The sequence below is a fragment of the Ylistrum balloti genome, unplaced genomic scaffold (genome assembly GCF_031769215.1).
Source record: "Ylistrum balloti isolate Yb309-2 unplaced genomic scaffold, AGI_CSIRO_Ybal_v1 Utg369882, whole genome shotgun sequence".
Classification (NCBI taxonomy): domain Eukaryota; kingdom Metazoa; phylum Mollusca; class Bivalvia; order Pectinida; family Pectinidae; genus Ylistrum; species Ylistrum balloti.
Window position 1 is genome coordinate 1,415,824 of NW_026782019.1, and position 72,089 is coordinate 1,487,912.

Consider the following 72,089-nt stretch of genomic DNA (forward strand, 5'->3'; position numbering starts at 1 on the left):
CACTTTTTAAGGTTATATCAATATCGCATCCTCCGAACAAAACCATGTCCAAACCTGTTCATGATATTTCTTTCAAATGCACAAACAGAAGTAACTAATTACTAATAAGCTTAATTAAGGTAACGACACAATACTGTTATGTGTGTTTTTATTACCAGTTTAGAATTCTGTGAATTACGCATTTTCATACCATACAACTCAAAAACACAATATCGTGTAAGCTATAGACAACAGTCATTTAATATCGAGTGAAAAACAGGGGCGCAACGCACTGATATAATCTTATCTGAAACGATGGCCGACGAACATTCGTGCAGAAAAAAGTGAGTACGGAGCTTACGAACAGCAAATATATATTTTAAGAGAAAGTGAAAAAAATGAAAAAAAAAATGAATACAAATGATTCAAAGCTAGGCGTATCAGAATAAATCAAAAAGGTAAGGAAGTGTTGATAAGACAGATGACGGTACAATGACGCTACGGACGGCGGCTATCGACAATCACTACATATTATTACTAAGCACGACATACATGTATATTTCTAATCTTTTCACCAGGTTGTTTGGTACTTCGTTAAATCCACTTGATAAAGACGAGTAGTTAGACATTGTGTTACGAGTTTTGTGACGTAATGTCCGTGCCTTCTCAATCCCCACTACCCGGGATGATATTGGTGGGTATTAGTCGGGTTTATTAACACTCTGTCGTCAATACTTGTGTGACTAGGGGAGCTGGTCCCTCACCATTGGGTCTGCCATACAATGAACCCATGGATGATACAATACCACAAAGCACAGGTGTCCCCCATTGTACGCACATCCATTATCGGCACACACGTGACAAAAGATAGGTTCGGGCAGAATAAATCCCTGCTTCGGATTGGTTTCCTGGTTACAATAGTATGCACATCGATTTTCTTGTGATTGATTCTTGGTTAATTATTTTGTTCCAAGTGTTATTATTCGATGTAGGCTTAAACGGAAATTTTAAGAGTGTGTTCTCCAGTACTGCATACTTTAAAAATCAGAAATCGAATGCAATGCAGCTACAGAGGTTTCTTAATTAAGTGTAGGTACTACCTGACAGGGTCGTGTCGTCACACAGGTATCTGATTTATACTCGATATCGGCTGATTGTGAAAGGACTGTGTGACAGTAATGCTCATCTACACTTAGCGACAAGTTTAGTGAAAGACGAGGAAATTATCTTGTATCGATTTGGGATGCGTGAATATTGCAATAATTATTTTGATAAGCGTCTTAGTAACATCGATGGATATTTTTAATCCCAAATCTTCACAAATTGAAGAGTAGGAATCGGTACGGATATAGCCGCAACTCGCATGGTGATATTTAGTGCAGACAAAAATTAATGTTTCAAATCTTAGTCGATTTTTATTTGTTTCTGAGAAACGGACTTGTGAAATTAACAAAAAGAAACAAAATAAAACAAAAAACAGGAGAATATTATAGGACGTGAGAGATGGATCAGACATAGGATGAGAGGGAATGGACTGCTTGGGGCAGAGTAGGTGAGGGGGAATGAATAGGATGGACTGCGAAAGAGGTCGGTTTGGGACGGAGTACGTGAGTGCCGGGGCAGATCGGACGGAGTATGGGAGAGGTCGGATTTTGACGGAGTATGCGAGTGCCGGGTCAGATCGGACGGAGTATGAGAGAGGTCGGATTGGGACAGAGTACGTTCGTGCGGGGGCGGATTAGACGGAGTATGAGAGAGGTCGGATTGGGACAGAGTACGTGCGTGCCAGGGCGGATTAGACGGAGTATGAGAGGCCGGATGTTTTAAAGAGCATGGTGATGGAGACATTTGATACAATAACGGTATCATTGTGTCACACCGTATCAGATGATAACATAACAGTTTCATTTTATCATCTGATAGTCTTAGAGAGTACATCCAAGGGGGATCACCCGGCCACTCTCGGTGACAAATGTCGGCTTAAAGAGGCATGTTAATTCATCTTAAATACCTGTTCGCACTTAAACAAATCCTCACTCAAACAAGGCCCTTTCATAACGTGTGTGATTATCTTTCACGATTCCTGAGCCGGGACCACCGGAACTGCCGGAACGTTGCTCTTTCATTATATAAGCAGACTTACTAAGGTTCAATCTATTTGCCAGGTAGCGATAATCGAAAGTTTATTAAAATTTTCGATATCCAACCATATGCTCTACCGTATAGATAATGATATTACGATCACAACGAGGATATGGCTTTTTAACGACGGTACACGGCCCCCATTGGGGTTGGTTTCATTATATGATCCTTCAAACCTTTCAGACACAACAACTAAATAACTTTTAAAAAATGAAGAGATGAATAAACTTCATTAGATATTGACTTCCATGCTTCATACTCCCTTATACATTACAACAACAGAAATATTTTATATCGAATCTTTGAGACATGATTCCTTTGGGCAGAAACAGCAAAGCTTATCTGATACAAAACAACAAAGAAACAAGCAAATTAAATAAACAGGCTTTATGAAACGCTTTGGCATAAACACGTGCAATATGACATAAACACGTGTTATACGACACAAACAATACGATATGAACATGTGTAATACCACACGACGCACAAACACTTGTAATAATACACAAGATACAAATATTGTAATACCACACAACACACACGTGTAATATAACACAACAAACGAGAACGTGTAATACTAAACAACACACAAACACGCGCAATACCATACAATGCACGAACATATGTAATATAAGGAAAATAGTTGCAACTACACAGCGACGAAACTTCAATCAATTAACCATACAAATATAAAGCTATAAACACATACAAAACGCTTTAACACAAAGTTGTGTGTCATGTAAAGAACATGGACCGTCCCAATACAGCCCACAGTGTGTCGTGTAATGTCCATGGCCCTCCCAAGACAGCCCACAGTGTGTCGTGCACTGTCCATGACTTTCCCCAGACAGCCCACAGTGTGTCGTGCACTGTCCATGGCCCTCCCCAGACAGCCCACAGGGTGTCGTGCACTGTCCGTGGCCCTCCCCAGACAGTCCACAGGGTGTCGTGCACTGTCCATGGCCCTCCCCAGACAGCCCACAGGGTGTCGTACACTGTCCATGGCTTTACGTTCTGAAGTGTATAATAGACATTCAAAGTTCCGGACGATCCAGGGACGTTTTACGTTCCGGTTATTTTGCGAAAATGTCATACATTTCTCAATGGCTAAGCCATACCCCGGAAAATCTGCATTGTGCTGTTTGGCGTTTTAATGGTACGTCCAAACTGATGACCGGTCGTGGACTACCGTTCACTTTTCATGGTTTTTCCATACACTGGACAGTCCGCAGCGTGACACGCTCTGTTAAATGACCCTTCGATATCCCGGACGGTCCGCTGTGGGTGGTTTGTTTGAACGTTTTGTTTCATCACTCTCCGTTCTTGCACAGGCTGACAACCATTGAACAGAGCCTTTCAAAGTGGCTTCCTGTCCGTCATCAATGTTAGTGACATTCCATGTACAGCTAATTGAGGCATGGGATTGTTATATCAGGTGAAAAATGTAAAAAGTGAGAGATTTTGTAGATCTGGTTAGATTTGATAGCCGGAAGCCGTTCACGTTTGTATTCGTATTAATGTATATATATATCTGTTTCTGCTGCCACTGAGCGTTTCAGCCTAATCGATGCTTTTATGTTCGCATTTACTCACAACCAATGAGATAATCATTTACCCGAAGTTCAAAGACGGCGAAACATAGAAGTAACTTAAGGGCTTGCGTACTAAACCTATTAATCATTTCAAACTCCTTCTGTCATTTTTCTTTCGATGCGAAAACATTAAAATATTTATCTATTTCCTAACTGGTTGGTTTAACAACATCTTAGTGTTATGTTTTGGAAGTATAGGAAGAATACTGTTGATAGGATTCAGTGTGTTGATCAAAAACAGTTTTCCAAACCATACTGTCAAACAGTTATCAAACCATACCGTCAAACAGTGTTCCAAACCATACTGTCGAACAGTTTTCCAAACCATACAGTCAAACAGTTATCAAACCATACAGTCAAACAGTGTTCCAAACCATACTGTCAAACAGTTTTCCAAACCATACTGTCAAACAGTTATCAAACCATACTGTCAAACAGTTTTCCAAACCATACCGTCAAACAGTTTTCCAAAATACCAGTTTTCCAAACCATACCGTCAAACAGTTATCAAACCATACTGTCAAACAGTTATCAAACCATACTGTCAAACAGTTCTCAAACCATACCGTCAAACAGTGTTCCAAACCATACCGTCAAACAGTTATCAAACCTTACTGTCAAACAGTTATCAAACCATACTGTCAAACAGTTATTAAACCATACCGTCAAACAGTTATCAAACCATACTGTCAAACAGTTTTCCAAACCATACTGTCAAACAGTTTTCCAAACCATTCCGTCAAACAGTTATCAAACCATACTGTCAAACAGTTATCATACCATAGAGTCAAACAGTTATCCAAACCATACTGTCAAACAGTTTTCCAAACCATACTGTCAAACAGTTATCCAAACCATACTGTCAAACAGTTATCAAACCATACTGTCAAACAGTGTTCCAAACCATACCGTCAAACAGTTATCAAACCATACTGTCAAACAGTTTTCCAAACCATACTGTCAAACAGTTTTCCAAACCATTCCATCAAACAGTTATCAAACCATACTGTCAAACAGTTATCATACCATAGAGTCAAACAGTTATCCAAACCATACTGTCAAACAGTTTTCCAAACCATACTGTCAAACAGTTATCCAAACCATACTGTCAAACAGTTATCAAACCATACTGTCAAACAGTGTTCCAAACCATACCGTCAAACAGTTATCAAACCATACTGTCAAACAGTTTTCCAAACCATACTGTCAAACAGTTTTCCAAACCATACCGTCAAACAGTTTTCCAAACCATTCCGTCAAACAGTTATCAAACCATACTGTCAAACAGTTATCAAACCATACTGTCAAACAGTTATCAAACCATACCGTCAAACAGTGTTCCAAACCATACCGTCAAACAGTTATCAAACCTTACTGTCAAACAGTTATCAAACCTTACTGTCAAACAGTTATTAAACCATACCGTCAAACAGTTATCAAACCATACTGTCAAACAGTTATCAAACCATACAGTCAAACAGTTTTCCAAACCATACTGTCAAACAGTGTTCCAAACCATACCGTCAAACAGTTTTCCAAACCATTCCGTCAAACAGTTATCAAACCATACTGTCAAACAGTTATCAAACCATACTGTCAAACAGTTATCAAACCATACCGTCAAACAGTGTTCCAAACCATACCGTCAAACAGTTATCAAACCTTACTGTCAAACAGTTATCAAACCATACTGTCAAACAGTTATCAAACCATACAGTCAAACAGTTTTCCAAACCATACTGTCAAACAGTGTTCCAAACCATACCGTCAAACAGTTATCAAACCGTACCGTCAAACAGTTTTCCAAACCATACTGTCAAACAGTTTTTCAAACCATACCTCTCACCTTTCACGTTTGTTCCGGAAGTCGAACCCGGAAGTCTAGGTGAAATGTAAGTTCATTACCACTGTGCGATCCGAGCACTTTACAGCTTAACCTATATCGTTAGTTATTGTTAAACATAGATTACAGAATTTTGTAATATTATGTGTTTTTTGATCAAGCATGTTTTTTTTACATGAAGTTGAACACCAGATTCCAGCATCCCCAAAACTGAAGCAGAAACCTGTGTTCACTTGTCAGGCATGAACCGGATGTCATGAAGGCCAAAAACACTGTTGCTGAAACACTAGACACCGATATTTAACATCTAGTCCAAACCCTGGTACCTTAGAAAGTTTTTTTCAAGTTGAATTTGTGCTTTTTTGTTTTCATATATATTTGTGCAATTTCTGTTTAATAACAAAAATGTTGGTCAAGTTTGTTAAATTGTCACTCTCCAAATACATATACATTAAACAGATCGCTTTTCAATTAACAACCCATTCCAACAAGTAACTCTTTTTTGTCCGGATTTGTTCGACGGAGAGCTTTCTAAATTTATTGATCAGGATACGATAGGCGGCGAGGAAACTATTAACATCATACCTGACCAGGCACAATCACAATCAAACATTCAAATGATGCGTGTACCTGATCGTTGATAGGCTTTGATCCTTTGTCTCCGTTTTAAGTGATTCCTCCTACTCAATGTGACGCCAAATCGCCAACCTGGAAGCTAATTTGTTATAATATCGCTTACAAACTGGTGTGTATCAGTGAGAACGCCTCGTCTAGTCAACATACATTGTTGGAATCGTTATATCTCAGAAAGCTTTTATAAAAGTAAGTTCTGAGATGGGTTCCGAGTAGATTGCTGTAGTAATTTTTAACGATTTTAGCACATCGTCCATTTTCTCTAGGTGAACGTCTCTTGTCCTGTTGTGCATTTGTTAGCTTGCTTTCAAATGTTTGCTTGTTTACAGTCGCCGTCTTTACTTCACTTTCGCCAGTTTTACCATCGTTATCAATTTCACTGCAACCCGTTTTCGATGTTCCGTATCTGCAATAGACAATTTGCTTGATCGTGATCGCTGTAGAGTTTTCTCTTTCCATTCAGATTATTTCCAGGTTTCTCATTCGCTAGACTTGAGGTTTCGTTCTCGGGTCACGTGATTTGTTCCTCGGTGAAGTGTTACCGCGATTGACTTACAGTCGCCCATGGTTTTCTTTTTCAAGATGTTGTAATAAAAAGTTCGACTTTATCTGTTACACAACTAATGCGAATCACGTTGTAACAACCTAAACCAATCACTCTTGTTGATCCGGATAAAAGCGCGCGAGGTTCTTGCTCTGTGGGAGTAGTCCTGGAAATCCCACCGTGGTCGGGCAGCGCTTCCCACATGGAAATAAATCATTCTAAGCAAGTTTTTTTCTACACTGGCAATTTAAAAGTAGAAGTATAAACATGGCAGAAAGCGAAACTGATTTCGCGAGCGCGTTTTTAAAAATCAAATTTCAAGATATCTGACAGATGGTAATATTCTGTCGTAAGGTACAACATGAATTATGTCTGACAGATTGTGATAGTCTGTCGTAAGGTACAACATGAATTATGTCTGACAGATTGTGATAGTCTGTCGTAAGGTACAACATGAATTATGTCTGACAGATTGTGATAGTCTGTCGTAAGGTACAACATGAATTATGTCTGACAGATTGTGATGTTCTGTCGTAAGGTACAACATGAATTATGTCTGACAGATTGTGATAGTCTGTCGTAAGGTACAACATGAATTATGTCTGCCAGATTGTGATGTTCTGTCGTAAGGTACAACATGAATTATGTCTGACAGATTGTGATGTTCTGTCGTAAGGTACAACATGAATTATGTCTGACAGATTGTGATGTTCTGTCGTAAGGTACAACATGAATTATGTCTGACAGATTGTGATGTTCTGTCGTAAGGTACAACATGAATTATGTCTGACAGATTGTGATTCTGTCGTAAGGTACAACATGAATTATGTCTGACACATTGTGACACACAGGTACAACATGAATTATGTCTGACAGATTGTGATGTTCTGTCGTAAGGTACAACATGAATTATGTCTGACAGATTGTGATGTTCTGTCGTAAGGTACAACATGAATTATGTCTGACAGATTGTGATAGTCTATTAAGGTTCAACATGAATTATGACAGATTGTGATGTTCTGTCGTAAGGTACAACATGAATTATGTCTGACAGATTGTGATAGTCTGTCGTAAGGTACAACATGAATTATGTCTGCCAGATTGTGATGTTCTGTCGTAAGGTACAACATGAATTATGTCTGACAGATTGTGATAGTCTGTCGTAAGGTACAACATGAATTATGTCTGCCAGATTGTGATGTTCTGTCGTAAGGTACAACATGAATTATGTCTGACAGATTGTGATAGTCTGGTAAGGTACAACATGAATTATGTCTGACAGATTGTGATGTTCTGTCGTAAGGTACAACATGAATTATGTCTGACAGATTGTGATGTTCTGTCGTAAGGTACAACGTGAATATATCTGACAGATGGTGCTTATTTTATGAGGTACAATGCAAATGACGAATGGTGAATTTCCGTCATAAAGTACATCATTAACATCCCTGAATTCTTTTTTAAAAATTATATATGTCACACACCCCACACACACTCTCCTTATTACGTTAATTGGAGTGTTTGCAACATAGTATATGAGCGTGTGTATTGAACGTCATTCGCCATACAGATCACTACACTATTAAATATGAAAAATATGAATTTTGAGCGATTAAACAGTATTACTTATCGCATGCTGAAACAAAATACGTTCACTGTTTTTCGAGAGAGGCAGGTAAACAAAGTGTGTAACAGTTATCACGTGGAACAAACACGGGAGTTTATGGTGCTGATAGTCGTTGTTAAGGTATACCTGTCATTTACCTGATAAAAGCTGGTAATATACACCGATCACCTGTCAGTCACCTCTCAGGCAAACACTAATCGTTATAACACTCCGATTGGACGTATGACACCGACCCGAAAATCAACATCGGAAAGACGTTTATAAAATATTAAATGTGTGACTAAAGCATGGGTGAGATATAACACAATAATTGGAAATGGATAGAATTTATAAATCGCATAAAAACAACATTATAATACCAAGTTCAATATATACCACAGCGACAACACAAAATATACCATCAACACACAAAGGATAAAATATATCACAGTGTTAATACACAAGGATAAAATATACCACAGCGACAACACAAAATATACCATCAACACACAAAGGATAAAATATATCACAGTGTCAATACACAAGGACAAAATATACCACAGTGTCAATACACAAGGACAAAATATACCACAGCGACAACACAACACAAAATATACCATCAACACACAAAGGATAAAATATATCACAGTGTCAATACACAGGGACAAAATATACCACAGTGTCAATACACAAGGACAAAATATACCACAGTGTCAATACACAAGGACAAAATATACCACAGCGACAACACAACACAAAATATACCATCAACACACAAAGGATAAAATATATCACAGTGTCAATACACAGGGACAAAATATACCACAGTGTCAATACACAAGGACAAAATATACCACAGTGTCAATACACAAGGACAAAATATACCACAGTGTCAATACACAAGGACAAAATATACCACAGTGTCAATACACAAGGACAAAATATACCACAGTGCCAATACACAGGGACAAAATATACCAAAGTGTCAATACACAAGGACAAAATATACCACAGTGTCAATACACAAGGACAAAATATACCACAGTGTCATACACAAGGACAGAATATACCACAGTGTCAATACAAAGGGACAAAATATACCACAGTGTCAATACACAAGGACAAAATATACCACAGTGTCAATACACAAGGACAAAATATACCACAGTGTCATACACAAGGACAGAATATACCACAGCGTCAATACACAAGGACAAAATATACCACAGTGTCAATACACAAGGACACAATATACCACAGTGTCATACACAAGGACAAAATATACCACAATCTCAATACACAAGGACAGAATATACCACAGTGTCAATACACAAGGATAAAATATACCACAGTGTCAATACACAGGGACAAAATATACCACAGTGTCAATACACAAGGACAAAATATACCACAGTGTCAATACACAAGGACAAAATATACCACAGCGTCAACGCAAAGTACAAAATATGCCGTGTTTGTATTTCTTAACTATGGAACAGTTGTCAAACCTCACAAGCCATAGAAAAAAGTTTTATCTCTGGGTCGTCTCGTCTAGCTGTTCAATCAAACCTTGGTCCAAACTAAATCTGGGTTATAGACCTATTCAAAATATTTGAATTTGTTTAGAACCCAACATATCTTTTGGTCAATCTTTAGCACCCTCTTCTGAAAAAACACTTCTTCTATAAGAAATTTGATTTTCCGCTATGTACACTCTGGACAATTTTCCTCCAAGCTGTATGATAAGCGTGAATATTATAATTCCCCTACAGTTAGCTTTCCATTTCTAGATGACATCACCATGCATTCCCAACCAATGGCGTTAAGATGTCACAGTTGATTCGATATTCAAGGGTCTGTTTCAAATATCATGATTTTCGTGCAAGGTGACGTCAACTGATAAATTGTTCACACGGGGTTTGAAGAAATGCAGGTTGACGAAAATTACGTGGAAGTTTTGCAGTCGTTACTGTGATCTCATTGAGATTTTTTCTCTTTTATTTTCATGAAATGAAGTTGGATGTGTTTGTGTTAGTTTGCCTGTTGGTTCGGTTGTTGTATACCTTGTTCTCATTATTTACTTGGATCGAACAAGGTGTACATGACGATTGAGCAGAAAACGATTTCTCAGTACTTTATTGTTCTTGCACTTTTACCTTGCAAATCTTTCTTCTTGTTCATCTTTTGCCCTGATTTTATCAAATTTTAATTTGAATTATGAATTTGTATTTTTACAATCATCAGCCATATAAATGCAATGTTGGTAACATGATCACGGCGTCCTCGCGGATACAATTCTACGACTAAAGCATTGATCTTTAAGTCAGATGGCATTCATATTGGCAATGAAAACAATCTGGCACCTGTTTATTGGCTAAGTTCGCATGTTCTTTCACTCTTGTAAACCAGAAGTGCTACCAGTTTTGTTGTAATTACTGCTAAACATCAGCGATGATTTAGCAATTCTCGTTTCCACGAATGATGTTTAAAACTTACCAACGGTAAGTCATAAGTCATAATAATGACGTAATTAATTCGATTACCACTTACAATGATACATCATTTTTTCGAGGTCAATCGAAATCGTGAAAAAACATCAAAACAAGTCGGTTCGAAAAGTCAAACTAAACGAAAATATAGCAAAAGGAAGTTACGGTATCATGTGTTCATTGTTCATTGTTTTATTTAACTTGAAGCCTTACAACTCTTAAGCATTCGTAACAACATAATTGATACATAAGTGATATGAAATGCAAAAACATTATATCATCATTTATAAAGCATAATCCTGTAGGTTGTATTTACTTAGAATAAATATTTCGTCGTTATCATGTACAACATAGACAACTTAACGTAAGAAGGACAGCTCTTGTATAGTTACTTTATATATGTGTACGTTGACTTTACAGTAGAATACAGAGGGTAGACTAGAACCATGAAGTGTGTAATGGACAACTGTCGCACACACATGTTGTGTCAGGAAGCGTTAAGTGAAAGTTAGCTCAGAATTATAAAGATTGCTCCACTCCCCAACACATACCTAACGAGTTAAAAGACCACTTGTTACCGAGTCTTTGTTGGACTGCTGGTCAGTGTTAAGTAGATATACCTAGCCGAGAGTGACCAGCGAGATATCAACAATACACTGGTCAGTGACACGCATTAACGCTACCTTCTCCGCTATAGGGATGTACACATCTTCTATCTTGTTAATTGACTCTACCGCCGATACTCAATGGAAGTGATAGGGCGATCATATTGATTACTATCATCACATTAACACCAGCAAAAATACACACCTCTCTACAAAACCACTCCAAACCTAAGTACAGTTGTTATATACCCAATGTAGAAGTATTAATCGTCAATCCTCACCGTCGTCATCGTCGTCGTCGTTGTTGTCAATCCAATATACTGAGTTCGCTTGGTAAACGAACGAAATGGGTTTATCAAATTGTTTACAATTTAAACTGTTTTTGTGGCAATCAAAAAACAACGCTACAAAACTCATCAACATATGTAAAACAAGAAAGAATTTATATTTATTTATCAAAACCGTCCTGGGTAGATTTTAACGTTGTGCATCGGCCTTGATATAACTGTCGCCATTTTAAAATTCCTAACAATTGTGCCAGAATTCTGCTGTGATGGAGAATCAAAAGTCACCCACATATACTTCTTGAAGCATGTCATATTTCATAAAATGTATCAAAGAAAAGGATTTTTTTAAATGTTCAAGAATTTCCATTTCCATCAGTTTTTTTCTAGCGTCGATAGACTACATCTGTCTTTATCTAGCGTCGATAGACTACATCAGTCTTTATCTAGCGTCGATAGTCTACATCAGTCTTTATCTAGCGTCGATAGACTACATCAGTCTTTATCTAGCGTCGATAGTCTACATCAATCTTTACCTAACGTCCATAGATAACATCAGTCTTTATTCTGTGCCAATAGTCTACATCAGTCTTTATCTAGCGTCGATATTCTACATCAGTCTTTATTCTGTGCCAATAGACTACATCTGTCTTTATCTAGCGTCGATAGTCTACATCAGTCTTTATCTAGCGTCGATAGTCTACATCAGTCTTTATTCTGTGCCAATAGACTACATCATTCTTTATTCTGTGTCGATTAACTACATCAGTCTTTATTCTGTGCCTATAGACTACATCAGTCTTTATCTAGCTTCGATAGACTACATCAGTCTTTATCTGGCGTCGATATACTACATCAGTCTTTATCTAGCGTCGATAGACTACATCAGTCTTTATCTAGCGTCGATAGTCTACATCAGTCTTTATCTAGCTTCGATAGACTACATCAGTCTTTATCTAACGTCGATAGACTACATCAGTCTTTATCTGGCGTCGATATACTACATCAGTCTTTATCTAGCGTCGATAGACTACATCAGTCTTTATCTAACGTCGATAGACTACATCAGTCTTTATCTAGCTTCGATAAACTATATCAGTCTTTATCTAGCGTCGATAGTCTACATCAGTCTTTATCTAACGTCGATAGACTACATCAGTCTTTATCTAGCGTCGATAGTCTACATCAGTCTTTATCTAACGTCGATAGACTACATCAGTCTTTATCTAGCGTCGATAGTCTACATCAGTCTTTATCTGGCGTCGATAGACTACATCAGTCTATATTCTGTGCCTATAGACTACATCAGTCTTTATCTGGCGTCGATAGATTGCATCAGTCTTTATCTAGCGTCAATAGTCTACATCAGTCTTTAACTGGTGTCGATAGACAGAATCAGTCTTTATCTGGCGTCGGTAGACGGCACCAGTCTTTATCTAGCGTCGATAGACGGCATCAGTCTTTATTTAGCGTCGACAGTCTACATCAGTCTTTATCTAACGTCGATAGTCTACATCAGTCTTTATTTAGTGTCGATAGTCTACATCAGTCTTTATCTAACGTCGATAGTCTACATCTGTCTTTATTTAGCGTCGATAGTCTACATCAGTCTTTATCTAGCGTCGATTAATTACATCAGTCTTTATTCTGTGCCTATAGACTACATCAGTCTTTATCTAGCTTCGATAGACTACATCAGTCTTTATCTGGCGTCGATATACTATATCAGTCTTTATCTAGCGTCGATAGACTACATCAGTCTTTATCTAGCGTCGATAGTCTACATCAGTCTTTATCTAACGTCGATAGACTACATCAGTCTTTATCTAGCGTCGATAGTCTACATCAGTCTTTATCTAGCGTCGATAGACTACATCAGTCTTTATCTGGCGTCGATAGACTACATCAGTCTATATTCTGTGCCTATAGACTACATCAGTCTTTATCTGGCGTCGATAGATTGCATCAGTCTTTATCTAGCGTCAATAGTCTACATCAGTCTTTAGGTGGCGTCGATAGACAGAATCAGTCTTTATCTGGCGTCGGTAGACGGCATCAGTCTTTATCTAGCGTCGATAGATTACATCAGTCTTTATTCTGTGCCTATAGACTACATCAGTCTTTATCTAGCTTCGATAGACTACATCAGTCTTTATCTGGCGTCGATATACTACATCAGTCTTTATCTAGCGTCGATAGACTACATCAGTCTTTATCTAGCGTCGATAGTCTACATCAGTCTTTATCTAACGTCGATAGACTACATCAGTCTTTATCTAGCGTCGATAGTCTACATCAGTCTTTATCTAGCGTCGATAGACTACATCAGTCTTTATCTGGCGTCGATAGACTACATCAGTCTATATTCTGTGCCTATAGACTACATCAGTCTTTATCTGGCGTCGATAGATTGCATCAGTCTTTATCTAGCGTCGATAGTCTACATCAGTCTTTAACTGGCGTCGATAGACAGAATCAGTCTTTATCTGGCGTCGGTAGACGGCATCAGTCTTTATCTAGCGTCGATAGACGGCATCAGTCTTTATCTAGCGTCGATAGACGGCACCAGTCTTTATCTAGCGTCGATAGACGGCATCAGTCTTTATTTAGCGTCGACAGTCTACATCAGTCTTTATCTAACGTCGATAGTCTACATCAGTCTTTATTTAGTGTCGATAGTCTACATCAGTCTTTATCTAACGTCGATAGTCTACATCTGTCTTTATTTAGCGTCGATAGTCTACATCAGTCTGTATCTGGCGTCGATAAACTACATTAGTCTTTATCTCGTGTCCATGTTTGTAAATTTCATCAGACATTGGTAGATATAATGACCAGTGTTTGTTAATTAGTCTGGGGAGGTATAGTGTCTGGGGGAGTGGTACCTATAATGTTGTTTGGGGAGGTATAGTGTCTGGGGGAGTGGTACCTATAATGTTGTTTGGGGAGGTATAGTGTCTGGGGGAATGGTCTCCTATAATGTTGTTTGGGGAGGTATAGTGTCTGGGGGAGTGGTACCTATAATGTTGTTTGGGGAGGTATAGTGTCTGGGGGAATGGTCTCCTATAATGTTGTTTGGGGAGGTATAGTGTCTGGGGGAGTGGTACCTATAATGTTGTTTGGGGAGGTATAGTGTCTGGGGGAGTGGTACCTATAATGTTGTTTGGGGAGGTATAGTGTCTGGGGGAATGGTACCTATGATGTTGTTTATGGAGGTATAGTGTGAGGGAGTGGTCCCCTCTGTCGCTTTCCAGTGAGATCTAATTTCGGAGGGAGTGCTATTTAATGGCGACACAAAATATCTACCTGAATTAATAGAATAATGAATTTGCAACTTGATTAAGTGTACAATAAGCGGGTAAAATGTGCCAGTATCAAAGCTTCATAACAAATAACTATCCTATTTCTGGCGGTGATTATTGGTAATTTTCCGACAGAGTTTCTCGATTCCACGGACGATGTTCTTCAGATTACAGACATAAGACTGTCGGTGGTCATTACAATAAGGGAGTGGCTAGGCTCTACAGGACTAGTTCTCCCCAGAAGGTACTCATACACTGTGGGGTAGGTCCACGTGTCACGCGCTACACAGTCCTAATTAGGCTGATGCATGTCGAATCTCCGTAATCACGTGGTATTGAGAACGTTTCCATAGCGTTACGTTATCACCATCACAACCACTTAAATCAATTATACCCATACTCGAAACAATAATGACATTTGTAATGACGGGGTTCAAACCTATAAAGGAACGTTTGCACGTGCAGTGGGCGCGCTGAAAATGGCATCAACTTTCGTTAAATTCAGGCATCGCTTAAAATTGATCAGAAAATGATTGCAAATACATCGTTATGAATTCAAATGCGAATTGTAGTAACGCATTAAACTGCATCACAAGAACAATGATAGCCTGCCGGGCTCGTCGCCGGTCTACCTCCTGACCCCCTCCCCAACACTACTCATCCTTTTCGAAACTCTAACCGACTCTAATATGGATAAATGATACACCGTCGGAACCATTATAAATCTACTCACCCGACACCCTCTTCAAGTCCCTACCCTACTTATCACTTCCAAACCCAAACAAGGACCAATGATACTACGTCGGTGTTCATCAGCTATCTACCCTCCAGACGTTTTGCTAATACCCTCCCCAACTCAAACAAAGACCAGCGATTTCCCGATGGGGTCTCGTTGCTGTTCTGTCCTCACGACACCGTCCCCAACTTAAACAAAGACCGGCGATTTCCCGTTGGGGTCTCGTTGCTGTTCTGTCCTCACGACACCGTCTCCAACTTAAACAAAGACCAGCGATTTCCCGTTGGGGTCTCATTGCTGTTCTGTCCTCACGACACCGTCCCCAACTTAAACAAAGTCCAACGATTTCCTGTTGGGGTCTCGTTGCTCTTCTCCTCTCACAACAACGTCCCCAACCTAAACAAAGACCAAATTATTTTCCGTTGAGTGTTCGTTGCTGTTCTGCAATGGCCAATGCTTCACTTCCCTTTATCGATATACTGATAGACCTCCGGACTCTCTCCGATTTTTAAAATATGGAGATGTGAGCCTGGCCTTACAGATTTCAGAGGTATCGTGAAAAACATCGCTTTGTATAAGATACCGTTATATTTCACAAGTGCTTTGCGCTCGTGAAAAATATCAATGTACAATGTAACGTGTTCTAAGTGACAACAGGGACAATATGGCGATTACAGCGCTGGCTAACGTAACATTATATAAATATCCGAGGTTCTTGCTTCGAGGATGCAATGTACCATTTGAATTTCTGGATGTTAATGGTGCTCGCTGTAAAAAAATTGGGTTAATGTTAAGATTTTGAAAGTAATTAAATTTTTACATTGTCTATTAAACTGTGTTAGTAGACATGAAAGGTCCTAACCGCTAGCGATCTGTAAACCCAACTTTTCAGTATTTTTTTTATCGTTGGTTTCACTATCACGGATATCACCTAATCCTCAATTTATCTTTCACTACAAATATTGTTGTTCGGTGATGTCAGTATTTACCGTGCGACAGAGGTGTGTTGACAAGCTGGCCGTCTGTAATACTTCTCACACCTCCCAAGTACCACGACAAATCACAGCCTGTTCGAATCGATATTCTGTTATGCGAAAGGCGGAGCTATGTCTGCCTCCACCTCTCAACCTATCGCGAATAGATACCATGTCTGCCACACGTGCACCAGCAGTTGAGTGACAACAATATTTAGATTAAACACTCCTATGTTGAGTATAATCCGTACACTAATGATCGGGGTAGTTCTAGAGAAGGGTCTGTGTTTGATCAAGGTCACCCTCTCACTCCGGTTTACAAAAATAATGTTGTAAATTATTGATATCAAAGATTTGGATATAGGTTCAAATCCACTTCATCGTATACCAGCCATTTTACAAGGTAAGCAAACTTTTTTATACAGTCATATCTCAAGTTCCTGTCATATCTTAATTGTGTGTAAGATCTGTTTATTTTTTAATAGTATGTCAAATTTTATATAATTAATCAAACCTATATTGTGATTAAAGCTCTTGTTTTAAGAGTTAGACGAAGTGTGTATGGTTTTAAATAATCAAACCTGAAAATATCCTATGGAATTATTAATTGAATTAATGTTGATGAGTCTGGGTCATAACTCTTGGCTTGAAGGGTCGCTACTGTTCACTTTAAATAATAATTAACACCAGGTAAACCAAAAACAGATTTTGTATACAAGGTTTGATATTTTAATATTATCTATATCACAGTTGAATTGAGGATGATTTCAATAAACCTATGTTCGTGTCCCCCTCCCTCCCTTCCCCATTTTTATGCTGAAATTGATGAATGGATAGAATCAGATATCTACATTTTTATCCGTAAATACAATAAATCGCACATCTTTTGGAGACGATTTATTAATTTTTTCATCGGCAATTCTGTAAATTATTTTTAATTTTAGATAAAACACGGCATTTTGCTATAAATGATATCTCGTGCTTTGAAATCGGGATTATCATGTAAACAAGTTTACCGTTTGTTTGTTTTTGTTTTTTGGAAATGGTATAATTATTGTTGCCTGAACAATACTTATTTATTACACTTTCAATTATACACTTAGAACTAGCATAGCTTGGTAATCACATCGACACACCAATGTGTTTCGAATCGTTTTGTATCTACGTTTCCGAATGGATAAGAAATCTATAAGTTTCGTCGACTTACATGACACAAATATGTTACACACTGAATCACTATAAGTTGGTGTAAATAATAAGTTAAATCTCTTTATTTAGAAAATGTCAACTAAGTCTTCGAAGAGAGATCAAGCGACGTATAGTTTATTCTATATGTCTCACCACTAAAGTTTTATGTTTCGTCTATAAATACCACGAAATATTATCATGAAATATATATTTTCATTTTTATCAATTAAATTCCACTTTTTGATTTTCGCATTTGAAATTATATATTAAAGTTTTATTTTGCTATTTTTTGTAACTTTGTCTAATTGTCCAGTAATGACTGACCGTACATACGATATTGATACTGACCAGAAGGGGGCTAATTGAATGTCGGACTATATAAGACTATTTAGATGGTTAATTATCAGCCAAAATACCACCATATTTTGATTGTAAAAAATCATATATATATCTTATGGATTTTGCGTCGAGTAACTTATCAGCATCATCATTCAAAAAACACACAATACAGAATTTAATTCTGCATCTTTGTCGCCGTCTTGATGTTTTTACACAAATTTCATAAAAACGGAAATGTGTGTCGGTATTCTTCGTTTCATAGTTTGACTTTTTACTCTATCTATCATGACTAGACACGGAAGTGTCATTATTTGTATTTAAATGTTAATTAATAGATCGTTTTCCGGAATGTTACCTCTTCTTATATGAGTTCAAGTTTTGTTCTAACGTATGATAAATTAAAACTTATGCAGCGCATGGCGGTTCGATATTAAACTCCAGTGAATGTCAGCTTCTCGGCTTATCATACAGAACAACATGTTTATTTGTTCAATTTTGGGACCTTTAATTCTTTAAATATGTATTTATTTCTATTTCGAAACAAATGTAAATTTATATATTTGTAAATATTTAAGGTGGAATATATTCGACTTAAAACATTTTCAATATATTCATATATTTGTTCTAAATTGATGGGGAAATGTTATTTTTAGTACACCAATAACGGTTCGGAATTAATTAATTAATTGCATATCATTAAGGAAGGAAGTTGTCTAAATTCTAAATTACGATATAAAATGTTATTGAGAATTCAAAGTATTCCATTGTTCTAGCCTTATCCTAGTACAGAACAATTTCTCTGACGCACTTTCGCTTACCTTAAATTTAATGCAAGTGAAAATTGGAAAAAATTGGAAAAAATATCTCTCTAAGGCAAGTCTTCTTGTAGGTCCTATATTTTGTTTTATAATGCTTTAACCAGTGTTGAATAATTCATAAAACGAATCATGATGAAACATATGGAACTAAGTTTTGTCAACAAACCTTTTGTTTTGTTAAAGCTTCTGTGAGGAGTGACATTTTCTATCATTTCAAAAAGACGACGTAATATGTTACATAACTTATTTGATCTGTGTCCTTTGGGGAAATACTGATCATGTCTCCTCCCGTCTGGACAGAAAACAGGAGATTTGTTTCCCTACTCCCCGGTCTAGATATATATATTGACTTCTGTGTGGAGAGGGTGTGGTCGACACCAGTAAACACACGGGGAAAGCTGTGACGTTTTTATAGTCCCGATATGCCTGTTGACATAGCGGTATTACCTGTACGGTACAGGTGAGATAAGACACTAATTGCAATTGAGCACTTGACAGGTAGCACAGATACGCTGTATGGACCCGTGTATATTAGTTCCAATACAGATAAGACGCTAGCTCACCACCCATCGTTGTGGCTGATGTCATCGTGTTTCTCAGTATTCCGTTCCCTCTTTTCACTTATGGCAATTACTTTTTTCTTCTTTTAATCATTTTCAAAAGCATAGAAATTAGACTGCAACATAAGAGAAAGAATGTGACCATTTTAAAACTAAGTACCCTTTGAGAAAGGAAATCTGTCATTTTCTTCTTTAAAATGCTGTGAACTATGAATAAGCGAAACCGTTTGACATCAAACATCAGGTTTGACGTCATTTAGATAACTTGTTTTAGCAGTTTGACGTTACGGATTTACACTATTCTCCTACTTAACATTTCTGACGTGACGTCTAAGCTCACATTTCTGTTAACTCAATGCATTAAAAAATGCGAATGGTTTCTACAATGAAATTGACGTGGTTCCGAATGACCGCGCCAATTGTTTCTAAGAGCAAGTAGCTGGACAAACACGCGCAGCATGCACACTTTTGATATTCTGAAGTATCGGGGATACATCTTGCCATCTCTTTGCACATGTCAGCTTCCCCCCGAAATCACGTTCCTTTCAACAATACTGCAAACTCAATGTCACGTGATTGTCTATAGACGACAGGCAAGAATATTAACATGGATAAGTGAATGCATTAATTTTGATTGTAGATGTAAGTATAGGATGGAATAAAAATAATGTTAAAACACTCGTATGTTAGGTTTAAGTTTCTCCTACTTTCTACAATATTTCAGAAGTCCAAGTGATATATACATTACCTAGCTGCTCATGTTTATGAACATACTTAACAACTAAATGTATGTTCTTCTGAAGTGAGGACAGTCCACGGAATGTCTTCCTGGATTTTTACACCATTAAACTCTCCTTGCCCCTTGGGTGGCCTGCGTTTCAACTTGCTCGAGTTAATAATTTTGCGATAACTGGAAAATGATTTCCCAACTATACAAATTTAAATGCGAGCATCCAAAACTTTTAAAGTCAACGATTTTCCCCTCTCAGTGCCTAGCTCCATGGTGACTGTCTATGGTGCTGGAGACGTCACACGCCATTCAATGGTCAGCGGACCGTGAAATCGGGACCGTGCGCACTAGACCGGAAGTGGCATGTGGCCGTTTGATTTGAGATAGAATGATAAAACTTGTATGTATTTTTTTCTGGCCATTCCTGTTGTAAATAGAAAAATAATACAAAGATACTGGTGGAAATATCTTAAATTAACAATTTAACAAACAGGTATATCTACTTGTTCTTTTTTTGTATTACATCTATATAAATAATAAATTTGTTCATAGAATATTTCACACAAATCTGAATTTTATAAAACTGTTCGTGATATTTCATGATAATTCTACATAGTTGTCAGAAGTGTGATATGGTAGTTCCTTTTGTACGGCAATAATTATTAAGCATGTTTTTCGTGGTACGTAGCCCTTCAGATACTAAGACAATAACAATATGTCAAGTAGGTTACACTTCGCCTCTTAAAAGCAACACAAACTAGTAATACAAACATAGCACAGATTTGCTGTACTAAATCACTATACTAAAAGCTGGATGTCATTCAATCACACCAGCTTTAGTTACTGATTATTACAGTTAAACAATAGTAACAAAAGTTACTAGAAAACGTAATTAAAACATACCTGTTCCGGAAAATAAGATATAAAACATTGTTACAGTGAAATAGAATATAAAACATTGGTTGAGTAAAATAAGATATACAACATCGGTACAGAAAAATAAGATATAAAACATCGGTACAGTAAAATAAGATATACAACATCGGTACAGAAAAATAAGATATAAAACATCGGTACAGGAAAATAAGATATAAAACATTGGTACAGTAAAATAAGATATACAACATCGGTACAGAAAAATAAGATATAAAACATCGGTACAGTAAAATATATACAACATCGGTACAGTAAAATAAAATATAAAACATTGGTACAGTAAAATAAGATATACAACATCGGTACAGTAAAATAAGATATAAAACATTGTTACAGTGAAATAAGATATAAAACATCGGTACAGGAAAATAAGATATAAAACATTGTTACAGTGAAATAAGATATAAAACATCGGTACAGGAAAATAAGATATAAAACATTGGTACAGAAAAATAAGATATAAAACATTGTTACAGTGAAATAAGATATAAAACATCGGTACAGGAAAATAAGATATAAAACATTGGTACAGAAAAATAAGATATAAAACATTGGTACAGAAAAATAAGATATAAAACATCGGTACAGGAAAATAAGATATAAAACATCGGTACAGGAAAATAAGATATAAAACATTGGTACAGAAAAATAAGATATAAAACATTGTTACAGTGAAATAAGATATAAAACATCGGTACAGGAAAATAAGATATAAAACATTGGTACAGAAAAATAAGATATAAAACATTGGTACAGAAAAATAAGATATAAAACATCGGTACAGGAAAATAAGATATAAAACATTGGTACAGAAAAATAAGATATAAAACATCGGTACAGGAAAATAAGATATAAAACATTGGTACAGAAAAATAAAATATAAAACATTGGTTCAGTAAAATAAGATGTAAAACATCGGTACAATGAAATAAGATATAAAACATCGGTTAAAAGAAATAAATTAAATCATTTGTACAGTAAAACAAAATATAACAGGCTGGTACAATAGAACAAGATACAATAGATTATTGCCGATAACCAGTTGTATAACGGTATGTTTATAGCTGTTCCTGGTATACAGTTTGACAATAGGCCTGGAATGTACACACTGGTTCTTAAAGATTTGATTATAAATGTGGCAAAAAAAAAAAATCGAAAAAGTTGGTCAAATTTTGATTCAAAATCGACGAACTTAGAGTCAATTTTTTAACGAAAAAAATTAAACGATGACCCTTCAACATGTATAAGGAAAATAAGCCCAAATGTTTCGGAAGAAGAAGCGTCTTCTGCGTCTTTGGCAACAACCACCCGATACAAATCTTGGTCAGTCTAGTGAGTAATGTAATGTTCTCAGGTGAGGATAAGGTGAAGAACTAGAAAACCGTCAGACATATAATTGAGCATCGAACATATCTATCTTCGTTTGGAACAACCAACCAGGAATCTAGAACAATAAAAATTAGAATATGTTACAATATCTGTGGAACAACCAACCACTAGGAATCTAGAACAATAAAAATTAGAATATGTTACATTATCTGCATTTTCCCAGTCATATGGTTCTGCGTATAATAACTTTGTAATAGCTTGTCTATAATCCTGTGTTAAATGTTTTTCATAATAACATTGTTTAATCGAAATCTCATGACATTTGTTTCCAAGTTCTCTCTGTAATTTGACATCGTCGAGACAATTTGTAAACGCCATATTAATTCCTCATTTCATAATGCGAATGAAGTGAAAATAAATTGAATTGCTCATCGTTAAAGACTTACCGTAACCCAATCTCTATATTTTAGAGATACACCCGAATTCTCATATTTCTCTGGGAAGTAATATTACATGTTAAAGAGTTAGATGGTGTTAACATGTTTATTTTGTCGTAACTAGTTATTTAAATATCTGCTCAGAAATATAATAAATGTAATTCAAATTAAAACGCAAAAGCCATGTTTGCACAACTTAAGCGTGTCCACAAAATCTGACATATTGTACAAAAGCGTGATGATATTGTACAAAAGCGTGATGATTACAGAAATTGATTAATGAAACCGTAGATTGACAAAGGTCAATGGTGGATCTCGTTCTCAGTGTTCCTGCTATTATTCAATGAGTGGGCGGTGCCTAGATGTTGACACACAAAATCCTGTCGTCCTTGATAGAGGGACTACAGGAACCTCACCGTCCCCTTCTCTCCCATACAACACCGTGAGGTACTGCCTCAGACGGGTGTATATAGACACTAACATTTGCTTGTCATCAGCAGGTACTTTACTGCTTCTGTCTTACATTCTTTGGTCAATAACGACCATATACCTTTAGTGGTAGACACCGATGGTAAGCTTCTTAAAACACATCTTAATAGATTGTATTAAAACACTGCTATATATTTTTTAAAACGTTTGGTATGTATTGGTTGTCTATACTTTAGGATAATATAAAATCTGATATTGGCTACAAACTTCATATGATGGTGTGTCCAGAGTTTTCAATCTATGGCTATTTAAAGGTAGTCATACTCGGAGAGTTTACACAAACAAAGCAAAAACGGGTCGTTTGCATTCGGAGCAGTTATTTAAAATGTTCAGTAAATGCGTGATATATTGTCTTTAATAATTTGAGTATTAAGTATGAGAAAGATTAAGTTTTATTTACAATGTCCAATTCTAGAAATCATAAATACATGACATTGTTTTTATATATTTTGTCCTTTTTTGGAGTAAGTTATATAGATTTAGATGTCAGCTTGTTTTTTGTAAACACAAATTATATGCTAAAATATCTCATAGTGAGAAAAAACAGTTGTGCACGGGTAAAAAAAATCACCTAATATCTTCTCGATTAAATTGAAATATTATTTTTATTGAAATTAAAGTACAATTTATTTTTATGAAATATGAAATGAAATAATATCTTAAATAAAGGTAAAACACAGTATACTTTCATTTACATGCCTTTATCAATTAAGATACAGGACGAAGAATTTGTATTGTATGAAATATCTTTAACAAGAACTTTTGTTATATCATATGCAAATGAGTTATAAGCTTATAAAAATTAATGTAGGTAGATAGTACTTGGAAACCAAAGTCAGTGATTGGTATCGACCACTGTTATATAATTTCATATTGTTTTCAAGAAAAGTCAAAAGTCAGACGGGGTTATTTATATTTTCAAACAAAACCAAGAAAAGAGAGATAGCCGATAACATTATGTATCCGACAATCATATACAGTAAAATTTACATCATTATAGACACAAAAGAATATCACCAATCTCTCTGCGTTGTCTTTCCTTGTTCTGTTATACATTGTACAACTAGTATTATCTTTGTGTATCGTGTGCAATTAATAGTTTACTGACTGTTGTAGCTTATGTCTAATTATGATTAATCAAAACAAAGAAATGTAAATATCAATATTTATATCAAAAAGATAGAAAGACAAAGTCAAATTATCTAATGTAAATATAGAAATTCAGCTTGAAGTGTAGACTTATTTATAGTCAATCCAAATTGCGAAAACTTGTGAACTGTAGAATATAATCTTAAGTGGTGTTTTGTAGTAAGAAGTTTGTTAATGATTAAGTATGTTAAGTATGATTATGTGCAACTGCAATCGCAAAGGAAATTGTGTGTTTGAGGTGTGTTTATGTGTTAAAGGATTTCTTTTTTGGTCGAACATTTAATTAAATCTCGGTATAAAGCGACACTGGAATGGATAAAAATTACAGAATTATAGAAATAAGTATTTATTAATGGCCATAAATGTTTACAGATGTTAGAAATCGATAGTACATATTTAAAACAATTTTTAACTAATCAATATTTACACTAATCTTCAGAGCAGCATTCGTAGAAGATAATGTTTGAAATAAGGTAATTAAAAGTAATTGATATGATCGGATATACCGATACACCATTACAATACATGATGCTGGTCATGTTCTGACAGTGTCTAATTCTTCTGTTGCGGTATTCATACGTCAAATGCTTATGAACCGTTCTCTTAATATAAAGTGTTTAACTAAAGACATAGAATATCGAGTACAAAAACAGCAACGCAGTACGATTGTGGCGATATTTCTGTGTTGGTACTGTAACTTGAGCCACGAAGAGACGCTGACGATGTTTTCACTAGTAATGGCACGCGTAATCGCCTACTGAGGGATGCCTCGAGGACTAAAGAAGGAGAAAGATTCAAATTTCATATAATAGGATGTAATTACTTCCATTTTCCTGGTGAAATAGAATAAATTGTCCTTCCGTAAGTCGTGTGCTCATCGTTACTTCTCGCGTGGTACATAGCGACCATAATCATATCAACCCCGATTTGCACGAAAAAAAAAATAAAGACAAATGGGCGAATAGGTCGCCATTTCCACAGTAATAGCTATAAGAATGAGCTTATTTCACAGGGAAAATATGCTTTTCCTTTTAAGTTACAGAATTTGAAATATTTCTTTATCTGGAAATATCTTGTATGCTTTTGTCTATTCTCTAAAATATTTTTTTTCACACGGTCTAAAATTTATTTGTTTTGAAAAAATCTAAACAATTTCTCTTTTTAAATCTTTGCAATGATAGCGATGGCGCTGTTCTGTGTTTTATGATGCTGTACGTCGATATGTAATAATTTGTTGACGTACGAGCACAATACATCAGAAACAAGGATCGAATATAAATATTTTCCATACGAGATTTATGTTACTTGTACAAGACCGTTTAACTGTTGTATATGATGGATTGAATTTTAAATCGATAAGTAAATGTTTGGAATACAGTGCACAACACGCCCGTAACAACATTCCTTGTCTAAGTCTTTAGCAACAGACGCGAAGTGGGTGCAACACATCAAAGCCAACTATGAAGATAGCAAAGAATAAAGTCCAGTCAACTGGAAAAGCGCAATCCCTTGTGAGGTTTCCTCAGTAAAACTCTTGTATTGGCTGCCACCCACCGCGGCCGCCGTCTCAACAACAAACTTAAGCCCACCTTTTCACATAATGCCCGTGTATCACAAATTTACAAGTCACAAAAACGCTTAAGTTTCTTAAAATGTACTAATCCTTCTACAAGCTTTTATTCGAAGTCGATAACCGTTGCAAATTATGCATTAAGGCTCACAAAGGAGTCAATTCCATGGCCCTAAAGCTGTGTTGACGTCCGAATATGTTTAGCGTCTCGGTCTCTGTGCCTGATAAAAGCGAGTCAAAGCTCACGGACACTAACAATGTTACAATTTGAGAGAACTATACGGGACAAGACCCCGTCCTAGTGACAAACACACAGCCAGTTGGTGGTGCTGTGTTTGTGTTTTGACGATAACATATGCTAATAGCACGCGGATTAATGTGTAAGTGGGGCCTTTGGATGAAAGCGACCATCTGGAAAAAGTAACCCGCACCTGGACACATTTCACTGACTCATGGCACCGCGATAGGCTTACAACATTGCTTCATTTGCCTTCGTTTCTCTTCTTTTATTTTGTTTTTCACACTCCACTCTTTCTTATTGAGATTCTAACACTGACTTTACCAACTATAATCCCATGACAAGACTCGCGTACACTTTGCTCATGTCCTTGGCTATTTTTCTTCAGAATCGTCAACCATATGTAAAACCTTCCCACAAAAAGACTAGGAGATCAAAGAGCTTGTGATTTAGGAATAGTTACCGCGTAACTTAGTGGAGATTTGATTCCCATAAGACATACCCTTACTGACAAATCAGATATGACCACACAAGCGTGATTCCGTCACACCTAACCTGAATTGCAGGGAAAATATTCAACATATTTAAATTTGTCCATAAAAAATCGATTTCACGTAAAATGAATTTAAAGCTTCGAGGTCAGACAGGTGGGCACATAAGAAATTAGTACCAATGGAAATGGACTATTTTACTGCCGTGTGTTGGCTTAACTACACATAAACAAATTAGCCTTGCTAAAAACAGTTATGATATGTTGATGTCTGCTGACTGAGTTTTCACCTATTCTTACACAGGATTTCACTCTTTAAAGATTAAATATTTAACGTAAGTATGGCTGTTCTATTTTCAGAACATACTGTTATATTGTCAACTGATTTGCCTCTGTTTTCGTTATTTGATACATGTGTATGTAATTTCTGCTTGTTCATGAGGGACATATTCGTTCTCCCTCGGCCTGTACAAATGGCACACTCGTGAGTAGTGTACCACATTTCGTCACAGTTGTTGCGTCGTTCTAAGACTATTCACTAGTGCCTAGAACCTAAATTATGGAATTCCAAAAGGGAGAAAAAATAAAATAAAAATCGAAATTAACAGATTTTGAGACAAAGACGAAGAAGTTTTTCAACGCCATTGCTTAATTATAAGATAAATCCAGGTATCGCATTATACTAAAATGGCAAGCTTCTCTGTAGATTATTAACCATCTCTCTATATGTATAGATTAGAAATAATTCTCTCTGTCTGTATAGATTAGAAATAATTATCTCTGTATGTATAGATTAGGAATATTTCCTTCAATCTATATAGATTATAAATCTTTCCCTCTGTATGTATAGATTAGGAATATTTCCTTCAATCTATATAGATTATAAATCTTTCCCTCTGTATGTATAGATTAGGAGTCTTTCCTTCAATCTATATAGATTATAAATCTTTCCCTCTGTATGTATAGATTAGGAGTCTTACCTTCAATCTATATAGATTATAAATCTTTCCCTCTGTATGTATAGATTAGGAGTCTTACCTTCAATCTATATAGATTATAAATCTTTCCCTCTGTCTGTATAGATTAGGGATTATTTCCTCTATCTGTATAGATAAGAATTATTTCCCTTTGTCTATATGGATTAGGAATAACTTACTTGACCTCTGTAGAATAAGATATAGCGTGCAGTTTTAATTGGTGTTATTATCTATAATTTCCGCTAATATTTGTCTTATTTATATTTTCATTCGCCAGAATGCCGACAGTTCATAAAGAGATGTGTGCTGGATGTCAGAGAGCGATCGAAGACCGATTCCTCCTGAAAATCATGGACAATTCATGGCACGAACATTGTGTTTTATGCTCCATTTGCCAAATGCCTTTAACCGGAAGTTGTTTCGCACGGAATCGGAAGTTCTATTGCAAATTAGATTATGAAAAGTAAGTAGTCATTCTCTTTGAAGTTTTTGTATTGAAATGTCAATGTATTCGTTTATTCTGTTTGAATGCCAATGTGTAACATTTAAATTGAAATCTTACAAACTTCTGGGTCAGAAATCTATCCCACTATACCAATAATGGTTAAGTCAGTATTTCAATAGTTTCGAGACATAAATTATATGGAAAACCAGATCTTATTGGATGACGTTGCTTTAGTTACAATTCAGGTTTCACATTGACATTACTTACTTGGGTTGACCAAGGTTTACATGGCGGGTATCGTCGATGAAGCAAATGATACTAACTCTTCCGGAACTTTTGGTCTTTTTCTCTTTTTACTATTTCAGGGGTCTCTATGTAAAGTTTCCTTTTGTTCATATTTTGCCTTAGTTTTATTGAATCAGTGTTTATATTAAGGTTATGTTGACATGTGGTACTTTTTACATACGTATTAAATGAATAAATGAATAGATAAAATATTGAACAACGATTTAAGTTAAATCTGCATGTAAAGTTATAAATATAACAATGAATTAAAATAAAATTTCACCAATTGAAGTTTTGACAGAACAGTTGCGCTTGGTAAAAAAATGTTTAAAATTTGACATTTTGCAACATTTATCATGTTATAATAATTAAACATAGTGCTTGATTTGATTTCTTTTAAAACCATTATAATTGCCACACAATAATTTTTGCAAAGTGATATCGATTTTAAAAACATTCCTTTAAATATGCGAAAACCCACATGTTTAAATGTTATATCTTTTCTGGAACATAATATGGTGTTGATATTAAATATAGTTAAGAGCTAATATCAAACAGCAATGATAAAGCCTTTCACAAACCACTGTACATTTTTTTATAATATTGCAAAATGTAATTATTATTTTCAATATAGCGTAGTTATTACAAAAAAAATAAGTAAATATAGTTTTCAAATAAAACAGATTTGCTTCTAGATATGCAATAACATATAAATATAATTACTCAATCATTATAAGTATTAATTACGATACATAGTAACTATCAAATATCGTACAGAAATATTATCAAATACATTTATGAAAAAATACTTCAAAATATAGTCGAGAAATACGATCAAATTCGTACAGAAATACAGTACAGAAATACTGTAGTCAAATATGATATAGAAATAATATCAAATATGAAACAGACATACCTATCCTAATGTAGATTTTCTTGTTAATGTGGTTCAATGTCAGTATTAATTATATTTTATCCTTACTATTTAATATCGTGTTTGTTAGTAAATATGATTTTGTTTTATAAAATAGATAATTCAATGTTACCCTTCAACATATGTTATCCGTATTATAAAATGTAGTCTTATTTAAAAAAATACATAATTAAATAATGCTATCCAACATACTTAATCCTTACCAATAAATATAGTGTTATGTAAACATACTTAATTCAATGTTACCATTCAACATCTGTTATCCGTACTACAAAATTTAGTGTTATTTGAAAATACATAATTCAATATTTCCATTTAACATACTTACTCGTTACAAATACATATAATGTTATGTAAAAAATATATAATTCAATGTCATCATTTAACATATTTTTATTTACTATTGAATATAGTGTTTTATAAAAAAAAACATAATTCAATGTCGCAAATTAACCTATTATCTAATGTAATTTTATATAACATTCAACAAAGAAAATATACTTTTCTATAAATCTTTACATACATAGTACTCTCAACAGATTTGGGACGTGTTGACCTCTGATGTTGTAAAAGATGCCCTCTATAAAATACAGAGTTACAATAATAGGAAACATTACTGAACTTACTCAAACAATTATTCCCAGAATAGGTTAAATCAATGAGCTGCAGGAATTTACCGATAGATTTCTAGAACATTAGGGATTTTAACGATACAAGATAACATGAGGATTCTGTGAGCATTACACGTAGTATGCAGTAAAGTGTGATAAAACTGAAATGAAAAAAGGTTTGCAAACTTCACATATAAGGGCATCCTTTATTTCTTATTACTGATTTACAGTCTACGCGACTTATAAGCAAAACATACTTTTAAAAGATCTGTAGTAGTTCGTATTGTATATTCCACACATTTGACTGTGTATTCGCGCTGATGTTATATTCTGGGAATTGGCATTGTGTATCGCGGTGATGGTTGAGGTTTGGAATGCCGACATCGATTTGTAGAATCTGTTATGTGTTTACCGATTCAATTAAACATGTGCGATCCTAAAACAAATTGTTCCTACCCCTTGGTTACCGATAACTGCAATTGTTCGGGAATTTATTAACGGAATCATCGCCGTCTTCGACACCAACCATCTGGGCTGAGCCATCAACGACACGCGAGGCACCAGGAAATAGTTACTACCTTCAGTTATCCATTGGAACCCGTGGCAAATAAGAGTTTTTTGTAAAATGTTCCATGCAAATGTTATCATTAAAGTAACAAAAATATATACATAAATTATATCTATGTTTTTAAAACTGGATGGAGAGCTGATCTGATGTATAAAACCTTTCGAGAACCCCAGATATCGAAAGTATTGACTAAACATTGAGCCGGCACGCGACCACGAGGTCCGGGAAGGACGACGCGAATCTCGGCGTTTAGTCGCATGAAATATGACATTTCGAAGCGGTCGACGAATTAATAAGGATTAATTATACATCGCTGAGAGTTGAAATGAACAAAATTAGAACTATAAATCAAGCACACCCTCATGGAATTCCCTTACGTCAGAGGTCATAGGTCACTGTAACTGCTGCTGACCCCATTTATGGAGGTGCAATTTTCTGTACTATCCACAGAGCTCAAACGAGTATAACAAAAATAATTTGATATCCTTCAACAATGTTTGATCAATAAATCTTATTAAAGTGTAATTATGAAAGCAACCTTTCATATCAAATTTGCTTATTTTAAATCTTTTCTTCTCTCTTCTTAGCAGAATGCAAATGATGCTTTCTTCTTATACTTGAGGTGGGCTAATTGCTCCATCCACTTTTCACTGAGACACAAGAGCAAACAATAAAACAAAAATGAGTAGTTCTGTGTGAAGAGCAATGGAAGTGTATTATACAGTGGGTTAAAGTTTGGTTAGGTTGATATAAAAACGACAAATGGATGTGACACAACAATACAAGCTCTCACTACTGATAAGGTATAGTATCATCAAGACTGTTGTAGGGAACAGCAAGAATTATCAATTAAAGGTTAGAAGTTACAAGCGAAGAGATTTTGAAGATTGGCTTAGTACAAAGGGGTTATTGAGAAATGCGAGGTATGAAAGGCTAATGTAATTAAGTTGTTTGTGTGATAGCTTGGAGTGAGAAAGTAGACAGTAAATGGACATGTGATCTGGGTTTTCGTTTGCAATAGTAAGAAATAAACATTATAACCTGCTTTTATAACTGTATTCTATTCAGTGTCTAATAGTTTGCCCGTTTGAGATGTTTGAGCAGTCAGCCGCATCAACTGTTCATAGTTAACTTGGTTAGCAATTGGTCGTTTCCAGGTGATCTATAATGATTTACTTTAATTGATTTGATGGTCATACTTTCATGGTCTGAGATTTAACGTATGTTTTTTGACAGGCTTTATATCGTTATGAGGTTATTGCTGTTGCAGTTTATTTTTGTTTGTCATTCGGCTATATTGAACAGGACATATTATTCTGAATGTTTTCACAAATAAGAAGCAGTCTTTAATCCTATGGGGGTGATTTTTTTTCCAGCAAATATCCTCTTTTATTTATTATGTTATAGAATGATACTTGAATGAGAACAAAAACATAATGTGAAAAATGCTTAATTTTTAATTGATCTCACAGACCAAACTGTTATTGATTCATAAAATCAATGTTATAAGATTAAAACTTTTAAACAGCATCCATATTTGAAAGAGAAACATATGTATTACGGGATAACTAGCCTGGTGTAGGGGGGTTGCTGTATTTGTGATTTTTTAAAGACAAAAACAACCCAAAGATATAGTTATTCCCGCGTCCTAAAATCAAGAAAGAAAATTGATCCGCTAAAGTAAGGATTCGTGTATTTGAAATCCCGATAATCCATGCAAAATGATGTTGAAATTTACTTCTAGAGGTCCTCCCAAGAGAAATTCCTTAGAAAGAGTTACACACTGGAATTAAATGAAACGCGACGTCAGCTATGGCTTCACAAATGTAGACCACAAGTACAATTTATGTAAATCGTTTTATAAAGCACCCCATTTTATCTTGCTGGTAAAAGTATAGATAACAAAGTATATAATGTCCTACTTCTGGTCATATCATAAATCCTGAACCTGTGTCGTGCTTTTCACTTGCAATTTAACTGAGCGAATACGCTGTTTTAATGACAATCAATATGCGTGTATAAATTATTTCCTCTGCTAATTTATAGGTGTATTTTTTTAACATTTTACAATTTATTTATTTGGATCTGTTGTTTAACTGAATTGTTATTTTATTTCGTTTGAAAATAACAAATTAATATCATTACACAGTACACGTGATACTTGAGGCGAGAGTCTGCATTGTGGTATTGGAGGGAGCTCGTGTGTGACAGATGAGCTGGAAAGGAATCACGACACATTTCTATCGTAGCGTTAGTAACATTATTACATCACAACAGAACACAACCCGGTTATTAATGCACTGCTACGTGAACTTGACGTTCCAAAAGAGAAAGAAATAAAACGAATGTTTCAATAACGTCCATGTGTATTGAGAAAATCTTTCATATGGGAGAAGACGTTTTTAATAACAGAGGTTAGCCCTAAGACTATTTGTGCTTCATATTGACAAACCGTCATTTGCCGTTTTTAGATCATTTGTCATTCTATTCCGTGAGGCGGTGATGACGAAATACGACGCGTAGGGTTTGCCCACGGCTTACAAGATATTGCTTAGACTCTATTCGCCTTGTCTTGTTATTGGTCCGCCAGTCCACAAGTATTCAGGTTTCGTGAATAAGTATCACTCCATACCACAATAAAGCTCGTTTTATTTATCGTGGGGTTGGTCATGTACAGCTAATATCGACGCTACCTCCTTATATAGCCATCTGAACCCTTTAGGGTATTTTAATCAGCATAATTCCTTGCACGCAACTCTTTTGTCCTAATATTGGTTCATATTATATTACTCATTAAACATTGGAATACATTGCTGTACTCGTGTCGTACTTCCTATTCCTAAAAACCCCAAAAAGAAGTTTAATTGATATCGCGAAGTTTCAAAAATAGATAAAGTTGAAAAGGGAAATCAATTATAACCAATATATTTCCTGAATGTTGCTGATATTTTGGCCTTTTTGTTTTTCATGATTTTGCAGCACGTATGAAGTTTTCAATAACACAAATGTTATTTTTTCTTGTTACCCCGTTTTACACATGATGTCACACTAAATGTCTAGCTGCACTTATTCTATGTACAACCCGATTATCAAGGTCTTCGTATATTTCCGTTTTCGATGAGATTAAGCCTGTTTTAAAAATCATTATATGAAAGATGGAATCATGTGGTTTGTTTTCGTTTTCACGTGTAGATTGTTTCACTTTCAGGTGTTCCATCGTATATATTTCTTTTGTTTATGTTTTTTGCTCTATTTCAGATTATGTTATGATGTCGGTATTTTCCTTTGTTTTCGTTTTTGTGAACGAACATATTAATATGACGTTTAATGCATTAATTTTGAGCTCCGTTGTGTTTTATTTAGGCGACAAAAATATGTACATGGATAAGCAGTTCTTCCTGGTACCTGGTGTCAACACTATGTTTTAGTATTTTACACCGGTTCGTCGTTGATCTAACAGAGCTGTTTGCTTTTCCTTAAACTTAACCATTTTACCGTTATATATAACCGTGGTCGTACGATATGTTTTTTCTGTTATGTGATAAATATAGTGTCAATGCCGATAGGATATCAGTACATTTAAGCTGTACGTTATCTTAACGCATATTTCATGACTTAATTATATAGGTCAATAAGTGAAATGTATTATATTATGTTTCAATGCCTATGAAATTATAACCGTGAGATACACTATGTACTTTGTGTAAAATCTTAATTGATGAAATACGTTTCATGGATATATTTATCTTGTGAATTTTCTTAAGTGAATTAAAACTCAGTGATAATTTTTATCTTATAGAGCCAATATTTATGAACAAATACTGTATTTCAGATTAAGGCAATATCAAAGATGTACTCTCCTATTCTAAAGCCATTTATCACTGTAATTGAAATACTGAAAGATTGTTCAGTTAAAAAAGCGAACATGATCAGACACACTTCTGTGAAACTAGGTCATCTTACATCACTTAAGGATCTATGAAACTCAGACCCCAAAAAACCAAAAAATGTAAATTTTGACAATTTTACGTAATCCAAATTTTACGCTTTACGCTTTGATAGACAAATGATGATAATGAATAGTTTTCATAATTAAAAAGTGGGGTTGCTATGCTCTTTTTCTACATATGTTAGGTTTGTGTTTCAAAAGTCAAGAAACAGACTGAAATATTTATTTCTGGGTTCTAAAAGTCAAGAAACATAATCCATCCACTCAGCATTCATGTATTTCAAATTTGTGATATATGGAAATAACTCATGCAAAATTTTGTTGTATGCTACCCAAAACTTTATATCAAACAGAATTACCTTAGCAACAGAAAAACGTTGGTTGGAATTGTTGACGTCATAAAATACAGCATAAATGTACAGAACTTCATATTAAGCGTCCTTTATTATGGAAAAACACAACTGTTGGTATAAAGTATATCAAAAAGCAAAAGTATATGACATTACATTGGAATTTGTTTTATATTAAATTCTGACATGAGTACCATACCTCCTTAATTAATGTGAGATCCTGATAATTATTTCATACACCTTTTCAGGTGTAGGACTTTGAATGATAATGTATTAGTATATACCTGATAGCTGTTACTACCTACCAGGTTTTATTAGATTGGAATAAATTCATTCAAGATGAACAGAAACCAAGGATGACCAACTTTTAATCTTACAACAAATAAAACATACATTAAAGCAAAAAAAATCTATTGAACGGTAACCTTTTCTTGCACTTTCTGATGGGCCTAAAATGTTTAACCTTGAAATTATGTCAAGGCATAACTTTTGAATTATACCAATTTTAACGAAACCTAATAAGCAACGCTTAAGGAAGACATGTTTAAAATATAAACCAGAAGAAAACTGAAAATTCTGCATATGTTTGTTGTAAATAAAAACAAACGATTGAAAATAACATCGAAAAAGGCACGCATTTAGATGGCACCTTGTCCGTTACACAATTACAGTCGCCCGAACGACTTTGCGCTTTCACGTTTCAGAGATAAATCAAGTCGGCATGGCGCGAAGATGTTTGTAAACTCGTTGTATTGCATCGTAAATTTGTCACAACTCCGGCAGTGGTACAACACAGGACTGGTGGATGATAGCCTCGCAGACTCCTTTACCGTTCACCACCAATAAACACCAGATTAGTACCATCGATCCATTGTCAGCAATCAAGGTCCCCAAAGCATAAATCCGCGGACCGTTAGATGCTTGGATGTTGAACAAATATGCCATTAAAGGTTTTGACGGCAGCGCGTCACGCTGGTATACACAGCGCCTTCCGTTTTACCGTAACATGACGTTGAGGCCAACCGTGACTGAATTGTAAAATACAACATATATTTACCAATGTTAACAAGTTTTCGCAACCCTTTTGTTTCATATTTATAGGTGAGAGTTTATCGTGTGTGTAGTTCGTATTGATAACATTATCACATGAAATGTATTCCGCGTTGTTCGATTTCACCAAAGTATTACCTTAATTCGAATAAATTCCAGCATTTAATATTGTAAAAACGTGAAATGAGGAATAGACGAAATTTTAATTGCAAGCCTTGGATTTTATATAACCATTGGTATCTTTATTATTACTTTTTGTAAGGGGGGGGGCCGTTACATACGTCCCTCAAACACTCCCGCTGTCTTAATTCTATACATGGAGTTAGGTTGAGACTGAAAAAGGAAATACGATAAAAATTGAAAATATTTGAATTAATCGTATCGGTACGGCAGTCATTTAAGAGAAAGAACATCATCGTTGTTATTTTTAGTCAGACAATAACTATGTACCGATGTTTACCAAAATCGATTAATATGTATTTCAACCGATAAAAAGCTCCCTCAGCGGCCATATTGTTAAATCAGAAAATGGACTCATTGATTGTGTTCTTGATGTCAGACAATACTTTAAATCCATTTTCTTCAAAACAGCACATCTTAATTTCAATAAACCAAAGCCACTATGTGGCTGCCATCTTGTCCAAATCAGGATGTCACCATTGTTTTTCTACTCTTACAAACCGCCTCTTATACACGAACACTTTGTTAAATTTCGTGAAATTCTCTTCTAAATAAACATGTTGGAAATCTTGCCGAAGGAGGATAGTGGAAAATAATGATGATAATAACCGGAGCAAAATCAATAGCCAATGAAGAATAAACAATCGTACATAGACAAATGTGTTTTGGAAAGAAATAATAATATTTTCACAATATATTCCTTGTACGTAATATATAGAATATTTCTAAAGAAGAATAATATTGCAGCATATGAATAAACCATACGCTGTGTTAATATAAATACTTATTTTACAGTTTATGATAAAGCAGATTGTTTAAATTTTATTATCATTTCTGGTACTGCACAAATATGTTAAAGTCTACGGTTATGTATGCTTTTTGATATCTTTAATGCTTATAGGTATACCATGTAATGGGTTTCACACCCAATGACATTATGTTATGTTTTTTAGTGCGTCACGTTTTTCCTGCTTTTTAACATTATGTAATATTTATACAATATACAATACGTCACATATTATTTGACATAGTCTTTGATACCGAGTAAAGTGTGTCATATATCTTTTCCCACTCTCTGTGATATTGTTATTTTAGTATTTTTTCAAGTATGCGATAAATTATTTTCCACACTCTTTGACAATACCTAATGTTTGTTTAAGGTTTATTGTATATATATTTTTCACACCCTGTGATATCATGTAACTTTTTTACTTCTTGTCGCATACTACTTACCACTGTCTGTGATATTGTGTACGTTTTACATTGTCCCATATATTATTAAATGATTATTTTCACTTAAGTACTTAATATGTTGCAAATACCGGCATAGATGCAATTTAATAATCGAGTGAAGATTTTCCAACATTTAAAATTAATACAACAGTGCTACAGACCACTGATATACCTTTGTCAATGTATACATGTTCGTTCCGTATATTACGGTACGGTAGCGTGCTGATTTTACAACCACGTGTCTTCTCGTTCTTAACATTATGCATTAGTGTCCAAATAATTACACTGACGTTTTTTCCAGATATTACTCCCAGAACTAAGCTGTGCATGCTGGTTTTATGAGCGCAGTTTACTGGGTCGGGGACGTGAAGCACACATAGCTCAGTCGTTATGATGGTACCCGACGGAACGTTATGACGATCTACCCAGTATGACGTCTATGTTGATAGATTAATTATGCATGGAGTCGTAAAAATAGGGGACTTTCGTTTATGTTCCCTTTGTAATAAAACACAAGCGATAAACTGCGTTTACGTCGGTAGTCCCTCAATTATTTATTGTTTGTCCTTTCTAGGTGAAAAAGTTCGGTATCAAATTTTCGTAAAATTAGGTAACACTGTGATAGAGACCGTCGTCCTTGCTTAGTGTATGATCTCTTCAGTGTTAATATCTACCTGAATATTTTACTTAAGACATACACATGCGAATAGCACTTTTAACGAGAATTCTTTGATAAACAAATCAATTCAGTATATATTACAAAACTGAAAAACAAATAAACAAATAAATCTGTATCATTTAATTGTTTTTCCTTCCAACATTTTTTTCTAATATAAAGAAAATGTGGAAATTCTTAAGCATAGTAAGGAAAGTCCAAATCGATCTTACTTACCTGTAACGGTAGTCCAATGTGTTTATTTGTGAAAAAAAGGTAATACCACGAGAAAGCTCAATGGTTTGACCTTCTTTTATTAAGTTAGGACCGGGAGATAACAAGAAGTGAGGCCCGACTCTCTTCACGATCACTTACTTTCAGTTATATCAAAAGTAGGACTTTTAATTTTGATTTTGTTACGTACCTATGGTACATGTATACTTTTCCACGTATCACAATTTTAGGTGTTGTGTATTTTGACTGTGAACACACGTAACCAGTTTCAAATCTCGGGTTTTTACCACAACCAGATTTCTAGCTATGGCAATATACCCCACGACTAAATACTTCTCCACTTTGAAGGAAGGTATTAGGATGGGTGGTACTTTTGTTGTGATATACAGATTATGTAGGGTTGACATTAGCTGTTAATTGGTATTATTTTCTTCATTTCATGATTTCCGGGTATTGAAAATCTCACATTTTTGAGATTGATTTGCATAGATTTTATAGTGTCTTATTCTATCTTTTTTCGCTTTCTAAAGAAGTTAATATATATTGAGGTACTCTAATCAGAACTCTTCGAGTTAGAACTAATTGGTTGTATGTTGTCGCCTCTCTCATTGTCAACATATCTTACCGAATCAATACGGCCTAGAATAGGCACGGAATAAAGAGGCCTGTTTCTGACTAGCTATTTTGTTTTATAAAATGCTGCATTGGATGTATACTTTGTTTATTTTACACCTATCAAATGGAAAAGGTTTGTATACCCTCAACGGAAGAACTCCGCAGAGATAATAGTTTCAGCTTTTTGTTGGTTTCAGAAATGTGCTTTCTCGCCTTTCGCATTTGCCTTTTAGCAGCTAATCCCTTTAACAGGATCGTGTCTGGTTACCACTGGGTTTTTGTCGGAATCATTTCCCAACCCATCAGCCAAACATTGTCCAAAGTATTTCATTTGCCGCTCTTTAGTTCTGGCTCTTCGACCACTATTGTTACAGATTGTATTCACCGCGGGTCTCATCGTCTCCAAAGCGCTTGTCATTTCCGGGAAACACCAGCATAAAGTAGCGTTCTCTGTCGCACTAACTCATCTGTTTTATCCAGCCATTCTTCTTAGTCTTTTGGACGCTTGTATCCATTATCTACTCATTTACGTCGTCTTTTAGACGCTTGCTGATAGAACAAAACCCTGTGGTTTACCTAGTGCAGTAAACCTAAAACACAAGTAGCTTCTGAAGAAAAGCATTTGTGCAATTTCAAAGTTGATAAAGCAATTATTTAAAACCCATTGAAGCAGAAATACAGGCCCACGTGACCAACAATCTCTCAGAAGGCGAATCACAAGATTATAGTGTTTTTTCCTTTGTTTGTGAAAAAATGAATTTCACTCATGAATAATTTGGAAAAACCATTTCTGTAATTTTTCTAAGCCGTGTTCCTTTTTTGCATTGATGCTTTATTCAAATAAACAAATAAATAGATTACACAATTAAAAAAGATATTGTTGAAAGAGCAGTGTGAAGACAACTCTGTGTACCTTGTGTTGTCATCCTTTATACAATCGCGTCTACGACGGAACGACAACGAAAATAATACACATTTTACAGTTGTTCATATAGAAAGCATTACGAAGTTCTTTGTCTTTAAGTATATGCTCTTGATATCCAGATGTTAAAGAATGTAGATAGATAGTCACATCCTATAGATAAGTATCTAGATACCTAATTGATGTTGTGTTCACGCAGCTTCATAATTGGTTTTAAAAACTTTTTGTAGAACTTCAGTTAACAAAACCAAAGCGTATTTCAGATTTTATGTATTGATCTGTAATAATATCAGGTTTTATGCTTGTTCTCCTTTTAGTGTCATTTTCTTTTGCTAAGATTGCTGTTGTTCTTTGATGACGTAATATTATCTGAAGTCGGCACATTGTTGCTTCAAGTTGTTTTAGGTGATGTTATATTATCCATCTTAATTCGACATGTTCTTGTTGCTGGTTGTTTTGGGTGAAGTAATATTTTAATCTTAACTGGACAGTTTCTTTTTCTGGTTGTTTTGGGTGAAGTAATATTATCCATCTTAATTCGACATGTTCTTGTTGCTGGTTGTTTTGGGTGAAGTAATATTATCCATCTTAATTCGACATGTTCTTGTTGCTGGTTGTTTTGGGTGAAGTAATATTATCCATCTTAATTCGACATGTTCTTGTTGCTGGTTGTTTTGGGTGAAGTAATATCGATCTTAACTGCGCACTTTGTTGTTGATTGTTTCGGATGACGTAATATCATTTATTTGTAAACGATACTTTGTGGTTTCAGATTACTCAGGCTGACTTGATAATACTTATATATACTCAAGCATTGTGCTGAAGCTAATTATTACGTAATGTAAATTGCTGTATCAACTCCCGGCTTCTTTGCTTCAGATTGTTTCGGGTGATGTGCAATGGATGTGGAATGTTTGTGTCGCCCAGTGAACTGGTGATGCGAGCCCAGGGATATGTTTACCACCTTCAGTGTTTCATGTGTATCGAGTGTGGTCAGCAGCTTCAGAAGGGTGACCAGTTCGTCATCAGGGATGGTCAACTCTTTTGCAGACTTGACTATGAAAAGGAATTCCACATGCTGCCTCTTAGTCCGAAAAGTAAGTCGTTATTCCAAATTGGTAAAGCATATGATACTAACACAAATATCTTTATAAATAACGAACACAAATACACATAACTAATACAAATACACATAACTAACACAAACAAACATAACTAACACAAATATACATAACTAACACAAATACACATAACTAACACAAGTATACATAACTAACACAAATATACATAACTAACACAAATATACATAACTAACACAAATACACATAACTAACACAAATATACATAACTAACACAAATACACATAACTAACACAAATATACATAACTAACACAAATACACATAACTAACACAAATATACATAACTAACACAAATACACATAACTAACACAAATACACATAACTAACAAATATACATATACATAACTAACACAAATACACATAACTAACACAAGTATACATAACTAACACAAATATACATAACTAACACAAATATACATAACTAACACAAATACACATAACTAACACAAATATACATAACTAACACAAATACACATAACTAACACGAACAAACATAACTAACACAAACAAACATAACTAACACAAATATACATAACTAACACAAATACACATAACTAACACAAATACACATAACTACATAACTAACACAAATACACATAACTAACACAAATACACATAACTAACACAAATACACATAACTAACACAAATATACATAACTAACACAAATACACATAACTAACACAAATACACATAACTAACACGAACAAACATAACTAACACAAACAAACATAACTAACACAAATATACATAACTAACACAAATACACATAACTAACACAAATACACATAACTAACACAAATACACATAACTATCACAAACAAACATAACTAACACAAACAAACATAACTAACACAAATATACATAACTAACACAAACAAACATAACTAACACAAATACACATAACTATCACAAACACAAACTAACACAAACAAACATAACTAACACAAATATACATAACTAACACAAACAAACATAACTAACACAAACAAACATAACTAACACAAATATACATAACTAACACAAATACACATAACTAACACAAACACACATAACTAACACAAACAAACATAACTAACACAAATATACATAACTAACACAAACAAACATAACTAACACAAATATACATAACTAACACAAATATACATAACTAACACAAACAAACATAACTAACACAAACAAACATAACTAACACAAACAAACATAACTAACACAAATACACATAACTAACACAAACAAACATAACTAACACAAACAAACATAACTAACACAAACAAACATAACTAACACAAATACACATAACTATCACAAACAAACATAACTAACACAAACAAACATAACTAACACAAATATACATAACTAACACAAACAAACATAACTAACACAAACAAACATAACTAACACAAATATACATAACTAACACAAATACACATAACTATCACAAACAAACATAACTAACACAAACAAACATAACTAACACAAATATACATAACTAACACAAACAAACATAACTAACACAAACAAACATAACTAACACAAACAAACATAACTAACAAATATATATATATATATAACTTACACAAATATATATATACATAAATAATACAAATATTTTCATATATTATTAACAGATATGTTGTTTATATCACTAGCACAGATTCATTTAAACATAACGAACACTTTTTTATAATAATGAACGGAAATGTACTTATATATAACAAACACAAATGTATTTATATATCGTTTACACAAAAGTATTTATATATAACACAAAAGTATTTATATATAACACAAATGTATTTATATATCGTTTACACAAAAGTATTTATATATAACACAAATGTATTTATATATCGTTTACACAAAAGTATTTATATATAACACAAAAGTATTTATATATAACACAAATATATTTATATATCGTTTACACAAAAGTATTTATATATAACACAAATGTATTTATATATAACACAAAAGTATTTATATATAACACAAATGTATTTATATATCGTTTACACAAAAGTATTTATATATAACACAAATGTATTTATATATAACACAAAAGTATTTATATATAACACAAATGTATTTATATATCGTTTACACAAAAGTATTTATATATAATACAAATGTATTTATATATCGTTTACACAAAAGTATTTATATATAACACAAATGTATTTATATATCGTTTACACAAAAGTATTTATATATAACACAAATGTATTTACAAATAACAAACAGAATTATGTTCATGAAAATTTAACACATATACATTAATATATAACGAACATGTAGATGACATGTACACAGATCACAGATGCACAGATGTATTTGTCTAACTGATAAAGAGATACGTTTATCATAGCTAAAACAGCTTTATTCTAGGCAAGATTCACTCAAACACTTACAATGTAATGCATTGATTTATATTCGGCTAATTCAAATCCAGTCACATAAAATGGAAGAAAATTACAAGATATCTATATCACAGAGTTGTCATATCATCAGTTATGGACTTTGCAAACACCCTGTGACTTATAAAAAGATATAGTTAACTGGATATATTCAATTCTTTCGGTCACAAACATTTCCGTATATTCCGCCAGAAAACTGATCGATACAAAGTAACACAAGAAAGTTTATCTATACGAACAAGACATTTAAATCAATGACCTGTCAAACGATTTGTTAATTATAACATATAGATTTAAATTTCAATACAAAACAGTTATAAAGTCAATTTGTATCACACAGATGTAATTATCCATGGGAATATTCTATATTGTATAAAAAAAAGGTCAGTTTCCTGATATATAATTTATATACATGAGTTTTCGTATAGAAAATGTACATGTATTTCCCTGTTTGGAATGGTTTACGGTAATCCTCAGTAGTACATCAGCGAATATGTTTTATTTATCAAAATGTTAATTTTATTGCCAAACTGACAGCAAATGAGGGCATGGATATCGCGCTATCTACCAATAGCTCGATTACAGCCTGACAATATTCCTCTGATTTACTTACTACTCAGCTCCTATATTAATAGTAAACTTTGATAAGAAAGTGCTGCAAACTACCTTAACACTTCAGTGAGGTAGTTGGCGGTAACAAGATGTATTATGCTTGATGTTTCTCACTGTCAATCAATCATTGTATGATTTTTGTCAATTTAATATTGATTAAAGCATTAAGTTGTAGTAATTAGTCTGTAATGATATATATATCTGTTATATCAGTTAATTTATTCAGTGCATCTCCCAATCTATCTCGATTTTGATTTTTCTTCCGATCACGTTGGATTTTCCTCAGTCGATACCTAGGCTTTAAAACTTAAACCCTTAGCATCAATGACGAGTCCTATAAGGGGGAAACAGTTGTATGGTGCAGTTTGACTCTACTGTATATAAATCTGAAACTATTAAAGAGAGATATTCACTTGTGTCTTTTGTATATTGTCATGAGAGAAATCAAAGAAATCTAATAAACACTGCGATTGACATGATAATCGATATCACGTTTAAATCGATATTGATAGATTTGTTATCTTTTATCATTATAGTACATGTAAACCTTGTAGTTCACTATATATCAATATCAAATCCGTAAGATGTAGTGTGATCATTTTAAAAACATGGACACGGCGTGCTTAGTTTCTCAATGTAAATAAATACCTGTATCAGTTGTAGTATCTAATACTATCACCATGTTACACTAAAATTTGACAGACGGAATTGAAATCGGTTCTAAATATCCAGATTTATTAATGTAAATCGCGAAATTAAATCTCCGTTAAAAAAGTTTGTTTACAGTAAATTTCAGCATTATGGGTGTTAAACTTGTTATATTACTGATCGTTTTTATTTATTTATGTCATCACTTTTTTACCTTACGTAGAATAGAATATACTTATAGACATAAGAGATAAAGTCATAATGACACTAAATCATGGTAATTATTTCTTATACATCATTATCATAATCACATTACGCCTGTAACATATTAAAGATTATACGAAAGACACACATGTGACTAACACTTTAAATTTAGAATAAAATGCAGTGGAGCCAAATAAGGAATAAAATTAATCGACACCATATTGTAAACAAAACTAAGTATACATAGTCACGTGACACAAGATTTATGTATAATTAATTGTACGATGGTCAATATTTCCGAAAATCTTTAAACAGGTTATGGTTGTTGCAACGTTACATCACGTGTAGGTGCTGGTCATTCAAATTACGAAACGTTTTAAGAATAAGTATATTCTGATAAAAGTATATACTGTTTAAAGAATTGTATGACTTCTGTGTGTCATAGTTTATGTCATTCTGTAGCAGTTGTACGTAAGAAAAATACAATATTATAGAAACAACAATATTATGACCGACAAACATTAATGTTTTGTAACAGTAAATTCCATCATTCGGATTGTATATTCATACAAAAAATACATACCAGTCGTTATACTGTGGATATCATTATCTCCAAGGTTTAGGTTGAGGAATACTGTACTGACACAAATATATTATCGGCTCTAATTTATTCATTTAAAAATTAAGTCTAGATTTCTGTAAACATGTAATAAACCATTTGTTCAGAACAGGACGCATACCATGAAAACCATCTTATGTTGAGGAAGTTTAAAGAATATTTGGACAGATAATAAATGCCGTGCATTTTGAACAAATGAATACAAGAATAGACAAAGGAAGAGTATTAGTACTTTTGAAATAACAAAACTTGTGTTAACAATAAACAACAACAAAAATACTAACGTGTCAACACAAATAATTCAATCTCAAGTTCAATGAAACGATTGGGATATATTAACATAAGAAAGATTTACAAGAAAATATCAGAAAAAAAGTGCAAACAAGGTAAAAAAAAGGAGAATACGATTATGTGTTACGAGAGTGTAAGCGTTGTTTTTAACTAAAATATTTTATTTACTCATTAGCCAATTTAGCCTAAGTTCTGTTATAGCGCGCGTGTACATTCAAATAGGTATTGGTTAATGTGCAGTAAAAAGCTGTGAGGACACGTACACGAATCAGACGGATGTTATGACAGCTTCCGTCGCCGACTCGAAAGTTAGATAATCATGGTGTATGGTAGATTAGGAAGCGGAGTCCGGACTGGATTATTGATTGTGACGTGCTGGGGTTGGCAAACGTGGGGGATAATCGTCCGACAACAAGCATTCGAGGCTGCTGTCTAGGCGTAAGGAGGTCGTTATGTGTCTTGGTTACTGAAAATCTAACGTAATTATATACTAGAACCGTCAACACTGGTCGTTTTCTAGCGCACGCAAAATACATGTTATAAACACATCTCTGAGTATTGATCCTGGTTGAAATCATAAAACTAGATATGTCAGTTTTATAAAGTACCTACATACGGTCGCGTGTTCTTTTATGGCATCTGAAAACAAGTGGTTTGATTTCACAAGTAACGCTTTTGGCAGAAGTGCAAAATACAAACGCAAAAATATGATAATGTTTATAACAGGATACAGTCTTTACGTAATACTGCGCCAGACAATTCCAACATGTCAACATTATCATAATAAAAAAAATCTAACTATTGCAAAATATGAACAAAAGAAAGATTTACATGGAGACTCCTGAAATAGTATATGGAGAATAAGACCAGGTATTCTGGAATAGTAAGCGTCTTCTGCTTCATCGACGACCCGCCATGTAAATCTTGGTCAATCCAATTATGTAATGTCACGTTTCTAAAATGAGAAAAAGGTATACATCAACGGGGCCAACAGGCAAACTAACAAGAGATCTGTGAAAATAAGACTCTTTATTCAGAGATGGTGCTGCAGACACTGTTCCTCAGAAATGTTTTAAGAGCACGGTGTTAGCGAAATATGTTTATATATATACAAAGTTTAAAATAATTGTTTCTATAACACCAATGAAACTGCTAATCCTTACGTTTTATAAAATTTTATCATTGCTGGTTTCCCAGGTGACGACAGCGAGAGTTACGAGGACGGAGAAAGTGACGGAGGAAAACATCCGAAGCGACCTAGAACTATACTCACAACTAGCCAGAGGCGGAAGTTCAAGGCAGCCTTCGAACTCAATCCAAAACCATGTCGAAAGGTTCGTTACCAAATAATCCGATATTTTGTAGAGTGTATAATTAAAAAACTATGTATAGATGTGTTGTCAGTAGTATATGTATTTTGTAAACTCTTTGGGGTATTGTAAATCAATTACATTGTTGAGACATTCACTTAAACAGGTGCGTGAACAACTGGCGGCGGAGACGGGACTGAGTGTACGGGTCGTACAGGTGTGGTTTCAGAACCAGAGAGCTAAGGTAAGGGTCTCCAGGTACACCATCTGTTACTTTGGTTACACATACATCTGTTTCAACAGAAATAAAAAAAGTGGTTTGACAAACTCACAAAAAATTGTAAATTTCTATAATTTATAGACATTGTTTATAAATGCTGTAAATTTCCGCAAATTAAAACCGCAATATTTGTGTTATTAGTAAATATTGATGTGATATGGATAACCATAATTTATAATACTCACATAATCTGACAGTCCATAAAATGGTTGCTATAAGCAATTTTGTAGTCATGTGGCGTATTTCTGAGCTAAACACGCTTATGTTTATATATAATTCATGATTTTTGGTTTTGTTGTAAATATGTTTATTCAATATGGTAGATACCATGTCTACTATGTTATTCATGATTTTACATTAATGGATGTATTTCATTCTTTCTTATCAATGATGTACATACCCAAAAAGTCATGACGAAGATTAAAGCGTCAAGGGTAATTGTTGTTGAATGTGAAGTGAACAAGGCAGTTCTATATTCTCATTTAAACTAACAATGTCATTTACATTCCAGGTGAAAAAGTTAGCTCGGAGACAGAGTCAGGACGGCAATGGAAATAAGAATGGAAACGCTAATAAAAACAAACACAATGAGAACAAAAAAGACATCAAATCTGACTCCAAGTCCGACTCGAAGGACGAAGACACTGATCAAGGTAATGACCCCTGTTTGACCCCTCAGTGCTTCAGTTTGTGTTTACTATACAAGGATGCAATTCTATACAGACTTTTGTGAAATAAATATGATAAGATATGATAAGTTTCATCTGTGTGTCTTTTGTAAAAAGTTCCTGTATAAATGTTTGATACTATCTGTTGGTAACCGTATGCCTTTCTTTGTACAGATTGTCTTACTAGACTTGGAGACGACGAATCAATTGGTAAGCATTTATTGTTGACTGTAAACGCCGAAGTGTATTCCCTTAAATATGGCAACATTTTTTTTCTTTTTTTATGTAATTCTGACAATTTTTTTTGCTGATTTTTAGTTTTGAAAAAAATTGCTTTTCACAAGAGGATTTCTACTTTGTATTGGAATGGTTTAAATATATAACAGCTACGCTATTGTAGCGAACGTGAAAACTGGAGAATATTCTTTTAAGGCTTGTCTCTATATAGGATTACTACACGGACTAATATACCTGTTGTATAGTGCAAATGGTATGATCAAATATCACAATGGCAAACCCTAAAATCTACCTTTTGTCTAGCTATAAATAAATAAATAAATAAAAGTTAGAATGTGTTCAATCTCGTGAAGATGTTATAAACTTTTTTCCATTCAGAAAATAACACGGTAAACTTCATTTCAAAATTTGATTTTTAGGGTCGCTGATATCAGAAAACCGTCACCATGGAAATGCAGAACAAATATCGCCACTTCCTGCCAGCGAATACCAAGGTAACATATCACATTATTGATAAGCATATCATTCAATAAAAAAATGAAATGAAATAAACAGTATTAGCAAGACAGCATCAAAGCAAAAACTGGATGACATATTGTAGAGTTACTGGAAGAAGATGTTTGACGTCTTGAAGCAGAACCAAGAATTGAAGTCACCAATGTTTAACGATATTTCAGGGTATCTTCAGTGTATGTCTGTTAATAGGAATCGCATTATTGGATAAACCATAGCTGAAAGATACAGTCTATAGGACAAAGCTATTTGAGGAAATATCAATGGTAAAAACATGACCTGAAACATCTGACAAAAAATAAATAGTATTTTCAAAGACTGGCTACTTTTAATGAGATACATTCAAAAAGTTTTTTTCAAAGGAAATAACAGAATTTCTCAGGAAATCACGGTTTTTTTCACGTTATCGCGGTTTTGATATAAGGAAATAAGAAAATTTCTCAGGAAACAACTTTTTCCCCTGTTATCGCTTTTTTTATCGAACACTTTAATATAAACTTATAATAGGAAGTTGGAGAAATTCAAATTGATGAAGGTTACAATACTGTTACTATCATGATCTCATTGAAAATTATTATATGATCTGCCGTTTAGATTTTAAGTTTTATTGATTCTGAATCACTGCCCTTGTTCTAGTTTTGATGATGTGACATTAAATCGATTTGACCTATAGCCGCTACTGAAGACAACTGTAATTTGTTTATGAAGACATTTACAGCTCAAGACATTTCGTTGAAAATCTTGGATTATTCTCATTACGCTAACATGTCATTGGTTTCGATGTGCTTGATGTACTTTTGTTCCCTTACATCAATCTGAGCTACTTGAAGAGTACCGTAAATATTTACCTTATATAAACTGTATATCCTTTGTTTGTAGAAGTAGCATATCAACCGACGAGGAAGATTAGGTTCTCAAAGTACAAAAGATATACACTAACCTTCTTAAACACCTAAACACCTTCACACGCTTTTTTCAAATTGTTTTTATACGATAAGCTCATGAAAAAATTGAAACTGGTACAATTTTTAGAAATTATTCTTTTCGTTAATGACAATTGAAAATCTGTTCAAAATACCAGAAGTAAGGAGACCCAAGGGACGGACATGTTTCCTTTAATGTTCAAGAACGCATTAAAAGGATTTATGATAAAAAAAAACACTAATAAATATTATTCTATCAAAAATTGTTTTCTCCTGTGAATTACTCCCGGTTTATAAACAATCTGAGAAAATATGATGGGGTAAAAAAAAATCGCATTTTAAGATTTCCGCCTTTCAGTAACTTTATTCACCTGTGATTGACATTATAAACACTTTAATAAGAAGTTACCACATGAAAAATACATCTAGAAAAAAATGCAGCATTTTAACAGTAATTTTAAGATATGTATTCTTTTATTGATATATGTAACTTGATATAAGTTCCTACGTTGTCAATAGTACATTTGGTAAACATTAGTCACACCTATTTCTATTTATAAATTCTATCCTGTTGTTTACCACAATAAACGAAATAACACAGATATTACGATGTGTACTTAAGTCATTATTTTTATTGTTATATTAATGTAATCATTCCGTCTGATCGTGACCAGACAGATTTAATTAACATCGTTTATTGTTTATTTTTAGCATCCCCATACGACGATCTCGACCTTCCTGGAGGAGCGCGTCATTCTATGGAGGAGTGCTTGGATCATATGTTTAACGGCGAAACATCGGGACACTCGGCTATAGACTCAAGTGGGGTACCAAATCCCATTGACAAACTGTACTCCATGCAGAATTCGTACTTTAGTGTAGAGTGAGAAAACATATCTTCTGTATATCGTCTTCTTTATCATCGAATCCAGGCATTTCGAACATCACCTGTCAATACAAGTGCTTTTGCACCAGTTGTATTTACCCCTTACTTCGACTAATATGACAGAGTTGGCCATCTTTCATGATGGAAACGGTTTGGATAAATGACATACTGTGTTTTTTTAAAAATATATCAGTGATATTCGGATGGGATCAGCGTTCTGATTAGTGCAATTTGTTACATGGCTTCAAATCCACGACGTTGTAAACAATAAGAATCTTTGTGGGTAAATGTCATATGTCGTGGTAACTTTGTACACATGTATAAAAAAGTCGTTGTCAGTTACTTATGACATCCGTTTGTTTTCCTGGTTGTATGGAATGGCGGATTTTTTTACACGCTGTCCCAAATAGTGGCTATTACTAAATATACGTTACTGACAGTATGTACCACGAATGTAACACTCTTTCCCTGCGATATGTACCACGACAGAATCATACTTTACCCACGATGTGAACCACAACAGAATTATACTTTACCCACGATTCGAACCACGACAGAATCATACTTTACCCACGATTCGAACCACGACAGAATCATACTTTACCCACGATGTGAACCACAACATAATCATACTTTACCCACGATGGAAACCACGACAGAATCACACTTTACCCACGATGGAAACCATGAAAGAATTGTACTTTACCCACGATGTGAATCACGACAGAATCATACTTTACCCACGATGTGAACCACAACAGAATAATACTTTACCCACGATTCGAACCACGACAGAATCATACTTTACCCACGATGTACACCACAACAGAATAATACTTTACCCACGATGGAAACCACGACAAAATCACACTTTACCCATGATGGAAACCATGACAGAATTATACTTTACCCACGATGTGAACCACAACAGAATCATACATTACCCACGATGTGAACCACGAAAGAATAACACTTTACCCACGATTTGAACCACGACAGAATCATACTTTACCCACGATTCGAACCACGACGGAATTGGTCTTTCTTGGCAATGTGAACCATACCAGAGTCATACTTTACCCACGATGTGAACCACGAAAGAATAATACTTTACCCACGATTCGAACCACGACAGAATCATACTTTACCCACGATGTGAACCACGACAGAATCATACTTTACCCACGATGTGAACCACGACAGAACCACGACAGAATCATATTTTACCCACGTTGTGAACCACGACAGAATCATACTTTACCCACGATGTGAACCACGACGGAATTGTTCTTTCTTGGCAATGTGAACCACGACAGAATCATACTTTCTGACAATTTGTATCACATATTAAGTGTATATAACGAAACACACTAGAATTGAGACATTTCTCTTGTCATATGACTGTTTACATATCTGAGTTGTTCTTAAACATGTTACAACTTCGTAATACCTTATGTTTTGCACATGACGTGATCATTTGGTTTGTGTTGAACATACATTTGCTTAATGTATACTATCTGTCGCGTGCTCTCGTGGTTGAGGCTTGATGTTCGAAACATCGCAACCTTCAAAGCACGGACTACAATGGACAGACATATCTGTAGGTAAAATCAGTCATTGAAATACTGATAACTAAGTATATTAAGTTATTGTTTAAAATGATACATATAGCAAAGCATCTCACAGTAAAATTGTATTTTCCTTCTATAAAACAAGGGAGATCGTGCTATTTCAACAGTTTCACTTCACAGAAGGCATACGACCATGTTATTTAACGTGACACAACAGACTAATCCCAGTGTGCCGCCTCTGTGTCGACTGTGTATCATTTCATGAACTGATTTTACGTCACATAACATAATATAATTAATCATAAAGAAATGTTGATTTAATCGTTGATGAGTTGAATATTATCTTTCGATATATCTAGATAGTGTTTTTTTTTCATCGCGTTATGTTTGTGTTGACTCGTTGGTTACCTTGCTTACAGTGACTTGTAAAATACGTAATCTTCATATATAACACAAAGCCTTTTTGAGATTTAACGTGTATGAAATAACAATTTGGTCATTTTAGCAAGGAAAGCATGTTCGTGACTTTAATATGAATTTCCATGTGTAACTGTACAACATTTTTTTATTTATAGATATTTATAGTTTTCTGTGCTGTTTCATCCTACTATTATCATGAATATCTATGTCATACTTTAATTTATGTAAATTGTTACACTTCAACTGTTGTTGTACAATAAATAGAATATGAAATGAAAATCTGGGGTTTTTTTTATTTATTTATTATTTTTTTTTTTTTTTTTGCTTTTCACAGTTAGAAACAGTGATATCAAAGACAGAGATGCAAGCTGATGAAATGTTTGGAACAAAATACAATCTCCGTCATGAGCTTCCTGGGGTCGGTTTTATTGTGTTGTAAGAGTTCAGATATGTTCGATGGCCTTAGTATGTCTTGTGCTCGTCCGCTGAAAGACCGAAAGGTCGTAATAGTGGACGTAAAAACCCGTTTTGTTAGCATTAATCACTCGGAATGAAAAGGCAGGTGTCTTCGACACTGCAGATTTCTCTTACCCTACTGAAACATATCGTGAAGGTTAGGTGAAGGCTTGGTTGAACAACTCGAAACACTAAGCTCATTCAACTTTACTTAAAATGATAAGACTTTTTTATACATGAAATGTGATCTGATTTCCAATAAAACACTGGTAACAGATATATCTTTACACTACACATATTCTCTAGAATGAATTTTCAAAATATAACTGTAATAAAATCATTTTCATTCAGGTCAAAATTGAACGTTGTCATTCGGTAACGATAATCACCATGTTCGAACGTACTCCAAAGTCTTAAGTAAATATGAAGATGTCAGAAAAGGGCGACCTATGACAGATGATTGTGTGGTAATATATCCAAACCCGGTGTGTGTGCCAGTTAACAGGGTGGTTAGATATCCCAAACCCAGTCTGTGTGCCAGTTAAGACTGTCGTTAGATATCCCAAACCCAGTTTGTGTGCCAGTTAAGACTATCGTTAGATATCCCAAACTCAGTCTGTGTGCCAGTTAAGACTATCGTTAGATATCCCAAACCCAGTCTGTGTGCCAGTTAAGACTGTCGTTAGATATCCCAAACTCAGTCTGTGTGCCAGTTAACAGTGTGGTTAGATATCCCAAACCCAGTCTGTGTGCCAATTAGCACGGTGTTTAGATATCCAAAAACCCAGTCTGTGTGCCAATTAACAGAGTGATTAAATATCCCAAACCCAGTCTGTATGCCAGTTGACAAGGTGGTTAGATATCCTAAACCCAGTCTGTGTGCCAGTTAACACTGTGGTTAGATATCCCAAACCCAGTCTGTGTGCCAGTGAAGAGGGTGATTAGATATCCCAAACCCAGTCTGTGTGCCAATTAACAGGGTGATTAAATATCCCAAACCCAGTCTGTATGCCAGTTGACAAGGTGGTTAGATATCCTAAACCCAGTCTGTGTGCCAGTTAAGACTGTGGTTAGATATCCCAAACCCAGTCTGTGTGCCAGTGAAGAGGGTGATTAGATATCCCAAACCCAGTCTGTGTGCCAATTAACAGGGTGATTAAATATCCCAAACCCAGTCTGTATGCCAGTTGACAAGGTGGTTAGATATCCTAAACCCAGTCTGTGTGCCAGTTAAGACTGTGGTTAGATATCCCAAACCCAGTGTGTGTGCCAGTTAACATGGTGGTTAGATATCCTAAACCCAGTCTGTGTGCCAGTTAAGACTGTTGTTAGATATCCCAAACCCAGTCTGTGTGCCAGTTAACATGGTGGTTAGATATCCCAAACCCAGTCTGTGTGCCAGTTAACAGGTTGATTAGATATCCCAAACCCAGCCTGTGTGCCAGTCAACAGGGTGATTAGATATCCCAAACCCAGTCTGTGTGCCAGTAAACAGGGTGATTAGATATCCCAAACCCAGTCTGTGTGCCAGTTAACACTGTGGTTAGATATCCCAAACCCAGTCTGTGTGCCAATTAACATTGCGGTTAGATATTCCAAACCGATCTCTGTGTCAATCTAGTGTGGTTAGAGATCCCAACGTGGTCTGTGTGCCAGTCAACAGTGAGATTAGAGTTCTAAGTCTGATGTGTGTGCCAGTTAACAGTGTGGTTATATGTCCAAACCCGGTGTGTGTGCCAGTTAACACTGTGGTTAGATATCCCAAACCCAGTCTGTGTGCCAGTTAACAGGATTATTATATATCCCAAGCCCTGTCTGTGCGCCAGTTAACACTGTGGTTAGATATCCCAAACCCAGTCTGTGTGCCAGTTAACACTGTCGTTAGATATCCCGAAACCCAGTCTGTGTGCCAGTGAACAGGGTGATTAGATATCCCAAACCCAGTCTGTGTACCAATTAACACTGTTTTTAGATATCCCAAACCCAGTCTGTGTGCCAGTTAACAGGGTGATTAGATATCCCAAACCCAGTCTGTGTGCCAGTTAACAGGGTGATTAGATATCCCAAACCCAGTCTGTGTGCCAGTTGACAATGTGGTTAGATATTCCAAACCCAGTCTGTGTGCCAATCTAGTGTGGTTAGAGTTCCCAACGTGGTCTGTGTGCCAGTCAACAGTGAGGTTAGAGTTCTAAGTCTGATCTGTGTGCCAGTTAACAGTGTGGTTATATGTTCAAACCCGGTGTGTGTGCCAGTTAACACTGTGGTTAGATATCCCAAACCCAGTCTGTGTGCCAGTTAACATGGTGGTTAGATATCCCAAACCCAGTCTGTGTGCCAATTAACACTGTTTTTAGATATCCCGAAACCCAGTCTGTGTGCCAGTTAACACTGTGGTTAGATATCCCGAACCCAGTGTGTGTGCCAGTTGACAAGGTGCTTTGATATTCCAAACCCAATCTGTGTGCCAATCTAGTGTGGTTAGAGATCCCAACGTGGTCTGTGTGCCAGTCAACAGTGAGGTTAGAGTTCTAAGTCTGATCTGTATGCCAGTTAACAGTGTGGTTATATGTCCAAACCGATCTGTGTGCCAGTTAGCAGGGTGGTTAGATATCCAAACCAGATCTGTGTGCCAGTTAACAGTGTGGTTAGATATCCCAAACTGGTCTGTGTGCCATTTGTGCCAGTTAAGTGTGGTACGAAATCCTAACCCAGCCTTTGTGCAATTTAACAGTAGTTGGAGATCCAAACCGAAGTGACTTCAATAAACAACAAAAAAATACCAACACGTCAAAATAATCATAATCCATCACACTAAATAAAACCAGGGTAAAATATGAATACTCCTGAGAAAGTATAAGGAGAATAAGACCAGGTGTTCCGGAAGAATAATTGTTGTCTCTTTCATCAACGACAGCCGTTATGTAAATCTTGGTTAATCTACACCGTAGGAAATACACTGTTTATTTCTAACTATATAAAGATTATATATTTTTACAATTAAAAAATGAAAGAGAAAGTCATAATACGTATCTTAATCATTCCGCGTTTTTAAAGTTTTTTTTTTATATATGAGTTTTCTAGAATCAACTCCCCCTAGAGTTTTTAACGTAGAAACATTGTAGGATGTTTATATATATGTTAAAGATGTGCACCTGCTATTATGGATTCATTCCGGACATTTTTCTGGACATCTCCGTATCAAAAATAAAAAATGGCTGCAATTTCTTTCTTCAAATGTCCTTCTTCTGCACCAATTCATAAAATACAACCGAACTTTCTCTCTTATAACAAATATTCTACATACTCAACAAATGAAACACCCTTAACGGTCTAAATACCGTATAGCATTACACTCATCAGGGTAATACAGGTACCAATAACACCGGACATCCGGTACGGCTGACGGAGTCCAGGCTGTCGTCTATCAGTGTACAGGTGTATCATGACAAAATGGTCCTACTGGAGATGTTTCAGTTTAAATCAAGAGTTGAATATAACTGAATAGCTGGAATGAGAGTCTTATCATAGTTCACCATATCATGTCAATGACAGTAACCATGAAAACCACCATTATGTCAGTAACAGTAACCATGACAACAACCAATATGTCAGTAACAGTAACCATGACAACAACCAATATGTCAGTAACAGTAACCATGACAACAACCAATATGTCAGTAACAGTAACCATGACAACAACCAATATGTCAGTAACAGTAACCATGACATCAACCAATATGTCAGTAACAGTAAGCATGGCAACCACCGATATGTCAGTAACAGTAACCATGACAACAACCAATATGTCAGTAACAGTAACCATGACAACAACCAATATGTCAGTAAAAGTAACCATGACAACAACCAATATGTCAGTAACAGTAAGCATGGCAACCACCGATATGTCAGTAACAGTAACCATGACAACAACCAATATGTCAGTAACAGTAACCATGACAACAACCAATATGTCAATAACAGTAACCATGACAACCACCAATATGTCAGTAACAGTAAACATGACAACCACCAATATGTCAGTAACAGTAACCATGACAACTACCAATATGTCAGTAACAGTAAACATTACAACCACCAAGATATCAGTGACAGAAGCCCTCAACCTCATACTTGTTGATAATAGCATGTCACACAAACCTCAGACTTCATTACGACAACAACTGAATATTCCTCACACAATTTCTCAACATTGTATTTACAATCGGTCACCATCAACCCCAACAGTGTATATACAGTCGGTCACCACCAAACTGACCAAGTTTTACAAGTTTTTATAAGTTTTATTAATCACTCCAGACACACCATAAGTGTGTAACAGGAGGTCAATCATTAGATACAATCAGATACATTGTTACATATTGTCTGCAAATAATCAGATACATTATACTTAGTGAAATGTGCGTACATACCAGCATACATGTAATGCTGCGTGCATACATACATACACACGCACATACATACACATATACATATATACATACATACATACATACATACATACATACATACATACATACATACATACATACATACATACATACATACATACATACATACATACGTGTATATACATGCCCATACATACTTACATATAATTTTAGATACATACAATTAATTCAGAAATTACTAAGTATTTTTTCTAGTTTTTGTATAAATTTTGTTACTTTCCGAAGTAAAGGGGCATTACAAATAGTAAACATTCCTTTCATTTTCAAAACACCATGGTTGTTGGTAATAGTATTTAGGTAAGTATTTTTGACGTATTTAAATTACAAAATAAACAAATTCTTTCCTGGTGAGGTACACCTGTCCATCTACCAGTTTCGATTGGTAACTTATAATTAGATGTTCTAAATCTACACAATGTTTTTTTTCTATCTTCTGGGTTTAGTTTAATTAAATAAGTCTCTAATTCCCATTTGCTTTTAAAGATTGAGTAAGTTTCTCCACGTGAAGAAATATCAGTGTCGTGGTACCACTTCTGAATAAACTGACCAGTTAATCTTTGTTTAACCGATGAGACTTGTTCGATCAACACGTACTCAAAAATATAATTTCTGTAAAACCATAAATGAATATTATAGTTATTACATAGATAGCCAGTGTGAGTGAAAATGTAAGACAGAATACATATACATTACAGAACAGTCGTTATACACACAAATTTCCACGTCAATTAGTGGTTTGTATGTAATGTGACTTGGTGAAACGTGAGCGCGTATAGTTACGGCTGAAGCAATGAGAATGTTTTGTAGAAATGACATCACTGCTGGTTGGTGCGATCTCCAGAAATGTTCTCTCGGTATCACAAATTCCCTCAGAATTTTTGTCAGCTATCCGTAAACATCTTACAATACCTGATGACAATATAATCGCTATTTCTCTTAGCTCGCTATATGATATATTTGAAACATCGATTATGTAAAATCAATAATTGAAGGAAATACATTTTAAAGATCTTTTTAAAAATTCATGAACATTATAAAGAAATGCACATTTGTAGTATATAACAACCTTAGCGTTGTCAGCTATCAATCACGTTAGAGTATCAAGCCCTTTCATGTGCATATAGTACTATTGTCGTCCAAATTCTTGTTCCGAGTTCCAGGACACGATTGAGTACCTGGTATCTGTCTCGCGTTGTCCGGCCCATAACATACTCGTCCGGTAGGCCGGTACCCAACACATCAAAGGCTCTAGCGAGTGCATCATCCCTACGCAAACATGCTTGTTGAATTACGGGAAATACATCAAAACCGGTTCAAACAAAGTTCTTGAATCGGAAGAAAATACATCAAGATCTACCCCATTAAACTCTGAGCTCTCGGCGTTAAAGATGCCTGTGTAAACACCTCAGTCGAAAATTATGTACCGTAACTCTTGACGGGGAGATTCGGGTAAGAAATGGTGACGAATTGTAATCTACAAAGATGTTCTGTACACAACGCTAAGTTTCCCTGTTAATGAACAGTGGCGGCGATACTTACCAATCTGAAGAAGTTATCAGAACGTTAGTCATCGTAATACTTATTGTGTAACATGTCAAGGGTACTTTATTTAGTAAAATATTATCTTAAATGTGTTGAAATGTAAAATGTGTTTTGAATTCTAAAATATTCTGAAATATAGATTCTTCGCCTGTCTTTAGCTAGTTATGCCTTTGATAGACACGTAACAAGTCACCAAGACAGTTATTATTATTATTCTCTTTATTGCCTCCAGAGATGAAGATTACAGAAGAATGTTGAACATATATACAAAGCATACGATACATATATAAATGATTACAGAATATGAATAACATAGATACACACTTTATGCTTTAGGAGTAGGCATATCAAGTGCAAATTAAGCGAAAGGGGGTATTTTAAGGTATACCCAAAGAGTTTCAAAATACAATTTTCTGACACAAATCAGGTAAATTATAATGAATTGTTAAGTCACATGACTCCTACAAAATGTACATGGACTATTTGTTATCCTTATCATTATATATATTAATTATAATATAGTTTACACATCTTGAACACACAAATACAGGATTTTATCCTGAATTCATTCAGCTCTTCTGCATTAATTTGATAGTTTACATTTCCTGCAATCAATATATGTAATAACTGAAGGTCTGGGAGAGAGTGTAAATAAACACTAAATAGTATATCAGTGGTATTAATTATACAGCACCACAGTTGGTCCCTCAACTCGGAAGTATAAATACACTGTAGCACTAGATGTGTCATAGGGTCTTGATATAGAAACCCACATTTGTGACATAATTCCATGGTAGTCAAGCTACGAATGGTTACCACTATTTTCATTATGTAATGTATATATTTTCTGTATTGAGGAAATCGAAGTGCTAACTTCCATAAAATACTAGGTTTGGGTTGGTTATGTATTTCTCTAAACCTTGTAAAATCATCATCACACTTCATACGTTCCTTTAGATTGTACTCTCCATATTTCATTACAGCATTATATACTGTTGTTTTCCAATGGCTTTTCTTTCGAAAAATTCCAGTTTCTGCAAAAGTATCTAGATTTTGAAGCAGTGAATACTTTTTTAATATTTTGACTATGTCTGGGATGAAACCGATCTGGTATGGTCTACCTAGTCGAAACAAAAATAGTCTGGTAATGAAAACTTTATAAACAAAAGACATTGTTTTCAATCTACACAATCTTCCAAAAAATAACAACTTTCTAATGTCTATATATGCTTCGATAGAGGTCCAACCAAGTAAAGATGTACACATACCTGTTCTGGTTCTCTTTTAAAACCCTTGAATAGATTTAACAATAAAATGTTGCGCCCTTTCTAGCATTATTATTTCGGTTTTTGTCAATTGCCAAAGCTCACATCCGTATAAGGCTGACGGATAAACTTTAATTTTGATAAGCTTTGCCACTGTTAAAGGGTTTAGAGCACAAGGATGTGCACCAGAACGAACAAGGGACATCGTACCCGATCTTTACTTATTACATGCACGTGCTGTTCTCTCGAATGAGTTCTGTTTACAGTTTAATAAGATACCAACATGTGTAATGCCATCAGTCTGTGGTATAATACAATTGTATAGATAAAGCTCATTATACACAGTGCAAGTTCTACTATTTGGGTTTGTGAAAATAACAATTTTGTTTTTTACAGCAGAGAATGAAAAACGCCATCGTTTACTATAATTTTCACTTATTGATATCATTTTCTGAAGACTTCTAAGACTCGTACTGACCAAACAGATGTCGTCTGCTTGAGTAGGAACATTAACATTTAAATCAACAATTACTGCTCCTAGGCCAGAATTCTCTATTTCATTTAGTAAATTGTTAATAAATACTAAGTACATTTTGACAGACAATGCCCCTCCCTGTAATATTCCATTTTGAGCATGGAGGATTTTAACCCATTGAATAAAACACAACTTTCAACATTTGTATGCATACATTTTAGTAAAATCCACGTCTTCGCATTTAATCCTAATTCATAAATTGTGTACAACAGTCCAGCGTGCCACACAGTGTCGAACGCTTTGTTACTATCTAAGAAAGCAACATGGACGTTGGAACCATATTCAATATTGTGACTTATACATTCTTGAAGACTGAATGATGTGCATAGACTACACAAATCTTTTTGATAGGCAGACTGTTGTCTATTTGGAAATACACGGGAATTTAAAACTCGTTGGATTCTTTGTGCTAAAACCATTTCTTTCTTTTCACCTTGACCTTTATACAATGTTATAATAATGCCTTTTTTCCAGTCTTTTGGAATGTATTCGTTTTTTATGACATTATTAAATAAGGTGGCGATATATTCAAAAAGTACTGTTCCACCATGTTTAATTTGTTCGTATACTATACCGTCCCACCCTCCTGCTTTTTTAGATTTGAGACCTCTAGACACCAAGGCAATTTCTACCTACCTACTTACTTACCTATATATACCTACCTACCTATATATACCTACCTACCTACCTACCTACCTATACCTACCTACCTACCTACCTACCTATATATACCATATTGAAAATTGTTTCACTTATGACCTCGTGTTATACAAAATTTCTGGTTTACTGGCCTCTCAATAGTGCGGTGTTTTGTTACAAATAATACCTAAACTGAAACCCTTAAATTTCTGTACCTCTTTTTAAAGAAAAAGACACGAAAAAAAAACATGAAATGAATCTGTGTTCAAATTAGTTCGAAAATGGTGCATTGCTTGGCGTCAGATATTTCGACGTAACGCTTGACAACAAGACGACGCCATTTTAAAAGGATAGGCTGGATTAACTGTCAATACACCAAAACGAAGTCGATTTGTGAATTTAGTCAACGAATCTTTGGTTGGGTTTGAGTCTAGGAATTCCCGCTTGTTTTCAATGGCAGCACGTGTTAGATGTGGACAATAATAAAGAACATCCATAATACTATATGTATAATTGAAAGTCATTTGAAAAGAGTTTAACTCCAATTCAAAACTTACTTACTTGTATAAATATCGTTTCAAATCACTGGCCCAAGTTAACATCGGCGATATGATTTTGACAGTGACTTGCGAATCTGCTAAAAAGATCGCTTTCTATTTAAACTGTCAATACACAAGTAACGGCGAGTGGAACTGTTATCATAACACACCAGTTATGTTGTAGAACACTATAACGTTATATAAACAAAGTACTGACGTTATAAGAGTTTCATGAAGTAGGTAAATTTCTATATTTCACAGACAAAATGGTACAAAAGAATCTCTACACCGGGAACATTGTTGATGTATTTCTTCATTGTATGAGTAATAGAATCTTGTACTCTATCGACTTATCTCTGTTATAATCATTTAGGTTTTTTTTTTTAATTTTCTCGAAATCTGGATTTACAAAGATGGATTCCGAAACAGTCTATTTAATAAAAGAATATATCCAGTGTTATCTAAATTTATTTTCCTTAATTTTATTTTAGGAAATACAGAATATCCGATAACTTAAAAACTTTGTTTTTCTTATTATGCTCTTTTATGCTAACATTGTTTTATATCTTGAAAGTTAATTGTTATATATGAAGGTTATTGATCCAAAGTTTCATATATATCGAGGGCACAGTCCCATTTAAACAAGTCCATGAATTGTTTATCACAGCGAAAAATCCACACATCTTACGTCTGCAAAACTGGTGTTGTTCAGTAAACCGCTGTGTAATCAAGTATGTCCTATTATTTCAGAAATTATCTGAGAGAATTGTTTTTCTCCAAATCATCACGGAATCACAGCAGTCATTGTTAACACATTGGTTCATGATAAGTAAGACAGAACAACCAAAGGAAAATACAGGTTAAATATGTGTTAATTACTCTCACAAATTTCTGTCACAAGGTACGTCATTTGGCTCCACAAATACAACTACATAACAATGACAAGGACGCCTCGAAAGAATAGGCATCACATCGAAAATTGCTTGTGAAAAGTTTTATGAAGAACTGTGAATTTGTGGTTCAATTACTTTTGATTTAGATAATGGTTAAAATTCGCTTTTATTCAGTGTTTTTGTACGAAGCATTTTAATGGACCTGAACTATTAGGCGCTAGATTTCCGTATCCCCCTTCACGTTCATAATGTTTATCCTCTTTGTACTGTTGTTGCCATGCGTGACGTTTTCATATGCATTACATTTTAAGACTGTGTAACTCAAATTATTGTCCATCTCATTAAGTAATAAGGTTAGAGCACTGGTCTACCTGGACAGTTGGATTTTTACCGAAGGTAAATTCGACACTTAAGATTAAGTGACACCTGTCACTCTTGCATTTGATAATTAACGTACACTTTTTTTTTTAGTCATCGATAGCACTGTTTGTAATTAGTGAGGTTCTCCACTCTATATGGATAAAATCGGGTATATTTTGAAATGTTCAGAATATCTTGCCGTCTAGTCATAAAGTCATCTATGTTGAATATTCCAAATTTCAACTGATACCAAATCTTATTTGACTTTTTCACCTGGACAAAACACACCTGAAAAACGTTTTGTATTAAATGTTTATATTTCTGCTGGAAAAAATACATGATGTACGTGCATTGTCGGGAGTCACAAACCAACAGACAGGTGTGTTTCTAGATATGTTATCGCCCAATACTGTAGTATGATCTGAGAACTTGCATGATAAAACTTTATATAAAGTGACGTTACAGCAACACAGTATTGCATATCACACAATGTTTAACTATATCTCTCTATATTTTCTCCGCTAAAATAGAAATATGAACTATGTACAATTATAGGGATTTCTTCTGAGCTGTGTAGGAATCTTACGAAAAGAGACAGATTCATAAATACTCTTTAATGATAGATTGATAAGCTATAAATAAGTACTTTTTCTATAGAAGAAATCAATATGTGTCGGAAGGGTTCCCTTCTTATCAAGTAAACAAAGTTCTTTTTGCAAGCAGAAAACATATAGAATCTATTGTCTTCTATAACCTTTTCCACGGTAACTTCTCAACCGACTTGTGAATATTTAGCCAATAAACCACTATCTTTTCTTCTCGAAATCGAAGATCGTATAACAGGAATATTGACGTTGACGAGATCAGGTTGTAACCCTGTGGATGCCCAAAGTCTGTATACTTGCAAAGCTTTATACCGAAGTAGAGATTTACAAACTGATGCTTTCAAAAGCCTTTTCCCGATATCAAGTAATCTTCACGAACACATGTTGAAACAGCAGCTGTCTTATTTGACGTAAGTATCACCCTGAACGTGTTGCTTTCTCAACGAATGCTAACAATGCTTGTGTCCTTGTTGACGAGATAAAGAGTCTATAACGTTATCGGACTACCTTTCACTAGGACGTCATCAATACCTGGAGATGGCCTCCTCTTTGTTGGTTGCCCCTTTCCGTATCTCGTCCCTATCTCCCACTGTTTATCTTCTGTCCTACGATATTAAAACAACTTTCTTTATTAATAAACATGCACGAACGTGTGCTGTAGGAGAAGCCTTCGTTTTCCATAAATCAATTTCTTATTCTAGAAATATAATGATTGATATAATTTTAACTTTTTTGTTTATCTCCTATACTGCCTTATGAAATGTTAACGAATTTTGTTTTATATAAAATCCATTCAGATACATATCTGAATATTGACTGTGAGAATAAATTTTTATTTCTGACTAAATACTTCGCACGTGTTTAGCTGTATTGACTACAAATAGCAATTTACCTGATATTAAATGGAAGTATATTTAAAATTACCTTTCAACTTGAATTTTATAACGAACAGAAAACTACAATATTGCTGTTTTCCAGTGACATTTATAAGTTAGTAAGGATTAATGTCAATAAGTCATATATAGGTTTTTATGATATAGAATTTTTAAGGTAAGAACTACATTTCATCTTTTGTTTGTATATTTCATGTTCATGGTTTTTAGTTCTTGAATAATCGCCATTTATGTTTTTTTTTTCAAACATAAATCCATCAGACACAGCTCTAATAGATAATTTTGCGTATACTTGAACTGCAATATACAACTTGTCAAATGCCCAAGTAAATACTTATGTATACTATATATATACATATGTTTTCAAATAATGAACGGAAGGAGTATTAACAATCATGCAATGCACGTGTGCATAATGCCTTATTATGACACCACTGGATGATAGTCTGTGTCTGTTTGTCGTGTTTATTGACCGGATAATGCCACGGAAGAACATGAGGAAAGGACCGTCACATGTGGTGCAGAGCATTTGGGATAAAGTGTTTTGCTCGTGGACACATTTAAGACAGCACCGACCGGTCCGCTTTTCAGATTCTTAAAAGATACCAAGATTGATAATGAAATATGAAAACATAGGAGATTCCACGTAAAGAACCAACGACTTCCATCATAATTCAAACAATTGTTCCGAAATTTTCAGAAGAAAATGAACGTGATGAGATGATATCAAATGTATCACCTTTTTTATACTGAAGACATTAAACCAGAGGCTTTTGAAATGAAACATTTTTAGATGGGTGTAGAGAAACGAAATGGGAACTCGTGCAAGTTCCAGCTCTATTCATTTCATTTCATTTGATCTAGATTTACATATTCGTCTCTTACAATTACGAAACAAATCAGTTCCAAGCAGAATCCCTTCAACCCCTGTTCTCTTGTCATAATATCCTAACATTCAGCGCGGATTATGGTACTGCATTGTGACCACATTTACTATGATGGAATAATTTATTCCCGACGGAAAGTTCAAAAACAGATCTAAGACATGTTAGGGAGGAACCCCGAACTCCGCGAGTATATATTAGATAACGGGGATGTACGGGGTATTATCTAGTGCATGTTATCTTATAAAAGTGATATGATACAAGAAAGAGATAGAAATCTTTAATAAAACACCAAAGTAAAAAAAGAGGTGGGGTGTCGGATAGCCTGACCAGCGAAACAACATAAGTCCCATCTCTATCACGACGACCACCCCCACAGAAAATAAAACGATTTTTTTATAAAAGCAGGCTAATCCGTATGAAATGATTCCCCTTTGCTGTTCACTGTGCGTAAAAATAGTACCGGCGAGCTATTGTTTGGGGGACAATCAGAGCATGCGTACTACAAGAATACATATTTACATGCATATACTAGCTCTGAAGAGTGAGTTGTATGAAAACGTGTGATGTTCAATGAAGTCGATATCGATACATTTGACTTATTACAGGCCATCATCGAAATCTGGTTTACTGTAATTCCCAGGATAAACCTACCAATAGAAATCTGTTTTACTGTAATTCTTATGATAAACCTACCAATTGAAACATGTTTTACTAAAATTCTTATGATAAATAAATTCTTATGATAAACCTGTCAATAGAAACCTGTTTTATTCAGCCATATGTGTTTGTTTTAAGTCACGACTTCTAAGGCATAAACACATATATTTTTTCAAAAACACCAGAGTATACAATTTCTTGATAAAATCATCTTATGTTACCCTAATGCTTTTCCTGTTCCAAATCGCCACGGGTCCGTGGTATTACTGCTAACATGCCAGCCTCAGTATCAGAAAATAAAAATTACAAAATCGCAGCTTATGCCAGCACAAAATAACAACTCAGGTGAGAACAAAATCTCGACATATGTGAGGACAAAAAATTAAACTATTTCTTTTTTAAATAATTTCTTTTCGAATGGTAAATCATCTCTAGTCTGATGGAGAAATATATCAAACGCTTGGAGAAGTGAGCAGACATAGATTTGTACAAATGTTTTGTGACGAAATTATTTCAGAGTCTATTTTTGTGATTAAACGTAGCAGAATGTTAAACATAGGCCGGACACAAGTTCTGGCTGTCACCATTACTACAGTAAATACGGTAGTATTGTGAGAGAAATTATGAGCTGGACATCTGTGAGGCGTGGAGTCCTTCCGATCACACATAACAACTGAATATATTAAGGAAATTTTGCGTTTGTAAAATCACTTCCCTAGAATTCGTTGATGTCAATGCCTTTCAAAAACAAATTAATGTCCTCGTTACGCAGCACATATCAACTATTTGTATGTGCAAGAAATCAGCGACATTTTCCGCCTCACAGCCGTAATGCTTTGGTGAATCTGGTTTTATTCTGAAATTGTAATGTATTGGAAAATAAAAATGTGATGAAATGAATATTTTAGTTCTAACGTTGAGCTAAGAGGTCACGTAATATGACTGTGTTCGGAAGCTGTATTTGTCCGATCACTGACTACCAGACGTGCAAATACTGTGTACCTAACTGCAGCTCTTCTCAACAAGTCATATAACACATTCTTATGAAATTTAAATACAAAATACAGTAAATTATATATCTAAAAAAAATCCCTAACAACAGTTTTCTATTGTCATAACGTTTTTTTCAGTACTTTTGACATCACAATACATTTCAATATTTTTAATCGCATAGCTATATTTACAAGGTGTCTTGACGCCAAACGAGAGGAGTACAAATACACTATCTGGGACTGACTGCTTGATCCACGTGGTGATAACACTAGTCAACAATAGACATTTACCACCTCCCCTCAGATCAGGTCTTGTTTAAAGAATAAGTCAAAAAATCTGTTTCAAAAGGCAGTATATCTAAAAATTGATTTTGTAGTTAAAAGAGGTAATTGTGGAGATATGGTTCGTCAGAAAATTATTTCTCATTTTTGTGCGTTTCAATATTAATCAAATGAAATTAATTTCTTATTCAACGACCTAGAGCTAAGTCAAAAGAATGTTCACACAGTCTAAGATGTGTAAAGCGATATTAAAATGTTTCACTTGATATAAAGGAATACTTTTCTGGTGTACATTTTGTCTTATTAACCTTTAACAGCAATCATTTATTTTATCATTCATTAATCCTAGTTCGTAGAAAACAAATCGTTTTCAAATTTCTTTCACATACTTTTTAGCACAATTTATTGCAATTAAGAGTGATCTCACCTAGAGTAACAGATAAAATATTTAGAAATGTCCACTTAAGTTTTGTTTTACTCCGATAGGTCCAAGCAGAGATTGAATTTGTGAAAAAAATTACCGACGAAATCGACATAATTTCCATTTCAATATCAGCTGATCTTTACAGCTTTGTTTATTGACAGGAAATCATTGATTTCGGCAATATATTTTAAAATTATGTAAAAATCACACATTGGTTATCTGTTTATATTATATTTCATATACTCTTTAATTTTTTTATTTTTATACACTTTGATTTTTTACACAGTAATTACTTTGCCATCTGTCACATGATTTTTTTTTCAGAACATGACATGATATTAAATCACAACTTTAACGAAAACAACATTTGAGATTTTTCAGAATTCGACTCAAAATGTATTGTTTTTATAAGTCCATAATTTGAAGTAAATTGGTTTAAGTTAGGAGGAAAACGCATTTAAAGAAAGAACTTAATAATCTTTTTCTCCATAGTAAAAAAAATTGATTTTTATGAAATATTCTGAATGAATTATAATGAAATTCTGTTTGGTTTAATATCAGACTGGTTTTCAAATCAAAAGTTAACTTTTTAATACACTACAGGTGATATATAGGGGTTACACAAATATATCTCTGAATATTAAATGATAATGATTAGTGATAATGCTATAAAAACAAAGAGTAGTGCCTCATGTAAATGGCTGTAACTGTGTTATACTCTGCAAAAATATGTTTTCTCTCAAATAAAAAACATGAGGTGACACACTTGTCCTTCACAGTGGCGTGTTCCTCCGACAGAAAGGCGTGCAGCTTGTTTCACCGTAGTTGTTTAATATTTAGATATTTGCTGTGATACTACAAAGACATCGAAAACAAAGACATTAATAGTCTGGCTACCGGCTCATAAGGTTTTGTAAAGCTACCTTCTTTTACGGACCTATGAACAGCTAGCTTGAAACATAGAACAAGACATTTCCAGATGATCAAAAGTTAACAAAAAAATGACATTACCAAGCTGAGTATCTTTTACGTCCCTAACATGCGCCGAAAATCCTTTATGAAAAAAAAGCAAACTTACAGTATTACAAAAATCAATTACACACGTGTTAACTTACATAATGATATTTACTGCAACAATTGGGGAAAACAATTATTCTAAATTTGACAGGACCTTTAGGAGACGTACTAATTTGTGTAGATCATTTTGACTTTGGCAAAATTGTGTTTGATAACATAATATATGTGTGTACATATAAACAGAAGAATGCATATCTCCGACAAAAGGAAGTGCCACAAATAGATCTCCTAGTTTTACTGATACCGGCACAGGCTCCGAGACGGTAGAACAGCCGTAATTTTAATTTGATTCCAAACGTTCTTCTAGTGGAATGCAATTGTATTCCAGGATATGAAAAGAGTGTAAATCATAAACCTGCCGGTATAATTAGTCAAACATTTCTTTTGTAAGAGTTGGCGGACTGGAGGTCCTCCGTTAAGATAAATCATCTCTGACGAGAGTCTTCAAGGTGATACCAGAATGCTATAGACTTAAATAAGCGGATAGCAAACCCCGGTATTTTGTAAATTCCATTAAATCCGTTCTAGAACTATGGACGCGAGATTTATTTTTGAGACAAATGAGATGTTATTTTGTTTCTATCTCGTCCCTATCACTCTCCATACCATTCTCAGGAGGACGATGTTTACACTGTCGACCGCTCTGTTTTATATCGTCGTTTAGTTAGCTATTGTGTTTTATTCACTGACAAATCCAGACCGAATCAAATATGTATGCCTCGGACAAACACAGCGACATACCAATTTCAAAATTTGTGATAAAATGTATTCCTTCCATGACAATGTAAGTGTTTCCTTGTTATCTGTAATGCGATGAGCGCTGACAGTCTACATCCTCAATAGGCCCCAAGCCGACGCATTACATGGGTATTCAATTCCAAGACAAATACACATCAAATGCTCATGTTACATACCAAGATGACGATAAGCTATCGCATTCGTGTTACTAACTATAATCCGACGGTGAACGAGGGCGGGTAAGGATATCTATATTTGCCTATTTTAATTGTTACTTACGACTTCCCGTTCTACTCTATCATGGAATAACAGTCAACCGATACCATTTAAGAATTTTCCTTTTCTAGATAGTAACATTCCTACTTTCACAATGTATGCGGCGTTTACATGTTGCAGTAGATTTCATATTCTAGCGCGTAATCCCACGATTTTTGTGACAGATGTGGACAGTTGACGGTTTTGACTTCACCATCATGATTATTACATTGGGACAATATCTAAATCCTGGTAGGATAAAAAGTTTGATGCATTCTCTACTCGTTGTAATGTCAAGTGATGTCGCTATTATACTTAGCTCTCATTTTACGAATGTGTAATTTTTGGGATATATACTAAATTTTACATTGCAGGCCCTGTCGATGAAGCAGCAGACGCCCAACCATCAAAATAACTATTCTTATTTTATCTTAATTTCAATCTATTTTTTCTTGTTTCATTTTGTTAATACTCTCAATGTAACTCGTTCTTTTTCATATTTTGTCTTCGTTTGATTGATTTTGAATTTCCTATATCAGTACTGATAATTCATTTAAAGACAAGTGTTTTATATCTGGATTGCCAACAACATGTTCTTTCAGTCTAAAACCAAAACGAATAGTCGATAGTCATATGAATTTCCAAGTTATTACAAGAATACCACCAATTTCATATAAGGCTTTGTGCGTGAGAGTTTGCGAACGTTCGTGCACCCGTATATATTAATATGTTGTTATATATAAAGATATTGATGTTAGGATTTAGTCCGTCCCAAATAAAAAGCGTTTTAATCACCTCGACTCGGTAATGATAATAGTCTGTCTATGTGTCAGTGCTAGATATAATCCGTCCTAAATCGAAAAGATTCCAACTCCAGTTCAAAATTAAATAAAAACTTCATTGTATCACTTTTATCAGATTTTCATTCAATTTTCCGTGGATTATTAAGATTTGATTGGGAATACGATTATTTCTTAAGTATTATAATGCGAGTCCTTCAGACCTCCAGCGTGATCTCATATCTCCATACCTTTTAATAAAGATAGATAAAAATGGGGAAAAGATGACAACGACAAACTTATGCTTTAACATGCAGTCAATACTTATTAAGTAAGAATATCTTATACACTGGTGTATTTACCTGTTCTGTGTACCTGGAAACCACACAGAAATGGCGTGAGTGCTGACGAATTTTTATTTATTTTGCTACATTAATAAAGCCAATTCCTTGTAGAATTCCTTTGTTAAATCATTATCATTATTTCACAATTATAAAATTTGTAATAAAAATTACACCATAACGACTTAAAACTATTAATATTTTTAAGGGTTCCGCCTCAGGGTTGGATTTATTTTCTGGGTTTCTATTCTATATTTCCATCTGTGTTCACCAGCATAAACTAGGGAATTATGACAATATATCATCGAGTTAAGTCGATTGATAAATAATGTTATATATAAATCACACACAATTCAGGTGGAGGGTAGCAAGACTAACGACAAAAACACAAAAAAAAAACCACCAACAATATGGATGAAATTGATGGTGCTTTGTGGAAGAGAGAATGAATATGATATATTTGTTATTTCGAAGTCAATCTGCAATTTGATGTGAAATTAATACCAATAAATTAATTATTAACACTAGTCAATGACAATGAATGTTTCTGTTTGTATAGTGAATACATGAATCTCTATCACACTCGTTAAAATCCGCTGATTATGACATCATTACCGTATTGTAAAAGGTATGATTGTGTTAAACATTGAAGTAATCCAACATTTCTAAACATTAGTATCATATTTACAATGTACAAGGTCAGCACAAATCTTC

General features: G+C 34.6%; 1 protein-coding gene across 1 annotated transcript; it reads left to right on the forward strand.

The window, feature by feature from the left end:
• The first annotated feature begins 28,257 nt into the window (after positions 1-28,257).
• LOC132546310 (LIM homeobox transcription factor 1-alpha-like) lies at positions 28,258-50,757 on the forward strand. Its single transcript, XM_060210034.1, has 8 exons — positions 28,258-28,442; positions 40,890-41,107; positions 47,137-47,273; positions 47,416-47,493; positions 48,041-48,182; positions 48,372-48,407; positions 48,854-48,928; positions 50,582-50,757. Exons 1-8 carry the CDS (start codon positions 28,258-28,260, stop codon positions 50,755-50,757), a joined length of 1,047 nt encoding a protein of 348 aa, XP_060066017.1.
• Positions 50,758-72,089: the final 21,332 nt, after the last annotated feature.

What these genes read in the sequence shown, in the direction of transcription:
- LOC132546310 (XM_060210034.1), top strand. Translation starts at nt 28,258, where the DNA reads ATGCCGACAGTTCATAAAGAGATGTGTGCTGGATGTCAGAGAGCGATC. An exon ending in TTCAGAACCAGAGAGCTAAG is followed by an intron (nt 47,494 to 48,040) that starts GTAAGGGTCTCC and finishes TTTACATTCCAG; the next exon opens with GTGAAAAAGTTAGCTCGGAG. An exon ending in GGACGAAGACACTGATCAAG is followed by an intron (nt 48,183 to 48,371) that starts GTAATGACCCCT and finishes TTCTTTGTACAG; the next exon opens with ATTGTCTTACTAGACTTGGA.